The sequence below is a fragment of the Rutidosis leptorrhynchoides genome, chromosome 3, assembly GCF_046630445.1.
Source record: "Rutidosis leptorrhynchoides isolate AG116_Rl617_1_P2 chromosome 3, CSIRO_AGI_Rlap_v1, whole genome shotgun sequence".
Lineage (NCBI taxonomy): Eukaryota > Viridiplantae > Streptophyta > Magnoliopsida > Asterales > Asteraceae > Rutidosis > Rutidosis leptorrhynchoides.
Genome location: NC_092335.1, coordinates 552,018,563 through 552,083,520, shown reverse-complemented (window position 1 = coordinate 552,083,520; position 64,958 = coordinate 552,018,563). Strand labels below are relative to the sequence as shown.

At 34.1% G+C, this 64,958-nt stretch overlaps 1 long non-coding RNA gene and 1 other non-coding gene across 2 annotated transcripts; one reads left to right on the top strand and one right to left on the bottom strand.

The window, feature by feature from the left end:
- The first annotated feature begins 14,482 nt into the window (after positions 1–14,482).
- On the top strand, positions 14,483–16,381 carry LOC139898537 (uncharacterized). Its single transcript, XR_011777048.1, has 5 exons — positions 14,483–14,620; positions 14,739–15,093; positions 15,189–15,514; positions 15,690–15,746; positions 16,008–16,381. It is a non-coding gene; the product is annotated as an uncharacterized lncRNA (long non-coding RNA).
- Positions 16,382–28,105: 11,724 nt separating this feature from the next.
- Positions 28,106–28,212, bottom strand: LOC139903296 (small nucleolar RNA R71). The gene has a single exon (XR_011778125.1). It is a non-coding gene; the product is annotated as a small nucleolar RNA R71 (small nucleolar RNA).
- Between the last annotated feature and the right edge of the window lie 36,746 nt (positions 28,213–64,958).

Here is a 64,958-nt window from a genome sequence, read left to right as displayed (position 1 = left end):
ACGACCTATTTGATCAACTACAAGGCTCGTCTATTTATTCAAAGATTGACTTACGTTCCGGGTATCATCAAATGCGGGTGAAAGAAGATGATATTCCAAAGACTGCTTTCAGAACACGTTATGGTCATTACGAGTTTATGGTCATGCCGTTTGGTTTAACTAATGCACCAGCTGTGTTCATGGACCTTATGAACCGAGTGTGTGGACCATACCTTGACAAGTTTGTCATTGTTTTCATTGATGACATACTTATTTACTCAAAGAATGACCAAGAACACGGTGAACATTTGAGAAAGGTGTTAGAAGTATTGAGGAAGGAAGAATTGTACGCTAAGTTTTCAAAGTGTGCATTTTGGTTGGAAGAAGTTCAATTCCTTGGTCACATAGTGAACAAAGAAGGTATTAAGGTGGATCCGGCAAAGATAGAAACTGTTGAAAAGTGGGAAACCCCGAAAACTCCGAAACACATACGCCAGTTTTTAGGACTAGCTGGTTACTACAGAAGGTTCATCCAAGACTTTTCCAGAATAGCAAAACCCTTGACTGCATTAACGCATAAAGGGAAGAAATTTGAATGGAATGATGAACAAGAGAAAGCATTTCAGTTATTGAAGAAAAAGCTAACTACGGCACCTATATTGTCATTGCCTGAAGGGAATGATGATTTTGTGATTTATTGTGACGCATCAAAGCAAGGTCTCGGTTGTGTATTAATGCAACGAACGAAGGTGATTGCTTATGCGTCTAGACAATTGAAGATTCACGAACAAAATTATACGACGCATGATTTGGAATTAGGCGCGGTTGTCTTTGCATTAAAGACTTGGAGGCACTACTTATATGGGGTCAAAAGTATTATATATACCGACCACAAAAGTCTTCAACACATATTTAATCAGAAACAACTGAATATGAGGCAGCGTAGGTGGATTGAATTGTTGAATGATTACGACTTTGAGATTCGTTACCACCCGGGGAAGGCAAATGTGGTAGCCGATGCCTTGAGCAGGAAGGAGAGAGAACCCATTCGAGTAAAATCTATGAATATAATGATTCATAATAACCTTACTACTCAAATAAAGGAGGCGCAACAAGGAGTTTTAAAAGAGGGAAATTTAAAGGATGAAATACCCAAAGGATCGGAGAAGCATCTTAATATTCGGGAAGACGGAACCCGGTATAGGGCTGAAAGGATTTGGGTACCAAAATTTGGAGATATGAGAGAAATGGTACTTAGAGAAGCTCATAAAACCAGATACTCAATACATCCTGGAACGGGGAAGATGTACAAGGATCTCAAGAAACATTTTTGGTGGCCGGGTATGAAAGCCGATGTTGCTAAATACGTAGGAGAATGTTTGACGTGTTCTAAGGTCAAAGCTGAGCATCAGAAACCATCAGGTCTACTTCAACAACACGAAATCCCGGAATGGAAATGGGAAAATATTACCATGGATTTCATCACTAAATTGCCAAGGACTGCAAGTGGTTTTGATACTATTTGGGTAATAGTTGATTGTCTCACCAAATCAGCACACTTCCTGCCAATAAGAGAAGATGACAAGATGGATAAGTTAGCACGACTGTAATTGAAGGAAGTCGTCTCCAGACATGGAATACCAATCTCTATTATCTCTGATAGGGATGGCAGATTTATTTCAAGATTCTGGCAGACATTACAGCAAGCATTAGGAACTCGTCTAGACATGAGTACTGCCTATCATCCACAAACTGATGGGCAGAGCGAAAGGACGATACAAACGCTTGAAGACATGCTACGAGCATGTGTTATTGATTTCGGAAACAGTTGGGATCGACATCTACCGTTAGCAGAATTTTTCTACAACAACAGCTACCATTCAAGCATTGAGATGGCGCCGTTTGAAGCACTTTATGGTAGAAAGTGCAGCCCTCCGATTTGTTGGAGTGAAGTGGGGGATAGACAGATTACGGGTCCGGAGATTATACAAGAAACTACCGAGAAGATCATCCAAATTCAACAACGGTTGAAAACCGCCCAAAGTCGACAAAAGAGCTACGCTGACATTAAAAGAAAAGATATAGAATTTGAAATTGGAGAGATGGTCATGCTTAAAGTTGCACCTTGGAAAGGCGTTGTTCGATTTGGTAAACGAGGGAAATTAAATCCAAGGTATATTGGACCATTCAAGATTATTGATCGTGTCGGACCAGTAGCTTACCGACTTGAGTTACCTCAACAACTCGCGGCTGTACATAACACTTTCCACGTCTCGAATTTGAAGAAATGTTTTGCTAAAGAAGATCTCACTATTCCATTAGATGAAATCCAAATTTACGAAAAACTCCAATTCATCGAAGAACCCGTCGAAATAATGGATCGTGAGGTTAAAAGACTTAAGCAAAACAAGATACCAATTGTTAAGGTTTGATGGAATGCTCGTAGAGGACCTGAGTTCACCTGGGAGCATGAAGATCAGATGAAGAAGAAATACCCGCATCTATTTCCAGAAGATTCGTCAACACCTTCAACAGCTTAAAATTTCGGGACGAAATTTATTTAACGGGTAGGTACTGTAGTGACCCGAACTTTTCCATGTTTATATATATTAATTGAGATTGATATTTACATGATTAAATGTTTCTAACATGTTAAGCAATCAAACTTGTTAAGACTTGATTAATTGAAATATGTTTCATATAGACAATTGACCACCCAAGTTGACCGGTGATTCACGAACGTTAAAACTTGTAAAAACTATATGATGACATATATATGGATATATATATAGTTAACATGATACTATGATAAGTAAACATATCATTAAGTATATTAACAATGAACTACATATGTAAAAACAAGACTACTAACTTAATGATTTTTAAACGAGACATATATGTAACGATTATCGTTGTAAAGACATTTAATGTATATATATCATATTAAGAGATATTCATACATGATAATATCATGATAATATAATAATTTAAAATCTCATTTGATATTATAAACATTGGGTTAACAACATTTAACAAGATCGTTAACCTAAAGGTTTCAAAACAACACTTACATGTAACGACTAACGATGACTTAACGACTCAGTTAAAATGTATATACATGTAGTGTTTTAATATGTATTTATACACTTTTGAAAGACTTCAATACACTTATCAAAATACTTCTACTTAACAAAAATGCTTACAATTACATCCTCGTTCAGTTTCATCAACAATTCTACTCGTATGCACCCGTATTCGTACTCGTAAAATACACAGCTTTTAGATGTATGTACTATTGGTATATACACTCCAATGATCAGCTCTTAGCAGCCCATGTGAGTCACCTAACACATGTGGGAACCATCATTTGGCAACTAGCATGAAATATCTCATAAAATTACAAAAATATGAGTAATCATTCATGACTTATTTACATGAAAACAAAATTACATATCCTTTATATCTAATCCATACACCAACGACCAAAAACACCTACAAACACTTTCATTCTTCAATTTTCTTCATCTAATTGATCTCTCTCAAGTTCTATCTTCAAGTTCTAAGTGTTCTTCATAAATTCTACAAGTTCTAGTTACATAAAATCAAGAATACTTTCAAGTTTGCTAGCTCACTTCCAATCTTGTAAGGTGGTCATCCAACCTCAAGAAATCTTTGTTTCTTACAGTAGGTTATCATTCTAATACAAGGTAATAATCATATTCAACTTTGGTTCAATTTCTATAACTATAACAATCTTGTTTCAAGTGATAATCTTACTTGAACTTGTTTTCGTGTCATGATTCTGCTTCAAGAACTTCGAGCCATCTAAGGATCCGTTGAAGCTAGATCCATTTTTCTCTTTTCCAGTAGGTTTATCCAAGGAACTTAAGGTAGTAATGATATTCATAACATCATTCGATTCATACATATAAAGCTATCTTATTTGAAGGTTTAAACTTGTAATCACTAGAACATAGTTTAGTTAATTCTAAACTTGTTCGCAAACAAAAGTTAATCCTTCTAACTTGACTTTTAAAATCAACTAAACACATGTTCTATATCTATATGATATGCTAACTTAATGATTTAAAACCGGGAAACACGAAAAACACCGTAAAATCGGATTTACGCCGTCATAGTAACACCGCGGGCTGTTTTAGGTTAGTTAATTAAAAACTATGATAAACTTTGATTTAAAATTTATTATTCTGAGAAAATGATTTTTATTATGAACATGAAACTATATCCAAAAATTATGGTTAAACTCAAAGTGGAAGTATGTTTTCTAAAATGGTCATCTAGACGTCGTTCTTTCGACTGAAATAACTACCTTTACAAAAACGACTTGTAACTTATTTTTCCGACTATAAACCTATACTTTTTCTATTTAGATTCATAAAATAGATTTCAATATGAAACCATAGCAATTTGATTCACTCAAAACGGATTTAAAATGAAGAAGTTATGGGTAAAACAAGATTGGATAATTTTTCTCATTTTAGCTACGTGAAAATTGGTAACAAATCTATTCCAACCATAACTTAATCAACTTGTATTGTATATTATGTAATCTTGAGATACCATAGACACGTATACAATGTTTCGACCTATCATGTCGACACATCTATATATATTTCGGAACAACCATAGACACTCTATATGTGAATGTTGGAGTTAGCTATACAGGGTTGAGGTTGATTCCAAAATATATATAGTTTGAGTTGTGATCAATACTGAGATACGTATACACTGGGTCGTGGATTGATTCAAGATAATATTTATCGATTTATTTCTGTACATCTAACTGTGGACAACTAGTTGTAGGTTACTAACGAGGACAGCTGACTTAATAAACTTAAAACATCAAAATATATTAAAAGTGTTGTAAATATATTTTGAACATACTTTGATATATATGTATATATTGTTATAGGTTAGTGAATCAACTAGTGGCCAAGTCTTACTTCCCGACGAAGTAAAAATCTGTGAAAGTGAGTTATAGTCCCACTTTTAAAATCTAATATTTTTGGGATGAGAATACATGCAGGTTTTATAAATGATTTACAAAATAGACACAAGTACGTGAAACTACATTCTATGGTTGAATTATCGAAATCGAATATGCCCCTTTTTATTAAGTCTGGTAATCTAAGAATTAGGGAACAGACACCCTAATTGACGCGAATCCTAAAGATAGATCTATTGGGCCTAACAAACCCCATCCAAAGTACCGGATGCTTTAGTACTTCGAAATTTATATCATATCCGAAGGGTGTCCCGGAATGATGGGGATATTCTTATATATGCATCTTGTTAATGTCGGTTACCAGGTGTTCACCATATGAATGATTTTTATCTCTATGTATGGGATGTGTATTGAAATATGAAATCTTGTGGTCTATTATTATGATTTGATATATATATATATATAGGTTAAACCTATAACTCACCAACATTTTTGTTGACGTTTTAAGCATGTTTATTCTCAGGTGATTATTAAGAGCTTCCGCTGTCGCATACTTAAATAAGGACGAGATTTGGAGTCCATGCTTGTATGATATTGTGTAAAAACTGCATTCAAGAAACTTATTTTGTTGTAACATATTTGTATTGTAAACCATTATGTAATGGTCGTGTGTAAACAGGATATTTTAGATTATCATTATTTGATAATCTACGTAAAGCTTTTTAAACCTTTATTGATGAAATAAAGGTTTTGGTTTGTTTTAAAATGAATGCAGTCTTTGAAAAACGTCTCATATAGAGGTCAAAACCTCGCAACAAAATCAATTAATATGGAACATTTTTAATCAATAAGAACGGGACATTTCAATAATACCCTTCCATGGCGAAACGTTGAGCATCACCATATCACCTTCTTGGAATTCGTTCAAACGTCTACGCTTATCGACGTAAGATTTTTTCCTATCTTGCGCCTTTTTCAAATGTTCCCGAATCATATTGATTTTATCATTTGTCTCCAATACCAAGTCGGAGCTCCCGACTTCCCTTTGTCCCACTTCGCCCCAACAAATCGGGGTTCGACACCTTCTACCATACAACATCTCATACGGTGGCATTCCAATACTAGAGTGAAAACTATTATTGTACGAGAATTCCACCAAAGGTAAATGTTCATCCCAACTACCACCGAAGTCAATGATACACGCACGTAACATATCCTCCAATGTTTGATTCGTACGTTCAGTTTGACCGTCCATTTGAGGATGGTACGTCGTACTCATATTTACCCTCGTACCCATATCTTCATGAAACTTCTTCCAAAATCGAGAAGTAAAACCCGTGTCCCGATCCGAAACGATAGACGCGGGAACGCCGTGTCTTGATATCACCTCTTTAATGAACATCTTCGCAGGTGCCTCTGATGTAATATCTTCTTTAATAGGAAGAAACAATGCACTTTTCGTCAATCTATCAACAATCACCCAAATAGTATCAAATTGGGTTCTTGCCGTTTTTGGCAACTTGGTAATAAAATCCATGGTAATATGCTCCCACTTCCACATCGGAATTTCTAGCGGTTGCAACTTACCATACGGCTTTTGGTGTTCGACTTTAACTTGCAAACACGTGACACATTGCTCAACATACTTAACAACGTCGCGTTTCATGCCCGGCCACCAATAATCTTTCTTCAAATCATGATACATCTTCGTCGCACCCGGATGTATGGAATACTTAGACTTGTGCACCTCATCAAGAAGCACCTCTCGAAAATCACCCATCTTAGGCACCCACACTCTTTCTTGAAAAGACAATAAACCACGCGAACCCATCGTAATGAATTCCGATTGCCCCACAATTCGTTCCGCATGCTTGTTGTGAACGTAAGCCTCTATTTAAATCACACCAAGTTTTTCAAAAAAATCGTTAGTAATAATCATACGTAACAATCCCAATCGTAACGCCGGGTGGTGACTCTTTCGGCTTAACGCATCCGCGACCACATTCGCTTTGCCCGAATGATAAAGTATCTCACAATCATAATCCTTCACCCCATCCATCCATCTACGTTGACGATAATTCAAATCCCGTTGATAAAAAAGATGTTTCAAACTCTTGTGATCCGGATAAATCGTACACTTGACACCATACAAGTAATGGCGCCAAATTTTCAAAGCATGGACCACCGCTGCTAATTCGAGATCATGAGTCGGGTATCTCTTTTCATGTTCCTTTAATTGGCGAGAGGCGTAAGCGATGACTTTACCTCGTTGCACTAGAACACACCCGAGCCCATTCAAAGAAGCATCACAATAGACTGTCATATCATCTACACCTTCCGGCAATACTAAGACCGGAGCTTTACACAATTTCTCTTTCAACAATTGAACAGCGATTTCTTGCTCGTTCTCCCAATTGAATCTCGTATTCTTCCTTGTCAACTTAGTTAATGGCGAAGCAATCTTGGAAAAGTCTTGGATAAACCGACGATAATAACCGGCCAATCCGAGAAAACATTGGATTTCCGTAGGCGTAGTCGGTTGTCCCCAACTCTTCACCGTTTCTATCTTCCCCGGATCTACTTGAATACCATCCTTGTTCACAATATGGCCAAGGAATTGAACCTCCCTTAGCCAAAATTCACATTTCGAGAATTTAGCATACAACTTCTCTTTTCTCAACGTCTTCAACACTTCGCGCAAATGGTGTTCATGTTCCTTCATACTCCTAGAATATACAAGAATATCGTCAATGAACACAATCACCGACTTGTCCAACATAGGTTGGCACACTCGGTTCATAAGATCCATGAATGCCGCCGGTGCATTCGTAAGACCAAAAGGCATAACTACAAATTCAAAATGCCTATAATGAGTACGAAAGGCCGTTTTCTAGATATCTTCCTCATGGACCCGCATTTGATGATAGCCGGACCGTAGGTCAATTTTAGAGAAGTACGTAGCGCCTTGAAGTTGGTCGAATAAATCGTCAATCCTAGGCAACGGATAACGATTTTTGATCGTCACTTTATTTAACTCCTGATAGTCGATGCACATACGCATACTACCATCTTTCTTCTTCACGAACAAGACTGGAGCACCCCATGGCGAAGCACTCGGTCGAATAAAACCCTTCTCAAGTAACTCCTGGGTTTGATTTAATAATTCCTGCATTTCCGTCGGTGCTAAACGATACGGAGTTTTAGCAATGGGAGTAGCTCCCGGAACCAACTCAATGCGAAATTCAACTTGTCTTTCCGCCGGAACACCCGGTAACTCATCCGGAAAAACGTCTTCAAATTCACTAACCACCAGAATTTCACGAATGGATGGTGGCTCATTACGAGTATCAACAACATGAGCAAGGAAAGCCATGCCACCGGTAACAACGAGACGACGTGCCCGTGCAAAAGTGCATATCGGCATCGGTCTCCTTCGTTTATCACCATGAATAATTAGCTCTCTCCCACTAGGGGTCTTCACACGAATGGATTTCTCATGGCATGCAATATCGGCCCTATTATGATCGAGCCAATCCATACCAACCACGATATCAAAATCACCCAAGGTCATCGGGATGAGATCAATTTTAAAGTTCTCGGAACTAAACACCACATTACAATCTTTTCACACATCAACTACTAGAACCGCCTTGCCATCCGCTATTTCGACTTCTACCGGACGACTTAACTTAGCTAACGATTTATTAAGTTTAGGCACAAATTTTGGTGACACAAACGATAAATTTGCACCGCTATCAAATAGAATCCTTGCCGGATTAGAGTTAACCATGAAAGTACCTGAGACGACTTCGTTGGATTGTTTGGCTTCATCATTCGTCATCAAGTAGTTACGCCCCCTAGCCGACCCCGCCGCCTTCTCTAGCCTCTTTACTTGGTCGTTTGATAATTCGGGACATTCTGCCTTCCGGTGCCCCGTCTTTTGACAATTAAAGCACGTGATCGTCTTGGTCAAACAATCACGAGCGTAATGACCCGGCTTCCACAACTATAACAAGTAAGCGTAAAAGTATTCGAACCACCCTTCTTCATACTTCCAACACTTTCGGACACACCCTTGCTCTTCTTGTTGGAGTAACTAGGCGCTCCAAATTTTCTTTTGCTCGACCCATAACTAACCGGAACCGGACTCGGAGCTTGTGTTTCAAACCCTTTTGCCACCGCCAAAAGCTTAGCGAAAGTTTCAACATGACCGATACTAATTTTACCCTTTAAATCATCTCTAAGGGTTGCATGAAAGTCTTCCATTAGCATTTGATCATTTCCCGCATACTCGGGGCAAAAACGTGCCTTGGCGACAAAGTTGATTTTGAGAGTGTTTAGGTCCAAAGACCCTTGACGCATGTTCCTTAACTCATTTTGCAATTTGGAAAGATCTGCTTGCGTACGATATTCAAGGAAAAACTCTTTCTTGAACTCCGCCCATGATAAACCTACAAAAGCCGCATCACCCACCATATCAATCTTACCATCGAGCCAATCTTTAGCATGGCCCCTTAACAAACTAGTAGCAAGCCTCGTTTTCTTCTCGGGTGGGCACTCGGTAGTGCGAAAACAACCTTCAACATCGGAAATCCAAGCCTCACTTTTCATGGGGTCGAGATCCCCGTGAAAGTGAGGAGGCTTAGTCGCCAAGAAGTTCTTATAGCTAAATTCAATTCGCCCACATTTTGAGGTCTAGGAAACCTCCTTTCAACTTCTTCTTTGACGGCATTGGTCATTCGTTCTTGAATCATATCGACAATTTGTTCCGAAACCGACTCTTCGAATATTTGTTTAACCCTTCGTGAGAAAATCAAAACATAGTTTTCTAAAGCGGTCTCAATCTTGGTAGTCATCTCATCTTCCTCCACATGAGAGGGACCACCATTGCCATTCGTATTCGTTTCATTTCTCGTCTTCATTCTAAAGATTAAAAATAGATTAGACATCACCAACAATTTAATACACATATATACCTATGCATATGACCGCACACACACCACATCTAGCTCGATACTTGTCGCACATCCTTGCTTGACTTGACTTGCAACCGTAATAGTGGTCGCGACTCCCTATTACGCTCACATGCCGTGCCATGCTCAGACGTATCACAACCATCTTGCTCGATGTTCAAAACAATAACACACGATTAGTAACATCATAACATAGCATAGTTGTCCACTTATACATCAAAGAACTAATCAAACTCCGCACTGACCCGTAATCCTACAAGTCCCGTATATAATTCAATAACATAAAAGTCTAAGTCTAGGCGCCTATCTCAAGTCACCTAAATCCCTTAGACCATGCTCTGATACCACTTGTAACAACCCAACCCGTGATCTATACGATAAATTTTTTTTTATACAACACAATTACACGCCAATTAAATATGTAACCCATTTCACGAGTTCTATTTAAAACGCACCACAATTAATTGTTTACAATAGGCACGAGGGCCACGAATAAAGTTTAGTACAAGTTTGACCCATTACAAATGATAGTTTATAAACCAAACGACGTTCCGAGCATGGTTTGGGACTAAACTACCCAAAACTAGGCCAACTTCCAAAAGCTCCAACATAACAACAACAAGGGATACCTAGTGCCCAACGACCCCCTTGCCCTTGTCCGCGCCTGCATCTAAAAAGATAAACGACGAGAGGGGTAAGCAAAGCTTAGTGAGTAGAATAAATATATTCATGCATATAAGACTTACCCACACGCATCCACGATATCATATAACGCACACAATCGCATAACATCTCGATAAATAAGCTAGTATCATCAAACCGTACAACTAGCCACATTAATAACATAAATATCATAATCATAAATCAAATGCTAGCATCACCAACTATAAACCATGGTTAACCAAAATCCTTCACAAGGGGAATGACTTTGCGAAACAAGTCATCGATGTTCATAACAACCGTTAGCTCCCAAACCCGGCTATGGTATACTAACCCCCGAGGTGTTCTAAAAACGGCTATGGCATCACCCCCAAGTGTTCCCAAAAACGGCTACGGCATCACTTGATCAACATATGAGTAAAACATGGCTATTACTCACAATCTTGTACACAAACACGGCTATGTGCACAAATAACACGGATAACAACGTGGGAGTAAAACACGGCTATTACTCGCCACTATATGCACAAACACGGCTATGTGCATAAATAACATACGTAGACAAAAACGGCTACGTCTCGCAACTATGGTCACAAAACGGCTATGTGACACCATCAATACGGCACATAAATCATATACATACATATATAGATATTCCACTCACCTCAAGTCCCTTGTGAAAGCTAACCGAGCTTGCAACCCTTCAATGTAACGTACCTATTACATTATGCATTTATTAACATACAATCTAGTTGAATTAAATGCCAACCACTAACCCTTGAGCATTTAATGACCCGTTTGCATTAAATGACTCAACTACACCAAAATCGCCCATTAATGGCCATGCCTCGTCATAAATCACTAAAAGCTAGTGATTAGGGTTTAATAACATCAACTAACATAAACTTGGTGTATTTCATAACCATTTCACCCGATTAGGTCAACTAGTGCTCTTTTGACTCTTTGACTCACAAATCAAGTCAAACTTACACAATAACAACTCTTTCATCCTTTTAAAAGTGCATTAATGACTAACAACATCATTTAGCACTTACAACCTCAAATTATAAGACCAAACCCTAGATAATAGCTACTTAGGGTTTCCTTTCAACAATCCAACCCAAAATCCACCCATTTAACCCTCAAATGGGTCACACAAGTTCCATATGAACCAAACCCTAGCTTAAACTAAATGAAACTCAAAACTTAGAGTTGAGACTTACCAAAACTATCCTCTTGTAGCTAATAACAAGGAGAGCAACTTTAATTCTTGCTTCTAGGATTGATTCACAAAACTTCACCTTCAAATCTTGAGTTTAATCTAAGTGGGTTTTAGGATTTGAGAGGAAAATGTGAAAGAAAATGGAAAAGAAATAAGAAATGGAGAACAAGTGGTTGATTTTAAAAGCTCCAAACAGATCTACACGCAAAAAGACCAAATTGCCCCTAAACCCTATTTAATTTGAGCAGAAATCGGAGTCAGAACTGCAGAGACGCCGCGGCGTGGATCCTTTGTCGCGGCGCGACATAAAGAAGGAAAAATGACCCTTCTTAACTCAAGTCCTGATCTGGATTTACTTTGTTTGTCGCGTCGCGGCCCCATTCCTCGCGGCGCGGTATTGGCCTATTCCTGGTCACTTCGACAACAAATCATAAAACGAAGGTTCATACAACTAGCACAACTCATTCACTATTCCTATGCACGTCTAAGCTTCGCCCTTAAGTCTCACACGATACAACACCATCGCGACACATACATAAACACGTACACGCACGCATTCAAATATATATATATATATATATATATATATATATATATATATATATATACACACACATATACACTTATACGATAACTAAAACCGTAACTCATTTAATCACATAACGAACAAGTTTTAAGCGTGCTAATAATTAAGGTTGTACCTTTAAACACGCACGGGAAAACGGGGTGTTACAATAAAAGTGATAACAGTTTTGATGAGGTTATAATTGAGGATGAGCCGACAGAGCCGTATCCTCGTTATGAAGGTTTTACTGATGATGATCTTTCAACTTTTGCTGATTATTTTCAAATGAACGATGAGCTGTTGAATAGAAAGTGCAAGGAGAAAGAACAGAAAGAACAAGAAAGTGTGTTGCCGGAAGGGTTTTTGCCGGTAAAAATTAATTAAGAAAAGGTAGAAGTACTGGAGGAGGAATGGAAGATATCAATGCAAATTCGTAAGTATGTGATGAAACCTAAGTTGGAGCCTCAGTTTTTGAAGTTCATTGAGCACTGCGAGAGTTTGCGTGCTAAAAGAAAGATCATTGCTTGGGCCTACATCAAAGAGTTCGATATGTACGCGATCAAGAAAGAACACGGAGTGAATTACATCAAATACGCACACGAGTTCACTTTGTTACCATTTTTTGAATTTATGCAGGTTGCTAGGCTCAGGATGTTATATCAGGATTATGTTGGAATTCCTGATCTTTTGGTTCGTAAGATAAGAAGATCATATAGGTCGCCTAATTTCATAGATTTCCGACCCTAATTTCCAAAGATCTCTTATATGACGAACAAGAAAATGGGCTTAAGGAGAAAGATAGTCAAATATCAACCTGTGAAGTATATGCGAAAGATTCCTTTGAGGAAAATGCCGCAGCACTTCAGCCCTCGTTTTCGTGGGTGGTATTATGATGAACGCTAGGAGGAAGCGGTTATTGTGTTAGATAAGGATGGAGAAGTTGTCAATGATAGTATCAGGGTTCTCGATCCAATATGGTTGAGAAATTGCTGTGAAAAAGATATGTGTACCTTGTACTACAACAAGATGCTCTATCACCCAGAAAATCGTGTGCAGACTGAACAGTATTGCAGGGTTGTGAAACTCTGTTACTTGAAGAACTGGGTGACTGATCCTTTTACTGATTGATAGTTGATTTTTTTTGTAATACGGTTAGGTTTTAGGGGGAGTTTGTTGGTGCATGAATCCCCAGCCGTAGTTTACGTTATCGATTTAATACATTCAGCTATGTAATGACGTTATTGTATGACTATTTGATTACATTCGTGTTTGTGTGTGCTTAATTATATAATGTTCAATATGTTAAACTGCATACACAGTCGACCGAGTGTGTTCACACACTCGACCGACTGTGTAACTCAGTCGACCGACTGAGTGACTCAGTCGACCGACTGTGTCTGGGTTGCAGTATATATACGGGTTGAAACCTACTTTGCTAGGTTACACATTCTATCAACCCTAACCTACTGGTATACGTTCCATTCGATCCCTAACACCAATTACCATCGAAATTATTCGTTTAGGCTTCGTTCTAATCTAGTTTAACCTCTAGGTTTGACCAATACGAACCCAACATGACCCAAATCTCGGTTTAAGTCGTCTCTAGTGTATTCCGCCTCTAGATACGATCACAAGCGACCTAAGATCCGTCCAAACAACGTCTACAATTATTTAGACATGCACATCTACTCAACAATACATAGTGTACTTTCAGTTCCAGTTTTATAGACAAATAGTAATCATTTGAGACATTTACTTCGAATATTAGATACGGAATCTAGCAATCAATTACAGCAACTTAATCTGCATATTGAAAACTACCACCAAAATTAATATATACTTTCAAAAATTCGAAAAAGATATCAATAATCAAGATAAAAAATACTTAATTACACTACTACAAATAAGGGAATAGAAACCCCTCTAAGAAACCTCTTTTTTTAGGACAATGTTAAAACAGGTTTCTATAACCCTTTGGAACCGGTTGTAGAAATTACGGAAATGGAAAACCGGAGTATAAAACAGGTCTCTATTCTTACCTTTCGAAACTTGTTTTTTTTTTTTAAAACCTGTCTTAAGCTTTTGAGACCGGTTTTCTTTTCAAAACAGGTTTCTATGCTCAAAATTGTTGAATTTTATTGTTAGCGGGAAACAAAAATTGGAGCGATGGATGAAAAATCATCAGATGAAAGCACAGCTCAATTTGAAGCCCTTTTCTTGATCTATCACATGTCTTCCAATTTCGGCCTCCTTTTGTAAGTGTTCTATTTCTTTTGAAATTTAGATGACCAACAAACCTAGGTTTATATAGTTCAATTTGAAGCAATTGATATTTCATAAATATGAAGCAATTGATAGCTTACTTTGAAGCAGCAACGGTTGAAGACAAAAACAACGACGACCTTGGTGATTGAAGAGTCACCGGCGTCACCACCACTGTCGTAACCACCACCTAAGGTTGTAAAAATTGGGTTTTACAAATTTTGATGTTTGCAAGGGACGAAACTGATTTTGTACTTCTTTTACTTCGCATTTGGTAGTTACTATCTGGTAAGTATTATTCTTAAAGTTCAATTATGTTTGGTAATTACTTCGCACTTGTTTGCCTTATCTGGATCTACCTATCGTTCTTCTTTTATTGCTAAGTTATCAACTGCAGCTGCTACGAATAGTAAACAGCAACAAGATGTTTGATTATCACTTTCTGAGACTCGACATTCAGTTTCTGGTATTAACTTTTAATTCATTTAAACTTGGAGTGCTAATCACCCTATATTGTATGTTTCCTACATTTTCAACTTGATGTTCTTTTGTTGTTTGCAGCTGTAACAGTTACTCCTGCTGCTGTTATTTGATGATTTGAAGGTTAGTTTGACTATTAAAAGGTGTCAACTGCAGTTGCTACGAATAGTAAACCACACCGTAGAAGTTGTTTGCAACATCATGAATGCATTACTATCTATATGTGTAAAGATCATCTTAGTTACGTTTTTGAGATTTTAATTCTATCTTGTTGGTTAAGTGTAGGCCCAATTGATTGAATGAGTTATTGTATTGCTGAAGATCTATTTTAGTCTAGTGAATATGGAGCTCTTGATTCTAGAGGTGGAGATGCAATTATTTCTCCAGTGGCTTTTTCCTTTGTTAAGGTTCAATTTCAATATATCATTTTAGCCTTGATAATGCATGTTTAAATCACGTTTATATATTGGATTATGCATAATAATTGTGTATCTATATGATCCGTACTGTGAGAAGACATAGTTACTCTTAATTTGTTACTTATTCGAGGTATGTTTTTCTATCTATTTATGACCTGAATAGCAAATCCACCATGAGAGGACTTAATGCGATACAAGGTGCAAGGTCGTGTTCTTTGATGTAAGTTTCAATAACTACCAGTTTGATTGTGGTGATTTCGATCCAATTTTGAATGAGAGGGTTAATTCGATCGGGTGATGTTTTGTTGTTCAAATGGGTAAAGAAAGTTCGGCTAAAAATAATTATATTTGTCTTGGTGCTTTGGACAAAGAACCTTTTAACATATAGTATTTCAGCTCAATGTGACCTACCCCAACCTCTAATTTGTAATTGCATAGTATTGCCAATTTGTGTTGATTTATGTTTATCGCATTATTTCAGCTAGAAAAGTCAAAGAAAAAGGAAGTTGCGTTTATAGTAACCATTGCAAAGCGAGAGCTGACAAAAGAAGATTTGAAGGTGCCTTTGTTTTCAATTTATCCGTGGTTTGATGTCCCTGAGTTTGTCACCCATTGCCCATAAGAGCTAATAACTGAAGGTGCAGGTGAGTTGTGGAAAATGATACACAATCTGTGATTGACGACTATCCGGCTATATTTGATGCTCTAACAATTAATGGTCAACGAGTGATTGTTGCGACTGCTCTCGTGCAGACTAATTAAACTAGTATCTTATGAATACTTCATTGGTTAATGTTTGAACAAAACTAAACAGATTGTGTAGTTTTCAGTTTCGTTTGTATTAATATATTATAAACAAAGTTTGATGTTATGTGATTTGTTGTTGCAAGTGTTATGTGAATTGTTTTTGCAAGTTTATGTTACAGTAATTAATTTTGTTTTATAAGTTTATGTTCATCGAAATTTTACTGGGATGGTAAAATTACAGGTAAAAAATTATTTATAAAAAAAAAAATTAACATAGAAACTGGTTTTCAATCAAAACCTGTCTCTTTTCATAAGCTAAGAAACCTGTTTCTGGGCAGCAACCGGTCTCTTTTCCCTACTAAAGGAACCGGTTTTTAGCATAAAACCGGTCTCTTTACTTAACTTTGGACACCGGTTTTGAAACCGGTCTCGACTTTATAAACCCCACCCATTAGAAACCCCTTTTTTAACCGGTCTCTATTCCCTCCAAAACCGGTTTCCATTCCTGATTTTTGTAGTAGTGTTACTTTTACATCATATTACAGATTCTTGATTATTGACTAGTTAGCATGTTGATGTTCTCAAAATTCCAAACGTCTGCCTGGAATTCTCTACGTAGTATTAAAACTATAATAAATTAATAATATGTTTATGTATCAAGGATAAATCCGCTATATATTTTCCATGTGGGTCAATTGACACTTTCTATTATCTTGTAACTCATGTTGCGGTAAACAAATGTTGGGCCAATCCTAGACTTACGGGGTTCTGTTACGAACTTAATAGTGAGAAAAAGATATAAAATTAATACTAATATAATCAATCATTCGATCCGTAACACTGAATCCTTTTTCGGATGGGGCAAATTGACCAGAAATGTAACATAATGACCATTTTTTCCCAGTAAAGGGTATATCGGTTTTTTCATTGCCAAGGAGTTTGATTTCAATTTAGTGCGTAAAAGGTCATCTAATTTGAAAATAATTGCAATTAAGGTATACATTGACATGTGGAATATTTACTTTATTTAAATGCTGATTTGTTTATTCCATATCATTTCCATGCCATTTTATGGTGTTTTATTTTGCTGACTTGGTAAAAATTAACCACTTCCTGTGTTATTTCCAACGATCTATGAACAATACATATGTTGCTAAATACACGAACAAATAGATACAACCGAAATCAAAGTTTGAACCACCGAACAACCGTCGTCACCTCCTAACAACCGCCGCCGCCACCTGCAAACAGTCGCCGACTGTCGAGTCATCTGAGATTGGTGTAGCAGCGGTGGTGAATCTGAGCGTTTCTGTTTAAGAAAGATATCCTATTTGACGTCTTAATGCGGTCTCCGGTCATCAGATTCGTCAGAAAGTACCAGATCCGTTTAAGAAATAGATCCGATTTCAAGGTGTATAAAGATGATGACAATGGATGTTGGATGATGAAGATGATGGCGATTGTAAATCAATCTCATTCTCCAATCTTGTATAATTATAATTTTGTAATGAATCCAGCGTGAAGATGATAACGATGGATACTGGATGATGACGATAGGGTTCGAAAAAAAGAAAAGAAAAATTTCATATGAATATGGCATATAATTTTGTAAATCAATCTCATAGCTCCCTTGATTTTGTTCAAAACCGCTTTATATTTGCAAGTAAATAAGTATTATTAACAATTTTCATAATTTAATTATACAAACTCAAGAAACAACGACTGAAAAAATGTCTTTGACTTCGAGTGAAGTTTGACACGTTTTCAAACACCCTTAGACACACCACCGTCAAGAACGTGAAGCCAGAAACAAGATCGATCCCGTCTAATTGTTTTGATCATAGAATCCATTGGATATTGGCTTTATTTTGAGAATATATAAATTTGGGAAGAAAATAAAAAAATGATATGGAATAAAAAAATACAAAAAAAATGACATGAAAATACATGTCAGCAATAAAAAAAAAAAAAAAAAACCAAGTGTCAAATTATACCTCAATTGCAACAATTTTGCAATCATACACCCTTTTAAGCACTAAACTGAAATCATACTCCTTTATGGGCAAAGAAAAAACTGATATAACCTTTATTCAAAAAAATGTCTTTTATATTACCTTTCTGGACAATTTGCCCTTTCGGATACTCACCTTCTCTTTTTTTCGGATACTCACCATCTCTCATATGTGAGATGCAAATTTTTATTACTTGTAAATGGTGTTGATATATGTTTGAGTAATTATTTTTACTTAAGAAAATTACTACATCCAAAAAAAATAAAAAAACCATTTTACTACTCTCTCCGTCTCAAATCTACTGTCTCCAGACAAAAAATACGCAGTTTTAGAAAATTCCACTAACTTCATTCTCCACCAGTAATATATCTTCTCTCTCCAGATTAACCTCTTTTGATTGGTTGAAAAAGAATCTGGACAATTAATTTGGGACATCCCAAAATTGAATAATAGACAATAGATTTGGGACGGAGGGAATAATAATAAAGTACTTAACAAAACACTGCCTAATTGAAGGATAAAACTACTTATGTTGATTATTATAATCTATAATCTATGAAGAACTCGATGAATTAAAGAAATGGTGGAACAACATATTCTAACAAAACAAAACTACTTTAAACTTTGTCAAATCATTGTGTTAATAACAATGATTTTTTAAAATCAACAACGCATCACTATCACAATGATAATATTTCTCAAACATGTAGACTGGCAAGCACGCAAACCTTGTGCTGCCTTTGGCAACTCACCAAACCCACCCCGAAAGAGTCAGGTGCCTTTAAATACCTCCACCAAAATTCCATGAGTGGCAGGGATACTAGTCTATGCCGAAGGCTTACTCTGAGTGGCAAGTATATAGTACCCCACGTATCCGCTGATCATATTTACAATGATAATAGTTATATCATTCCTTTATATTCCCTTTGCCATTTAAATTCCCATTCCCCTATACGAATCAGCAGACCCTTTAGTTCATGTATAACTCAAAGTATGCTCGCTTTTAGGAACCAGTGCTTTAATTATCTATCCAAAGATCTTACACCACACTGACACTCAATGTGAGTTTCATAAGTATGTTTAAAATGGATGAATGCATATCAAAATAAGATTAATGGGAAAATATGCATGTTCTCATTATGACCATATACTCTCTCCGTCCCATTACAAGTGTCCACTTACTTTTTGCACACAGTTTTAGAAAATTTCACCAACTTCATTTTCCACCAATCAGAAATTTCCTCTCTCCAGAATAAACTTTTTTTATTGGTTGAAATATAAAGTGGACAATTGTAATGGGACATCTCAAAATAGAAATTCGGACACTTGTGACGGGATGGAGGGAGTACATGTTACAAGTGGCTTAGCATAGAAACGGAATTTCATAATATGTTTTGCTGCATTGCACTGATCGCTTGTTCAAACAGTTAAATCACTTTCTGAAAGCATAAACGGGTAAACGGGGGAGGTTTTCCATTGCACTATATTCAGACAGTTAAATCACTTTCTGAAAGCATAAAGGAAAAGGCACGTGACGTTCAGAAACTAGGAGCAAGAACTCTCTTAACTACCTCAACTTTGTAGAATGGGCATTCAACACTTCTTTACTTCCATCTTAATAAATTAAAGTAGAATGAGATCTTCCTCAATTTGTTCATGATGTCTCTACACTTGCATTTATGTCTCAAGCACACCATTAACTTTGCCGAGTTACAAACACGAGTACGACTGAGAAACATCATCAGTAGATGTAAGTACAAGACTACAAGCATGATAGCTTTCTTTCGCCAGTCTAAATATACATCACAGTTTACATACTAGTTTCTTTGCATTTCGCAAAGTCTGAATCCGAGTATCTAATAACTACAAGGTTTTTAGATCTAGTATAAGTTAATTTAGTACTCCTCCATTCCAATAGATATCATGATACTTTCTTAGCAACTCTTCAGTGCTATAGGTCAAGAGTAACTTTAAATATGACTAAAATGCCACATATATTATGCGATATCCGGTAGAGTAAAAACTAGAGTATACGTTAAGCTTCCTATTATGAAAATAAGGACTTCGCCTCATTTCCTCATGTTCAACTTCAGTTCTTGAATTTTGATGTGACTTAGAATATCAAGCCTTAACCACATGATTGACCGTGGGGGAGCAATGTTGCATATTGAACCTATTGAATACATGTTCAATATATGCCTTCTGAAATAATCCTAATATCTCACTGAATCAATCTTGGCTAATTTCAATTTTATAACATGAGAAACTTCACCAATATCTTATGTGTCAAAGTTTCTAGATAGAAAAAGTTTTGACCCATGCAACAAATCAATATTATTACTTGTTAAAGGACATCAACAACCTAAAGCACAAGCAGTGGCGAAGCCACATGTTGTATTGTGGGGTCAGTTGACACCATTAAAAAAATTTGTGTGCCTGTAATATCATATAGTTTAATACGGTAGAAATATGAATTATATTATATTATATTATATTATATTATACCTATATCTAAAAGAGATAGAGGTAATGAATAGTGCCTACGGGCTTTTTGAACTTTTTACTTTTTTTTTTCTTAACTAAATTTCTTTTCCACAACAACGCTCCCCACACTTTCTCCAAAAAAATCAAATCGACCCCCCCCATACAGGGGGTAAATTGTCACATTACCATTCTCATAAAAAAATCTTAAATAAACTCCACCCAAATATTCAACGGGCTATATCTTCTCGCTCGCAACGAGTCAAATTTTTCCGACACCATCGTTAAACTCGAAATAATTTTAGGAACACAATGTCACTAGCAATACGCAAAACAGACGCTTTTTAAAAAACGCTAAATATTTGGGGTACTTTTCATACACGTTAATTTCGCGTTAAATTTTTAAAAGTCGACAATCCCATAGCGAAACGCGGAGATGCACATATTATGTTAATTTAATATAACATTTAAATATTTCACGGGTTATACCTTTTAGTTCGACTCGTGTTGCGCTTCAACGACATCATCGTTAGCCACGAAATAACTTTACAAACTAAACGCAATAAAATACATTGAAAACCGAACCCCCAGCGCGAAGCGAGGGTTCGAACACTAGTTATTAACATTTGACCCCAATAAAAAACTTCTGGGTAGTGGTTGGAACTTGGAGTAAAAACATATCCCAAATATTTAATAGTACATATAGCCCAATTGATATTTAAGCAAGTAGTTGTTTTGGAGAAGCCTCTATTGCATTAGACACATTTGAGTTATATAATAAAACAACGGATAATATCAACTAAATACATTACACAGTCTACAATAATTAGCGTAGGTTTATGTAATATCTTTCATTCAACTTTTCCAGCGAAGTAGAATCACAGAGAGCCACAATAGTCGTGAATCTCCATTAAAATTGTTAATTGTTAATTTTGGTTAAGGTAATTATCAATATATTTTACACTGTGACCTTTATCAAAGAGACAAAATCACAAGACTTTTTTTTGTAAAGACTAAAGTTGTGTTATACGATAATTTGTTTTCATATATTTACTAAATCATACTTCGTCAGTTAATTTTTTTTGCGACTTTACATTTTTATATTACTTTTTGACACCAGTGATTCGAAATTCTGGCTTCGCCACTGAGCACAAGTAAAATAAAATTTCTCCCACTCATCTTTAGGTACACTCACTGATCTAACTTATTTCTAATGAAGTTGTGTTTCTTCATTACTTCATCCCTTTTGTATACCCTTAAAGAGATACATTCGTAAGCCCATAAATACATTTCTTGAGCTTATAAACTAAACGTTCATGGCCAGTGGCGAGTTTACATTAGACCCCGTGAGTCACAGGACACCACTAGTTTAAAATTTTATGTAGAAAACACTTTTTAAATTGTACATGACAACTTTAAATTTAACTACACGACTCCATATATTTTTTGAATTTATAGTTTTTCCTTTTAATTGTATAGGACACCACTAAATATAACTACCCGGATCACATATATTTTTCAAATTTTTAGCTTTTTTAAGGTAAACAACCACTAGAATAACATCTACATATAATCAGTACTGAAAAAATACGGGACCCCATTGAGTTCTGATCCTGAAATAGCCACTGTTCATGGCTTTAAAATTTCAAACCTTGTAGTTGGGCCATGAACACGCCTTCATGTAAATCTCTGTTAATGTTATTTTGACGTCAATTTGGTGCAACTCCAAGTCAGAATGAGCTACTAAAGCCTTAAAGATCCATCGAGAGTCTTTTCTCGATACTAGAGAAAATGTTTCTTTATAATAAATACCATCATTTTAAGTATACCCTTTTGCAACCAAACGAAATTCAATCAACAATTACATTTGATAATTTAACAAGTTCCCAAACGTCACTTTTGCTCATTGAGTTCAACTCATGTTTCATTTCTTCCCCCAACTCATCCTCAAATAATGTGGGGTCATTGAATTTCCCAAAGTCAAAAATCAGCCTCATTCAAATGGATATAATAATTTCCATAATTTGTGAGCTGCCTTTGTCATTACATGCACAATGGTTGTTGAATTTCTTGTAGTTCAACATTAGTCTCAAGGTTCGGTTCATTTTCCTCGACATTAATTAGATGATCATGAGAAGTAATTCGAGGTGTCAAGTGGCGTATAAATCGGGATGGGCACATGAATTATTGGTCTCTCATCGCGAGCCTCTTGAATCTCAATTATTCTATATGAACCGCTCCCACTGTTGTTAGAATTTTCAAGAAACTCTGTATGATGTGTCTTGACAATTCTGGTACTGTTAGACGGGCAATAGAATCCATAACCCTTATGTCGTTATGGGTACTCAATGAAGAAGAAACTAATGGGTTTTTAAGTCCATTTTTCGTGTTTAGGATTGTATAGCTTTGTTTCGACTAGACATCACCTAAACCCGTAAATATAATATTATAAACTGGGTTTTCTTCACGTCCAAATTTCATATGGTGTAGTAAAATAGTCAGTTGTAAATAATGAATGATTAATGACCACCAATGCCCAAAAAAACATCCACATAATGCTAATAATCCGGTATTTCACGTGACACCTTTCTTATTTCCTTTGGTCATTTGGGCTTATATGCATTCTACACATTATTCAAAATATGAAAAAAATAAGATAGGGTAAAACTTCATCTTTCACAAGTCTAGTCATTATGTCTCGTGAAATGTAGCCTAAACGTTGGTGCCACAACATTGATGAGGTTTGTAGATCTCATTTTCTCTTATTTTGAGTTACGTTCTCATTACCACTAAATGATAATAGAGATTTCGAAAAATGATCATCTAAACATAACTTGAAGAGGTTTCACTTATGACAACCATTTCCAACAACACAGAGAAGTTTAAACTAATATATACTTTATTGTATCCAAACATGACTATAAATTCATCAATATTTAGTTTAGATACATACTGTGACGCCCCGTACAAAATCAACGTGTACGGATCATCAATAACAGGATCATTACCCGGTTACAACACTATATGCTGTTTAAAAACAAGTTTTGCATTCATGAAAAGATAACGTCTTTACCGACATCAAATGTTTTACAAAAGATAACGTGCTTCTACGAATAGAAAGCATTAACATAAGTACGTGACACAAAGGTCATTACAAAGCCATTGTTCAAATGTAACAAAAGTTGCGAATGCAAAGTAAAAGTTCCATGATTGAGACATCTCTAAACAATGCAGCGGAAGTCTAACACAGCTGATAATGCTAAAAACAAACATATATTTCATAGCATTATCCCTCAAGAAAGACAAGCTTTTAGTTGCAATTGTTCTATTTACAAGTGATATTCGTTTAAATAATAAAAAGTGAAGACAAAAGATAGATTCGACGAATTGAAGACGCAAACGACCAAAAAGCTCAAAAGTACAAAATACAATCAAAGTGGTTCCAATTATTGATGAGAAACATCTCAAAATTACAAGAGTACAAGACGCGAAACGCAAAATACAAGATATTAAATTGTACGCAAGGACGTTCGAAAATCCGGAACCGGGACCAAAGTCAACTCTCAATGCTCAACGCAACGGACTAAAAATTACAAGTTAACTATGCACATAAATAAAATATAATATTTAAATAATTCTTATAATTATTTATATATTATATTATTATTTATAAACGTCGGCAAGAAAGAAAACAAAGATATGTGACTTCTCCCAGCTGGCCATGCGATCGCATGGCCTGGAGGCACAAAAGCCATGCGATCGCATGGCTTCCTTTTTCAGCTCTGGTCCTATTAAGTTCGCGAGTTTTAGACGAAATTAACACATCTTTTTCTTTCCTTTCTATCATACGTAAACATATATATATATATATATATATATATATATATATATATATATATATATATATATATATATATATTATAATTTTAATTTTAATTTTAAATTCTAATAATAAGGGTATGTTAGCGAATGTTGTAAGGGTGTAAGTCGAAATTCTGTCCGTGTAACGCTACGCTATTTTTAATCACTGTAAGTTATAGTTAATGTTATATTTAATTTAATGTCTCATAGCTAAGTTATTATTATGCTTATTTAAGACGAAGTAATCATGATGTTGGGCTAAAAATATTAAGATTGGGTAATTGGGCTTTGTACCATAATTGGGGTTTGGACAAAAGAACGACACTTGTGGAAATTAGACTATGGGCTATTAATGGGCTTTATATTAACTAAATGATACCTCGTTAATTTAATATATAGACTTATAATTTGACGTATTTATATATAACCACATACGCTTGACTGGGCACGGTGGGCGGGATATCTATAAATACCAATAATTGTTCATTTTACCGAACACGGAACTGGATTAATAGTTAGTAGACTTGTTGAAACAGGGGTGGATTACATTCAAGGGTAATTGGTGTAATTGTTAATAAAGTAGTAAAACCTTGGTTTACACGCAGTCGATAACCTGGTGTATTCATTAAAGAAAGTATTAAAACCTTGTTACAATTCGAATCCCTAATTAGTTGGAATATTTGACTTTGGGAATAAGAATAATTTGGCGAAGGCTTTCGCACTTTATATTTATGACTGATGGACTATTATGGACAAATCCGTATGGACATATCGAATAATCCAGGACAAAGAACAATTAACCCATGAGAATAAACTAAAAACAACACGTCAAACATCATGATTACGGAAGTTTAAATAAGCATAATTCCTTTATTTCATATTTAATTTCCTTTATTTCATATTTAATTGAACTTTTAATTATCGCACTTTTATTTATTGTTATTGTATTTAATTGCACTTTTAATTATCGTACTCTTTAATTATCGCAATTTTATTTTATCGCACTTTTATTTATCGCAATTTCATTATTGTTATTTACTTTACTCTTTAAATTTAGTTGTATTTATTTTTAATATTTTACATTAGGTTTTAACTGCGACTAAAGTTTTAAAATCGACAAACCGGTCATTAAACGGTAAAAACCCCCTTTTATAATAATAATATCACTTATATATATATATTTGTATTTTTATAAATTTAAAACTAATATAGCGTTAAGCTTGTTTAAGAGTTCCCTGTGGACGAACCGGACTTACTAAAAACTACACTACTGTATGATTAGGTACACTGCCTATAAGTGTTGTAGCAAGGTTTAGGTACATCCATTCTATATATTAAATAAATATCTTGTGTAAAATTATATCATATTTAATAGTATTTCGTTACAAAAATAATACTATTTCTTAGTACTCCTCGCACACATCAAGTATTTTTGGCACCGCTGCCGGGGACAATTCTGCTTAAATGCCGGAAGCGCAACGCTATATAAAAAAAAAGATTTTTTTTAGTTTACTTTTATAAAAATACGCTTTTGTAAAAATAAGTTTTAAATAATCAAAAATATAAAAAGAAAAACAAAATTTATATATTTTTAAGAGTTTGTTAAAAATATAAGTTTTATAAAGTTTCTTTATTTTTATTTTGTAAAAAAAAAAATAAGTTTTATTTACTTAATATAAATATTTTATAAATTATAAAACAGCAAAACAGAAAAAAATAATAATAAAACATTCGAGGCCCGTACTGTAGCAGCCCACAACCCTGGCCCGATACTCTTATCCATGCGATCGCATGGATTTTTAAGGTGAGGACCATGCGATCGCATGGCCCTGACAGACACGCCACATTTGACCTAAAACAGCAATCATTACGGTAATTATTATTATTATTAACTCTAAACCCTAATTAGGGTTAATTAAAATATAATTAGTTTTAGTTTTTATTTAATTTGTATTTTAAGTTATAATTAGTTTAATTAAATTATAAAATTAATAGTTTTATAAAATAAATAATATAAAAATAATATTTTTATAAAAAATTGTACTTTTTACAACTTTAAGATTATTTTTATATTTTGTAACTTTTAATTCGTTTTAGCGTAATATTTGTATTTTTCGATCGTATTTAGTTTTAAGTTCTAGTTTTTGCCATAGTATTTTTATTTCTAGATTTTTAGGCTTTGCCGTAAAATCCCTTAAGTAGTTTTTCTTTAGACTAAGATTTAGGTACTTTAGAATTTTGCGACGCTTTTTTAAGTTTTAGTACCTTTTTAAGTTATTGCCATTTGGGATATAGTTTTTCTTTTAAGCTTTAATATTTTTAGACGCAATTTTTAATTGTTAGTTTTTAGTTCCTTTTTAAGTTTCGACGCGCTACTTTCTTATTTTTATTTTTCGACGCCTATTATTTTTCGCCTTTTATTTTTCGACGTTTTTCGACGCGTTCTTTTTCTTTCTTATTTCTCGACACTCTAGTTTTTAGGACTTAGATTTTTTCTATTTCTTATCTAAAATTTCTTTAAATTTAAACGAAAAATTATTTTAAGTGGTTAAATTGATAGACATCAAAATTTTCTGGTTCGTAGTAATAGTTGGATTTGTACGTGGACCGGGTTATTGGAGCCAAATAGTACTCAATTATATTGAGACCAAACGAATCCTGCCCCTCTGCTGCATCTTTTAGCTATTCAAAACGTGGGCAAAATCAGAAAAGTCTATTAATTTGATAACTTATATAATTTTTCTTTCTTTTTAAAAACTAATAGGATATTCAGTGAATGCACCGAGCAAAACGTTCACCACCTTTTGTACGTTCACCACCTGTAACCAGATCAAGACATCTAGCAAATATTGTCGCCGTTGATTTTTCTTTAGAATCGTCATCCAGTCGACCAAGTACTCCAATTCAAATTTCCGATAATCCATTTTTTGAACCCGACCTCACAATTGAGAATCCGGAGAATATTCAGGGACAATTCATAGATTCTGAACCACTAATCTTTCCTCCGGAACCACCAATCATTCAAACAGAGATTGTTGAGGAACTAACCATTAAATCAGAATTCTCTAGTGATTCAGATTCAACAAATTCAATTATGGAGAATATGGAACCTCTAAGTATGGAAGACCGAATGAGAGCTAAACGCACTGGCCAAGGTCACGCAATTACTCAACCTGACATTAATGCGCCAGATTATGAAATCAAAGGATAAATTCTACATATGGTAACTAATCAATGCCAATATAGTGGTGCACCGAAGGAAGATCCAAATGAACATCTTCGTACCTTTAATAGGATCTGCACACTATTTAAAATCAGAGAAGTGGAGGATGAACAGATATATCTCATGTTATTTCCCTGGACTTTAAAGGGAGAAGCCAAAGATTGGTTGGAATCGTTACCTGAAGGAGCGATTGATACATGAGACGTTTTAGTTAAAAAATTTCTTAAACAATTCTTTCCGGCATCTAAAGCCGTGAGACTTCAAGGAGAAATTGTTACGTTCGCACAGAAGCCAAATGAAACTCTATATGAAACATGGACAAGATTCGAAAAGTTATTAAGAGGATGTCCGCAACATGGTTTAGACACTTGTCAAATAGTACAAATATTCTACCAAGGATGCGACATCACTACAAGGAAAGACAACGATATAGCAGCTGGTGGTTCCATTATGAAGAAAACAGCAACTGACGCTTATAAAATTATTGATAACACTGCTTCCCACTCACATGAGTGGCACCAAGAAAAAGATATCGTTAGATCATCTAAAGCAGCTAGAGCCGATTCTAGCCATGACTTAGATTCCATTTCTGCAAAGATAGATGCTGTCGAGAGACGAATGGAAAAGATGACTAAGGATATTCACTCAATACGAATTAGTTGTGAGCAGTGTGGAGGACCACTTTTGACAAAAGATTGTCTTAGTATTGAACTAACAATGGAACAAAGAGAGAATGTTTCATACATAAACCAAAGGCCTGGAAATAATTATCAGAATAATTATCAACCGCCAAGACCGATCTACAATCAAAATCAGAATTATAACCGAAATGTTCCATACAACAACCAACAAGGTCCTAGCAATCAACAAATATCCAATAATACTTACAATCAGCAAAGACCTGTTTTTCAAAACAAACCACCACAAACCGATGATAAAAAGCCATATTTAGAAGATATAATGTCGAAGCTAGTTGATTCTCAAACTCAATTTTTCACATCTCAGAAACAAACCAATGAACAAAATGCTCAAGCATTTAGAAATCAACAAACTTCTATTCAAAATTTGGAACAAGAAGTAAGCAACCTAGCAAGGTTGATAGGTGAAAGAAAACCGGGAAGTCTACCTAGTGATACAAATGCTAACCCCTGGAATGAAACAGCTAAAGCCATTACCACAAGAAGTGGTATTACACTTAAACCACCTGAAATACGTATAATTTCTGATGAAGCTATTCCTACTCCACAAGAACCACAATCTGATCAAGATAAGGAAAAAGAACCGGTAGTTGAAAAGGTTAATGAAGATAACACAGTTAAGGCTAAACCTTATGTTAAACCATACCAACCACCACTTCCTTACCCGAGTAAAATGAGAAAAGAGAGACTTGAAGCCGAGAATCCAAATTCTTGAATATGTTTAAACAAATAAATGTAAATCTTCCTTTCATTGATGTGATTTCAGGAATGCCTAGATACGCTAAATTCTTGAAAGATCTAATCACAAATAGAAAGAAAATGGAAGAACTCTCGGCTGTTACTATGAATGCTAATTGTTCAGCAGTGCTGTTGAATAAGATACCAGAAAAATTATCAGAACCAGAAAGTTTCACAATTCCATGTTTTCTGGGTAGTCTTAGTTCAATAGAAGCATTGGCAGACTTAGGTGCTAGTATAAATTTAATGCCGTACTCACTATACACTGAACTAGACCTTGGAGAATTGAAACCAACACGAATAAGTATACAACTAGCCGATAGATCAGTAAAATATCCTAGAGGGATAATGATAAACATGCTAGTTAAAGTTGGTACTTTAGTATTTCCAGTAGATTTTGTTATTCTGGACATGGAAGAAGATTCTCGAGTTCCTCTCATATTAGGAAGACCATTCTTAAACACGGCCAACGCAATAATAGACGTGTTTGGTAAGAAATTGACCCTAAGTATAGAGGACGAGAGTGTTACCTTTTCAGTTGATAGAGCCATGCAACAACCGCAATCTGCAGATGATACATGTTGTTATATTCAAACTATAGAATCACATGCAGAATTGTTAGAAGAATTTCCAGAATTACAAGGAACAGGAGAATGTTCTTTAGGAGAAGGAACTGAACCAATTGATGAAACTGAAATGTTAACTACACTTATGGCTAATGGATATGAACCAACAACAGAAGAAATTCAAATACTAAAAGAAGAAGACAGATATCGATATAAATCATCGATAGAAGAACCACCGACATTAGAGTTAAAGCCACTTCCAAACCATTTGAAATATGCTTATTTACATGGCGAATCTGAATTACATGTAATAATATCGTCTTCTCTTACTGAAAATGAAAAATCTCAACTCATTTCTGTGCTAAAAGCTCATAAACCAGCCATTGCATGGAAGATTCATGATATTAAAGGAATAAGTCCTTCGTATTGCACACATAAAATCCTTATGGAAGAAGGACATTAAACGTATGTGCAACGTCAACGAAGACTAAATCCTAATATGCAAGATGTTGTTAAGAAAGAAATTATTAAACTGCTAGATGCAGGTTTAATTTATCCAATCTCTAATAGTCCATGGGTAAGCCCAGTTCAATGCGTGCCTAAGAAGGGTGGCATGACTGTCATCACAAATGAGAAAAATGAGCTTATTCCTACTAGGACTGTAACAGGATGGCGTGTTTGTATTGATTATAGAAAATTAAATGACGCCACCAGAAAAGATCACTTTCCCTTACCTTTTATTGATCAAATGTTGAAAAGATTAGCCGGAAATAGTTACTATTGTTTTCTTGATGGTTTTTCCGGATATTTTCAAATTTCAATAGCACCCGAGGATCAAGAGAAAACCACATTCACGTGCCCTTATGGTACTTTTTCTTACAAACGCTTGCCATTTGGACTTTGCAACGCCCCTGCAACCTTTCAAAGGTTCATGATGGCAATTTTTCACGACATGATAGAAGAATGCATGGAAGTTTTCATGGATGACTTTTCAGTCTTCGGTGATACTTTTGAAACATGTCTAGTTAATCTTGAACGAATGCTTATTAGATGCGAACAATCAAATCTAGTTCTTAATTGGGAGAAATGCCATTTCATGGTTAAAGAAGGCATCGTTCTTGGTCATAAAATTTCAAAGGAAGGAATTGAAGTGGATAGAACTAAAGTAGATGTAATTGCTAAACTTCCACATCCCACCAATGTTAGAGGAGTTAGGAGTTTTCTAGGGCATGCCGGTTTTTACCGACGTTTCATAAAAGATTTTTCTAAAATTGCCACTCCTATGAATAAACTCCTAGAAAAGGATGCTCCATTCATCTTTTCAGATGAATGCATCAAATCTTTTAATATACTTAAAGAAAAACTCACTAATGCGCCGATTATGATAACACCAAATTGGAATCTACCATTTGAACTTATGTGCGATGCAAGTGATTTTGCAATGGGAGCCGTTTTAGGACAAAGGATTGAAAAACGATTTCAACCTATATATTATGCTAGTAAGACGTTACAAGGAGCACAAACGAATTACACAACTACTGAAAAAGAACTCCTTGCTATTGTCTTTGCTTTTGACAAATTTCGTTCATATCTTGTTCTAGCTAAAACGGTGGTCTATACCGACCATTCTGCTCTTAGATTCCTATTTTCAAAACAAGATGCCAAACCACGATTAATCCGTTGGATCTTACTCTTACAAGAGTTCGATATTGAAATCCGAGATAAAAAGGGAGCAGAAAATCTCGCCGCTGATCATCTTTCTCGTCTTGAAAATCCCGAATTAGAAGTTCTAAATGAATCAGCCATACAAGACAACTTTCCTGATGAATATCTATTGAAGATAGATTATAATAAAATTCCATGGTTTGCAGATTATGCAAACTACTTAGTATGTGGATTCCTTGAAAAAGGATTATCGTACCAAAAACGAAAGAAATTCTTTAGTGATATAAAACACTATTTCTGGGAAGATCCACATTTGTTTAAAAGTTGTCCCGATAGAATAATACGCCGATGTGTATTCGGAAATGAAGCTAGTCAAATCTTAAACCATTGTCACACAGGACCAAAGGAGGGCATTATGGGCCTCAACTAACATCAAGAAAAGTTTACGATGCTGGATTCTATTGGCCTACAATTTACAAAGACGCAAACCTTCTTTGCAAATCCTGTGATGCATGTCAAAGGGCCGGAAAAATAAGTCAGCGTGATGAAATGCCACAAAATGTCATTCAAGTATGTGAAGTATTTGACATTTGGGGTATTGACTTTATGGGTCCATTTCCAAAATCTCATAATAATCTCTACATTCTCGTTGCCATTGATTATGTATCTAAATGGGCGGAAGCACAAGCTCTCCTAACTAACGATGCACGAGTTGTAGTCAACTTCTTAAAACGTCTTTCTGCAAGGTTCGGAACACCGAAAGCTTTAATAAGTGATCGGGGTACTCATTTTTGTAATAATCAATTTGAGAAAGTTCTCAAAAGATATAGAGTAACTCATAAAATCTCCACTGCTTATCATCCACAAACAAGTGGACAAGTTGAAAATACCAATCGAGCTTTAAAACGTATTCTAGAAAAAACCGTAGGATCAAATCCGAAGGAATGGTCCATTAAATTGGAGGATGCACTCTGGGCTTTTAGAACAGCCTATAAAACTCCAATTGGAACCACACCTTTTAAACTCGTTTACGGAAAAGCATGTCATCTTCCAGTAGAAATTGAACACAAAGCATTTTGGGCTTTGAAGACATGTAATCTTGAATTACAAGAAGCCGGACGTCTACGATTAAGTCAATTAAACGAATTAGAAGAATTAAGACATGAAGCATACGAAAATTCGTTAATCTATAAGGAAAGAACGAAGAAATGGCATGATAAAAGAATCAGAAGTTCAAAAGAATTTAAAGAAGGAGACAGAGTTCTTCTTTTCAATTCACGATTCAAGCTATTTCCTGGAAAATTGAAATCAAGATGGTCTGGACCATTCATAGTCAAAAGAGTTTTCCCATACGGAACAGTAGAGTTAATAAATTCAAATGGGATTGAATTTAAAGTTAATGGTCACAGAGTTAAACATTACATACATGGTCCGATGGAAGTTAACAATGAAGTTAATCATAATTTCACCACCCAAAAAACCTTCAAAATGAAAACATAAATATGTTATCAACAACATATGAAAAATCAAAATTGGAAAATAGGGAGGCTTCAAATTTGAGTGATGAAGAAGAATTCTTATACAAACCTCCCATTCCAAGAAACGAAGAAAAATGTGAACAAGAAGTTCAAATAGAAGTGAAAGAACCAAGAAAAGAACACCCGAAAAAGGTTTACAAACCAACTCGACTTACTAAAGCAGGAGACCCGGGTGAATTTATCATTTCTTGCTTGCTTAATGATGGTGCTGTATATAATGAACTCGCAGATTTAGGAGCAAGTGCAAATATTATGCCTCTTTCCTTATACAAAAGATTAGGTATGGGTAAATTAAAACCAACCAAAATAGGTGTTCAATCATTTGACCTAACCATTAAACACCCGGTTGGAATAGCAAATAATTTACTTGTTAACGTGGGAAGTTTGACCTTTGTTGCAAACTTCATAGTGATTAATATGGAGGAAAACCTTGATATTCCTCTAATTTTAGGTCGCCCATTTTTAGCAACCACCGAGGCATTCATTGAAGTAAGAGAAGGTAGAATGACACTTAGGGATGGTGATAAATCGATCACCTTTGTGAATCGAAAGTTTAGATCTCCACTAACCAAAACTGTTAGACCAATAAAAATGCATAAGTGTGGGGAAGATGAAGAAACACGATGATCCAATCACAAAGAATGCTGTTGATGATAAGAAATTAGATGAACCCGTTTTTAACAGTTCAACAAAGAAACTTTATAAACGGATTCACGATGCTAAGATTAAGGGAAACTTTAAGTTATGTAACCGATTAGTATCCAATTTATCGCCAAAAGAAAAGGCGATGTTAGTTGAATTTGTGAAAGTTATGGAGGAAATCAACAAATGGATTGAAGTAAAAGTCAAAGATATACAAGTTGTTGATGATCCAATTGAAAATAACGTTAATCACAATTTCAACTAAGTGTGGGGAGGTTGGAGGCTTTAAAGGATAATATGTATTTCTGTTAGAGTTAGATTTTCTGTTTTCGTGTAGTTTTCGAAAATGAAACCCGAATGGTCTTTCCCTAGCAGACCCTAAAGAACTAGTCTTCTCCCCCCATTTTGAATTTTTATTTTTTTTAGGTTTTACGAGATGAAGACTTCCTGTGAACTAAACCATGGTCTAATGCTACACGCTTTGATCACTAAACGTAATAATGACACCCTTCCAAGTGAAATAGTATCATTAATCAGAGGTAAATTGGACGGAGTAAGAAAAGAATCCCGGAACGAAAATAATAAGTTACAGTTTGGTAAAGGAAAATCAAAATTCGCAGCAAAAAGAAGAGCTCGACACCTTGAAAGATGTCACAAATGCGGAAAATGGTCACACGAAGGAAAATGTTCGACGAATCAGACATATTCCAATACCGAATTTGTTACTTTATGCAGAGATGGACCGTTCATATGTTTAGAAGAAAAAACGTTGAATGCTCGAGGTTACGCCTATGTAGCTATGGAAAATCAATTAGTCCGACTATCTTATGAGTGGGCTAAAGCATATCACTAAGAATACTATCTCACAGGTAAGTATGTACAGTTTTTATTTTTATTTTTATTTTTAACCTTTTGATAATAAACGCTAATTTGTTCGCTATAAAGTATTAAATTGGTATTCGATAAAATTAGGTATGCGTAATCGAAATTATTGATATCATACAAAAATTTATTACATCACTGCGAAATTTACCGTTTATTCTTAAGGTATAAATATCTTTAATCAATCAACCCAAAATATTTCAAAAATTCGTCATGAGTTAAACTAGGTTATGAAACTGAAATTACTTTACCGAAAAGAGGGGCGTATGTTTTTGATAATATTTGATTGATTAAAGTGGGATAAAAGACCAAAAAGATTTTTAATTTTATTTTTACTTTGTTTTTAAAATTAATATTAAAATAATATTGTAAACTTTTTAAATCAATATATTTAAAATTGTAAATATTTAAAAAAATTAATATTTTTAATATAAGTTTGTATGTTTAAAAACAAAAATATAAATTTAAGTTTGGTGTGAATTTTTAATTTTATGCATTTTAAATTTAAGTTTGGTGTGAATTTAAAAACAAAAATTTACTTTATTTCGCTAAGTTAAAATATGATTTTTAAAATTCGTCGTGAGTTGAAGACTAGGTCGTTGAACCGAAATTGCTCTACCCAGGGGGGGGGGACGAGAACTTTTATTATCATTATTTTTAATCTTATTGAACTAAAGTATGCCAAAAACATTTAAAAACTCAAAAATCTTTACTTTTAAAACCGCGCTTTGAATTGACAAATTTTAAAATTTTGTCGAGGGACGGACTAGGACAAAGATCCGAAACGCCCTCATCCTAAAAAGAAACAAATTTTTAAAATTTTATTAATTATATGTTTTATAAGTTATAAGGTTTTATAAAAAAAAAAAAAAAAAAAAAACAACAAAATCACTGTACCCGGACCTCCATGCGATCGCATGGAGTTTGGCCTTTGCAGCCATGCGATCGCATGGCCCTAGAAATCAGGTCAGGAACTTAAGCAGTCGACTGGTCTGTCTTTTTCCACAATACACACACACATACACGAAAAACACTCAAAATCTCACCAAATTTCATCATTTTTCCACCGTAATTCGTCAAATTTTTCACTCTAATCATGAAATTGTTCAGAAGCTTTTCAAAGAAGGTAAAAATTACACCCCTAAACTCATAATTTTTTTAGTTTTTGTGATAATTACCAATATTTTACCTAATGCAATTTTGTTAATTTCTAGTGTAATTAGTGTTAAATTGTTAGTATTTTATGCATGTATAATCTAGATTGATGCTAATTAACATGATTTGAAGCCAAAAACTTCAAGATTTTTAGAAATCTAGGGTTTGTGTTCTTGAGCAATTTGGGGCTTTTTGATATAAACAGGTTATGGCCGATTTTTGTCATGAATTATTGCTAAATTGAGTAATGTAACATGTTTAGGTAGCTAAATGATCCAAACATTGATCCTAAACATGATTTTTGAAGATTAAAGTGGACTTTTTATTTGCAAAATTCATGAACTTGATTAATTTGATATAATTGTCATTTGAGACTTGTTTAATTGTTAGTAATGACTATTTTAACATGTTATTTGAGTTAAATGCTTATGAACTTTGTCTACATTTTCATATGTGCTTATTTGAAAAAGTGTAGAATTGTAAAGAAATGTGAAAATGTGTATAAGTTTAATTTTGATTTAACATGTTATTGTGGTTAATTTAAGTTGTTATTTTGCTAACACTAATGCATATTTGGATGCACAAATTTTGTGTTTAATGTGTTTTGCAGAGAGCCGATACTGGAGGTTCATCATCGTCATCATCTAGACGACCAGCTCCAGAACCTGAACCAGAGATGCAATATGAACCCGAACCAGAACAATAACAAGAACAACAACATCAGCCTGATCAACATGTACCTTATTATGATCCGCTACAGTTTGTTAATGAATTCATAGTATTTCCGATGCATCCACCTGTAGAATACCCAACGATTCCTGAACACACGTTGCATCATAATCTGAGATTCGATAGACGATGGAGAGATTACCCGGCATATCAAAGTAATAAATTCAAATTAGTAACAAAAGATGTAGAGGTGCCTAGGGTAATTGATTGGGATCCTTTGGAAAGAGTCCAACTTGCTGACCGTGTTAGGGAGCATTTGATACAAAGTTATGGCAGTTCTTCTTTTACTGATTGGGAACGTCTTTTCACCATTCGTAGACCTGTATATAAGAAATGGTGTGTTGAGCTGATGAGTACTATAGCATTAAATGTAGATGTAGATAGATTAGATGATAGAAGTTTTGTTAGGTTTATACTAGGCGGTAGAATGTACAGGATGTCCATGCTGGACATGGCTAGGGCATTACAGATATATACGCCCGCTGAATTACTACTACCCGATTGTATGAGTTTGATTTATCTTAGTGAAAGGGTAGATAGGAATATTGACGCGAACGCCGTCTGGAGGCGTATGTCAGATTATAATGTTTTTGGGCGGGGAGGAACACATACCTACTTACATATTAACAAAGCCGAGCTTCGTATAATTCATAGATTTTTGGCTAACTCGATTACACAGAGAGGTCACAACAAGGAAAAATTAACCTTACATGATTTATTTTACCTAAAGTGTATTCGAGACCCAAGAGGCTTTGTTAATATCCCTTACTGTGTTGGTTTTTATTTATCTAAGATGGTTGAAGGAATACAGGAAGGGGGTATAATTGGAGGAGGTATTTTTGTTACTCTCATTGGAGAGTATTTAGGTGTAGATAAGGACCAAGGGGGTCCACTTATGCAATGTAGGGAACAGGTTGAGCCTTTAGGATTGAAGGTTTATGCGGGTGCTAAGGTATTGAAGAGTAGACGCAACCAGACAATACCCTATGTAGCTAGTCAACCTCAGGTAGAGAGAGGCTCAGATGAGGAGATGGAGGAAGCGGATGACATTAGGGATGTCATTCGGGAGGCTATGACTGATGTCTACCAGCGTGTAGATGAGGTAGACATGACGAACGCGGAGAGATTTCGTCGGATGGAGCAGTGGCAAGCCCGGAATAATTACGAGCATTCTAGGCAATGACAGCATGATAGATGGGACTATCATCAGCGTCAGATTATGAGCCGGCTGTCACCTCAGGATCACTACGTCCCGAACCGACCAGCTTACTATCCTCCACACCAGCCCGAGATGAGACCGCCTTATACTCTCTACGACTCTAACCAGGCATACCAGTACACCTATCACCAACCATGGAACCCGGACGATGACATGAACTGGAACCCCTATCCATGATTGATTTAGTTCCGGTTGGTAATTTATATGATTTTTAATTTTTATTATTTCTGTTTATTTATGTTTAAACACATTATATTATGATACTTTAATTGTAATGTTTAATATTTTTATTATGTTGTACTAATGTTTCATTTTTGATTTAAAAGTAGGATTTTAAGTCCCATTTCAAATTACCATGCATGTTTATATTTGTATGTATGTATATTGTCAATTGTACAAAACAGGGTAAAACAACGCATTTTCAAAGACTGGCATTAAGTTCAGCAAAAGCTAGTACTTTTGACGACAAAACGAAAAACAAATGTGATGTAACAACAAGACGGAATGAACAAATGATATGCACCATTTATCATTCAGCAAACAAACGCCAATATGTTTGGAAACTTTGGTAAAATTTAATCATTTTTCTACGCTAATCACCCTCAATAATTTAAATTGTTACCGATTTCTTGCAAATGAGGGCATTGCAAGATCTTAAGTGTGGGAAGGGTTAAATTCTTTCAGATTTTAAAAATTTTTAATTTAAACACTTGGTTACCATTAAGAATACTAGTAACGCAGTAGTTGTATTAGAATCTAGTGCTCTCTGATAAAAAAGAACAGCCCTAGTCTTATATACTGACTACCCAATTCTAGTAAAATTTTTCAAAATTTTCAATTAAATGAACTCAAAATCATGTTTATACATATTTATGAACGATAAAACTAGGTGTTAACACCGAAATTATTGTTACCTCGGAAATGACATAAATTGAGAAACAAACCAAAATGTTAGAATTCATTTAAAATGGAATAGAGGACAATAAAAAGGCAAATAAAAGGAAATAAAAGCCAAGTGTGGAAAAAAATTTACCAAGTTATTTTGAACATATATTACATATTTTTGTACAAATAACTGAAGATACTTTTGCTTTAAACTAATCTAAACAGTTTTACCCAATTTACTGTAATATATATTTGTTAAAAAAGATGGATCTACGCGATGAATCAATTCCATCATTAAAAGGAAGTAAAGTCTTCCGAAAATGAAACGCGCTTCTTGATTTAGGTCATGAAGTTGTCGTCCAGACCAGCTGTAGGTTGACGAAAAATCTAGAAAAGTCATCACTAAAATCAGCAGGAAATCCACGGACCTCAGCATCAAACAGGGTCGCCAAGTGGTCAGACTTATCCTAACCATGAGAGGATCTGTCTCGTAAAATGAGGAGGGCGCCGTGCAAATTAGCTGGATAAGACTAATGAATCAGATTCCCAGAAAGGATAATCTCCTTAAAGATAAAAAAATCAGCTTTTAAGCCTGATATTACTCAATCCTAGAGATTGACCTTAAAGATTGAGAATTACAAACTCATGGAATTCAATGATATCTAAACTCGAGCTTGAACGAGAAAATATTTTGATCAAAATTACAAACCGATTTGTTTTCTGAAAACCCATTTTTAATGCGTTCATTACCATTGAACGTAAAATCCTAGAAATTCACCTGGAATTCATTAGGTCACCTGAACCAAATCGGGTGTCAACCATAAGAATGGTGGTTGCATAGCATGGTCAAAGACAGGACCTTGTGCCAGACCGGAAAATTATAAGGGTGAGCTTTACTATTGCTCCTACCAAGGATAGTAATTGCATCCGACACGTTATAGACCATAATTAAAAGCATGTCAGGGGACATTGCCTTAAAAGTTGCTTGTTCAACGCTTTCCTTTACAACCGGACGGTAGTTTATCGAAAGGTAATATATGGAACAAGTATACTGGACGTGTTGCTTTCCTAATACAAGGTTAGCAAGTGGGTGACACAAAACCGCAAGTTTTGAGCTTAAATTTTCAAATCTAAAACCCACTAAACCCACAAAAACATTTTGCAAACAGCGGTGAAGGGTTATTCCGGAAAACTTATCTAGGGTAAAAGCTAGATTTAATTTTCAAAAAGATCAAATATTTTCATAAAGATCCAATTTCCTTAAGGATCTAAATTTTCATAGTCATGTGGGACTGTAAACCACAAAGTTACTACCATTGTTTATACCGCCGTATAGAAATCACTGATGTACAAAGTGTGAAGAATAAAGAAGTGATTCTAGTATTTTTATTTCAAGACTATATTGCTTGAGGACAAGCAACGCTCAAGTGTGGGAATATTTGAAAATGCTAAAAACAAACATATATTTCATAGCATTATCCCTCAAGAAAGACAAGCTTTTAGTTGCAATTGTTCTATTTACAAGTGATATTCGTTTAAATAATAAAAAAGTAAAGACAAAAGACAGATTCGACGAATTGAAGATGCAAACGACCAAAAAGCTCAAAAGTACAAAGTACAATCAAAGTGGTTCCAATTATTGATGAGAAACGTCTCAAAATTACAAGAGTACAAGACGCGAAACGCAAAATACAAGATATTAAATTGTACGCAAGGACGTTCGAAAATCCGGAACCGGGACCAAAGTCAACTCTCAATGCTCGACGCAACGGACTAAAAATTACAAGTTAACTATGCACATAAATAAAATATAATATTTAAATAATTCTTATAATTATTTATATATTATATTATTATTTATAAACGTCAGTAAGAAAGAAAACAAAGATATGTGACTTCTCCCAGCTGGCCATGCGATCGCATGGCATGGAGGCACAAAAGGCATGCGATCGCATGGCTTCTTTTTTCAGCTCCGGTCCTATAAAGTTCGCGAGTTTTGGACGAAATTAACACATCTTTTTCTTTCCTTTCTATCATACGTAAACATACATATATATATATATATATATATATATATATATATTATATTTTAATTTTAATTTTAATTTTAAATTCTAATAATAAGGGTATGTTAGCGAATGTTGTAAGGGTGTAAGTCAAAATTCTGTCCGTGTAATGCTACGCTATTTTTAATCACTGTAAGTTATGGTTAATGTTATTTTTAATTTAATGTCTCGTAGCTAAGTTATTATTATGCTTATTTAAGACGAAGTAATCATGATGTTGGGCTAAAAATATTAAGATTGGGTAATTGGGCTTTGTACCATAATTGGGGTTTGGACAAAAGAACGACACTTGTGGAAATTAGACTATGGGCTATTAATGGGATTTATATTAACTAAATGATACCTCGTTAATTTAATATATAGACTTATAATTTGACGTATTTATATATAACCACATACGCTTGACTGGGCACGGTGGACGGGATATCTATAAATACCAATAATTGTTCATTTTACCGGACACGGAACTGGATTAATAGTTAGTAGACTTGTTGAAACAGGGGTGGATTACATTCAAGGGTAATTGGTGTAATTGTTAACAAAGTAGTAAAACCTTGGTTTACACGCAGTCGATAACCTGGTGTATTCATTAAACAAAGTATTAAAACCTTGTTACAATTCGAATCCCCAATTAGTTGGAATATTTGACTTCGGGAATAAGAATAATTTGGCGAAGGCTTTCGCACTTTATATTTATGACTGATGGACTATTATGGACAAATCCGTATAGACATATCGAATAATCCAGGACAAAGAACAATTAACCCATGAGAATAAACTAAAAACAACACGTCAAACATCATGATTACGGAAGTTTAAATAAGCATAATTCCTTTATTTCATATTTAATTTCCTTTATTTCATATTTAATTGAACTTTTAATTATCGCACTTTTATTTATTGTTATTGTATTTAATTGCACTTTTAATTATCGTACTCTTTAATTATCGCAATTTTATTTTATCGCACTTTTATTTATCGCAATTTCATTATTGTTATTTACTTTACTCTTTAAATTTAGTTGTATTTATTTTTAATATTTTACATTAGGTTTTAACTGCGACTAAAGTTTTAAAATCGACAAACCGGTCATTAAACGGTAAAAACCCCCTTTTATAATAATAATATCACTTATATATATATTTGTATTTTTATAAATTTAAAACTAATATAGCGTTAAGCTTGTTTAAGAGTTCCCTGTGGACGAACCGGACTTACTAAAAACTACACTACTGTACGATTAGGTACACTGCCTATAAGTGTTGTAGCAAGGTTTAGGTACATCCATTCTATAAATTAAATAAATATCTTGTGTAAAATTGTATCATATTTAATAGTATTTCGTTACAAAAATAATACTATTTCCTAGTACTCCTCGCACACATCAAGTATTTTTGGCGCCGATGCCGGGGACAATTCTGCTTAAACGCCGGAAGCGCAACGCTATATAAAAAAAAATTTTTAATTTACTTTTATAAAAATACGCTTTTGTAAAAATACGTTTTAAATAATCAAAAATATAAAAAGAAAAACAAAATTTATATATTTTTAAGAGTTTGTTAAAAATATAAGTTTTATAAAGTTTCTTTATTTTTATTTTGTAAAAAAAAATAAGTTTTATTTACTTAATATAAATATTTTATAAATTATAAAACAGCAAAATAGAAAAAAAAATTAATAAAACATTCGAGGCCCGTACTGTAGCAGCCCACAACCCTGGCCCGATACTCTTATCCATGCGATCGCATGGATTTTTAAGGTGAGGACCATGCGATCGCATGGCCCTGACAAACACGCCACATTTGACCTAAAACAGCAATCATTACGGTAATTATTATTATTATTAACTCTAAACCCCAATTAGGGTTAATTAAAATATAATTAGTTTTAGTTTTTATTTAATTTGTATTTTAAGTTATAATTAGTTTAATTAAATTATAAAATTAATAGTTTTATAAAATAAATAATATAAAAATAATATTTTTATAAAAAATTGTACTTTTTACAACTTTAAGATTATTTTTATATTTTGTAACTTTTAATTTATTTTAGCGTAATATTTGTATTTTTCGCTCGTATTTAGTGTTAAGTTCTAGTTTTTGCCATAGTATTTTTATTTCTAGATTTATAGGCTTTGCCGTAAAATCCCTTAAGTGCTTTTTCTTTAGACTAAGATTTAGGTACTTTAGAATTTTGCGACGCCTTTTTAAGTTTTAGTACCTTTTTAAGTTATTGCCATTTGGGATATAGTTTTTCTTTTAAGCTTTAATATTTTTAGACGCAATTTTTAATTGTTAGTTTTTAGTTCCTTTTTAAGTTTCGACACGCTACTTTCTTATTTTTATTTTTCGACGCCTATTATTTTTCGCCTTTTATTTTTCGACGTTTTTCGACGCGTTCTTTTTCTTTCTTATTTCTCGACACTCTAGTTTTTAGGACTTAGATTTTTTCTATTTCTTATCTAAAATTTCTTTAAATTTAAACGAAAAATTATTTTAAGTGGTTAAATTGATAGACATCAAAATTTTCTGGTTCGTAGTAATAGTTGGATTTGTACGTGGACCGGGTTATTGGAGCCAAACAGTACTCAATTATATTGAGACCAAACGAATCCTGCCCCTCTGCTGCATCTTTTGGCTATTCGAAACGTGGGCAAAATCAGAAAAGTCTATTAATTTGATAACTTATATAATTTTTCTTTCTTTTTAAAAACTAATAGGATATTCAGTGAATGCACCGAGCAAAACGTTCACCACCTTTTGTACGTTCACCACCTGTAACCAGATCAAGACATCTAGCAAATATTGTCGCCGTTGATTTTTCTTTAGAATCGTCATCCAGTCGACCAAGTACTCCAATTCAAATTTCCGATAATCCATTTTTTGAACCCGACCTCACAATTGAGAATCCGGAGAATATTCAGGGACAATTCATAGATCCTGAACCACTAATCTTTCCTCCGGAACCACCAATCATTCAAACAGAGATTATTGAGGAACTAACCATTAAATCAGAATTCTCTAGTGATTCAGATTCAACAAATTTAATTATGGAGAATCTGGAACCTCTAAGTATGAAAGACCGAAAGAGAGCTAAACGCACTGGCCAAGGTCACGCAATTACTCACCCTGACATTAATGCGCCAGATTATGAAATCAAAGGACAAATTCTACATATGGTAACTAATCAATGCCAATTTAGTGGTGCATCGAAGGAAGATCCAAATGAACATCTTCGTACCTTTAATAGGATCTGCACACTATTTAAAATCAGAGAAGTGGAGGATGAACAGATATATCTCATGTTATTTCCCTGGATTTTAAAGGGAGAAGCCAAAGATTGGTTGGAATCGTTACCTGAAGGGGCGATTGATATATGGGACGTTTTAGTTGAAAAATTTCTTAAACAATTCTTTCCGGCATCTTATGCCGTGAGACTTCAAGGAGAAATTGTTACGTTCGCACAGAAGCCAAATGAAACTCTATATGAAACATGGACAAGATTCGGAAAGTTATTAAGAGGATGTCCGCAACATGGTTTAGACACTTGTCAAATAGTACAAATATTCTACCAAGGATGCGACATCACTATAAGGAAAGACATTGATATAGCAGCTGGTGGTTCCATTATGAAGAAAACAGCAACTGACGCTTATAAAATTATTGATAACACTGCTTCCCACTCACATGAGTGGCACCAAGAAAAAGATATCGTTAGATCATCTAAAGCAGCTAGAGCCGATTCTAGCCATGACTTAGATTCCATTTCTGCAAAGATAGATGCTGTCGAGAGACGAATGGAAAAGATGACTAAGGATATTCACTCAATACGAATTAGTTGTGAGCAGTGTGGAGGACCACATTTGATAAAAGATTGTCTCAGTATTGAACTAACAATGGAACAAAGAGAGAATGTTTCATACATAAACCAAAGGCCTGGAAATAATTATCAGATTAATTATCAACCGCCAAGACCGATCTACAATCAAAATCAGAATTATAACCGAAATGTTCCATACAACAACCAACAAGGTCCTAGCAATCAACAAGTATCCAATAATACTTACAATCAGCAAAGACCTGTTTTTCAAAACAAACCACCACAAACAGATGATAAAAAGCCAAATTTAGAAGATATGATGTCGAAGCTAGTTGATTCTCAAACTCAATTTTTCACATCTCAGAAACAAACCAATGAACAAAATGCTCAAGCATTTAGAAATCAACAAACTTCTATTCAAAATTTGGAACAAGAAGTAAGCAACCTAGCAAGGTTGATAGGTAAAAGAAAACCAGGAAGTTTACCTAGTGATACAAATGCTAACCCCCAGAATGAAACAGCTAAAGCCATTACCACAAGAAGTGGTATTACACTTAAACCACCTGAAATACCTATAATTTTTGATGAAGCTATTCCTACTCCACAAGAACCACAATCTGATCAAGATAAGGAAAAAGAACAGGTAGTTGAAAAGGTTAATGAAGATAACATAGTTAAGGTTAAACCTTATGTTAAATCATACCAACCACCACTTCCTTACCCGAGTAAAATGAGAAAAGAGAGACTTGAAGCCGAGCAATCCAAATTCTTGGATATGTTTAAACAAATAAATGTAAATCTTCCTTTCATTGATGTGATTTCAGGAATGCCTAGATACGCTAAATTCTTGAAAGATCTAATCACAAATAGAAAGAAAATGGAAGAACTCTCGGCTGTTACTATAAATGCTAATTGTTTAGCAGTGCTGTTGAATAAGATACCAGAAAAATTATCAGATCCAGGAAGTTTCACAATTCCATGTTTTCTGGGTAGTCTTAGTTCAATAGAAGCATTGGCAGACTTAGGTGCTAGTATAAATTTAATGCCGTACTCACTATACACTAAACTAGACCTTGGAGAATTGAAACCAACACGAATAAGTATACAACTAGCCGATAGATCAGTAAAATATCCTAGAGGGATAATGGAAAACATGCTAGTTAAAGTTGGTACTTTAGTATTTCCAGTAGATTTTGTTATTCTGGACATGGAAGAAGATTCTCGAGTTCCTCTCCTATTAGGAAGACCATTCTTAAACACGGCCAAAACAATAATAGACGTGTTTGGTAAGAAATTGACCCTAAGTATAGAGGACGAGAGTGTTACCTTTTCAGTTGATAGAGTCATGCAACAACCGCAATCTGCAGATGATACATGTTATTATATTCAAACTATAGAATCACATGCAGAATTGTTAGAAGAATTTCCAGAATTACAAGGAACAGGAGAATGTTCTTTAGGAGAAGGAACTGAACCAATTGATGAAACTGAAATGTTATCTACACTTATGGCTAATGGATATGAACCAACAACAGAAGAAATTCAAATGCTAAAAGAAGAAGACAGATATCGATATAAATCATCGATAGAAGAACCACCGACATTAGAGTTAAAGCCACTTCCAAACCATTTGGAATATGCTTATTTACATGGTGAATCTGAATTACATGTAATAATATCGTCTTCTCTTACTGAAAATGAAAAATCTCAACTCATTTCTGTGCTAAAAGATCATAAACCAACCATTGCATGGAAGATTCATGATATTAAAGGAATAAGTCCTTCGTATTACACACATAAAATCCTTATGGAAGAAGGACATAAAACGTATGTGCAACGTCAACGAAGACTAAATCCTAATATGTAAGATGTTGTTAAGAAAGAAATTATTAAACTGCTAGATGCAGGTTTAATTTATCCAATCTCTGATAGTCCATGGGTAAGCCGAGTTCAATGCGTGCCTAAGAAGGGTGGCATGACTGTCATCACAAATGAGAAAAATGAGCTTATTCCTACTAGGACTGTAACAGGATGGCGTGTTTGTATTGATTATAGAAAATTAAATGACGCCACCAGAAAAGATCACTTTCCCTTACCTTTTATTGATCAAATGTTGGAAAGATTAGCCGGAAATAGTTACTATTGTTTTCTTGATGGTTTTTCCGGATATTTTCAAATTCCAATAGCACCCGAGGATCAAGAGAAAACCACATTCACGTGCCCTTATGGTACTTTTGCTTACAAATGCATGCCATTTGGACTTTGCAACACCCCTGCAACCTTTCAAAGGTGCATGATGGCAATTTTTCACGACATGATAGAAGAATGCATGGAAGTTTTCATGGATGACTTTTCAGTCTTCGGTGATACTTTTGAAACATGTCTAGTTAATCTTGAACGAATGCTTATTAGATGCGAACAATCAAATCTAGTTCTTAATTGGGAAAAATGCCATTTCATGGTTAAAGAAGGCATCGTTCTTGGTCATAAAATTTCAAAGGAAGAAATTGAAGTGGATAGAGCTAAAGTAGATGTAATTACTAAACTTCCACATCCCACCAATGTTAGAGGAGTTAGGAGTTTTCTAGGGCATGCCGGTTTTTACCGATGTTTCATAAAAGATTTTTCTAAAATTGCCACTCCTATGAATAAACTCCTAGAAAAGGATGCTCCATTCATCATTTCAGATGAATGCACCAAATCTTTTAATATATTTAAAGAAAAACTCACTAATGCGCCGATCATGATAACACCAAATTGGAATCTACCATTTGAACTTATGTGCGATGCAAGTGATTTTGCAATGGGAGCCGTTTTAGGATAAAGGATTGAAAAACGATTTCAACCTATATATTATGCTAGTAAGACGTTACAAGGAGCACAAACGAATTACACAACTACTGAAAAATAACTCCTTGCTATTGTCTTTGCTTTTGACAAATTTCGTTCATATATTGTTCTAGCTAAAACGGTGGTCTATACCGACCATTCTGCTCTTAGATACCTATTTTCAAAACAAGATGCCAAACCAAGATTAATCCGTTGGATCTTACTCTTACAAGAGTTCGATATTGAAATCCAAGATAAAAAGGGAGCAGAAAATCTCGCCGCTGATCATCTTTCTCGTCTTGAAAATCCTGAATTAGAAGTTCTAAATGAATCAGCCATACAAGACAACTTTCCTGATGAATATCTATTGAAGATAGATTATAATGAAATTCCATGGTTTGCAGACTATGCAAACTACTTAGTATGTGGATTCCTTGAAAAAGGATTATCGTACCAAAAACGAAAGAAATTCTTTAGTGATATAAAACACTATTTCTGGGAAGATCCACATTTGTTTAAAAGTTGTCCTGATGGAATAATACGCCGATGTGTATTCGGAAATGAAGCTAGTCAAATCTTAAACTATTGTCACACAGGACCAACAGGAGGGCATTATGGGCCTCAACTAACAGCAAGAAAAGTTTACGATGCTGGATTCTATTGGCCTACAATTTACAAAGACGCAAACCTTCTTTGCAAATCCTGTGATGCATGTCAAAGGGCCGGAAAAATAAATCAACGTGAAGAAATGCCACAAAATGTCATTCAAGTATGTGAAGTATTTGACATTTGATGTATTGACTTTATGGGTCCATTTCCAAAATCTCATAATAATCTTTACATTCTCGTTGCCATTGATTATGTATCTAAATGGGCGGAAGCACAAGCTCTCCCAACTAACGATGCACGAGTTGTAGTCAACTTCTTAAAACGTCTTTTTGCAAGGTTCGGAACACCGAAAGCTTTAATAAGTGATCGGGGTACTCATTTTTGTAATAATCAACTTGAGAAAGTTCTCAAAAGATATAGAGTAACTCATAAAATCTCCACTGCTTATCATCCACAAGCAAGTGGACAAGTTAAAAATACCAACTGAGCTTTAAAACGTATTCTAGAAAAAACCGTAGGATCAAATCCGAAGGAATGGTCCATTAAATTGGAGGATGCACTCTAGGCTTTTAGAACAGCCTATAAAACTCCAATTGGAACCACACCTTTTAAACTCGTTTACGAAAAAGCATGTCATCTTCCAGTAGAAATTGAACACAAAGCATTTTGGGCTTTGAAGACATGTAATCTTGAATTAAATGAAGCCGGACATCTACGATTAAGTCAATTAAACGAATTAGAAGAATTAAGACATGAAGCATACGAAAACTCGTTAATCTATAAGGAAAGAACGAAGAAATGGCATGATAAAAGAATCAGAAGTTCAAAAGAATTTAAAGAAGGAGACAGAGTTCTTCTTTTCAATTCACGATTCATGCTATTTCCTGGAAAAGTGAAATCAAGATGGTCTGGACCATTCATAGTCAAAAGAGTTTTCCCATACGGAACAGTAGAGTTAATAAATTCAAATGGGATTGAATTTAAAGTTAATGGTCACAGAGTTAAACATTACATACATGGTCCGATGGAAGTTGACAATGAAGTTAATCATAATTTCACCACCCAAGAAAACCTTCAAAATGAAAACATAAATATGTTATCAACAACATATGAAAAATCAAAATTGGAAAATAGGGAGGATTCAAATTTGAGTGATGAAGAAGAATTCTTATACAAACCTCCCATTCCAAGAAACGAAGAAAAATGTGAACAAGAAGTTCAAATAGAAGTGAAAGAACCAAGAAAAGAACACCCGAAAAAGGTTTACAAACCAACTCGACTTACTAAAGCAGGAGACCCGGGTGAATTTATCATTTCTTGCTTGCTTAATGATGGTGCTGTATATAATGAACTCGCAGATTTAAGAGTAAGTGCAAATATTAAGCATCTTTCCTTATACAAAAGATTAGGTATGGGTAAATTAAAACCAACCAAAATAGGTGTTCAATCATTTGACCTAACCATTAAACACCCGGTTGGAATAGCAAATAATTTACTTGTTAACGTGGGAAGTTTGACCTTTGTTGCAAACTTCATAGTGATTAATATGGAGAAAAACCTTGATATTCCTCTAATTTTAGGTCGCCCATTTTTAGCAACCACCGAGGCATTCATTGAAGTAAGAGAAGGTAGAATGATACTTAGGGATGGTGATAAATCGATCACCTTTGTGAATCGAAAGTTTAGATCTCCACCAACCAAAACTGTTAGACCAATAAAAATGCATAAGTGTGGGGAAGATGAAGAAACACTTAATGATGATCCAATCACAAAGAATGCTGTTGATGATAAGAAATTAGATGAACCCGTTTTTAACAGTTCAACAAAGAAACTTTATAAACGGATTCACGATGCTAAGATTAAGGGAAACTTTAAGTTATGTAACCGATTAGTATCCAATTTATCGCCAAAAGAAAAGGCGATGTTAGTTGAATTTGTGAAAGTTATGGAGGAAATCAACAAATGGATTGAAGTAAAAGTCAAAGATATACAAGTTGTTGATGATCCAATTGAAAATAACGTTAATCACAATTTCAACTAAGTGTGGGGAGGTTTGAGGCTTTAAAGGATAATATGTATTTATGTTAGAGTTAGATTTTCTGTTTTCGTGTAGTTCTCGAAAATGGAACCCGAATGGTCTTTCCCTAGCAGACCCTAAAGAACTAGTCTTCTCCCCCCATTTTGAATTTTTATTTTTTTTAGGTTTTACGAGATGAAGACTTCCTGTGAACTAAACCATGGTCTAATGCTACACGCTTTGATCACTAAACGTAATAATGACACCCTTCCAAGTGAAATAGTATCATTAATCAGAGGTAAATTGGACGGAGTAAGAAAAGAATCCAGGAACGAAAATAATAAGTTACAGTTTGGTAAAGGAAAATCAAAATCTGCAGCAAAAAGAAGAGCTCGACACCTTGAAAGATGTCACAAATGCGGAAAATGGTCACACGAAGGAAAATGTTCGACGAATCAGACATATTCCAATACCGAATTTGTTACTTTATGCAGAGATGGACCGTTCATATGTTTAGAAGAAAAAACATTGAATGCTCGAGGTTACGCCTATGTAGCTATGGAAAATCAATTAGTCCGACTATCTTATGAGTGGGCTAAAACATATCACTAAGAATACTATCTCACAGGTAAGTATGTATAGTTTTTATTTTTATTTTTATTTTTAACCTTTTGATAATAAACGCTAATTTTTTCGCTATAAAGTATTAAATTGGTATTCGATAAAATTAGGTATGCGTAATCGAAATTATTGATATCATACAAAAATTTATTACATCACTGCGAAATTTACCGTTTATTCTTAAGGTATAAATATCTTTAATCAATCAACCCAAAATATTTCAAAAATTCGTCATGAGTTAAACTAGGTTATGAAACCGAAATTACTTTACCGAAAAGAGGGGCGTATGTTTTTGATAATATTTGATTGATTAAAGTGGGATAAAAGACCAAAAAGATTTTTAATTTTATTTTTACTTTGTTTTTAAAATTAATATTAAAATAATATTGTAAACTTTTTAAATCAATATATTTAAAATTGTAAATATTTAAAAAAATTAATATTTTTAATATAAGTTTGTATGTTTAAAAACAAAAATATAAATTTAAGTTTGGTATGAATTTTTAATTTTATGCATTTTAAATTTAAGTTTGGTGTGAATTTAAAAAAAAAAATTTACTTTATTTCGCTAAGTTAACTCGATGTCGTTTGACCGTGGCGACGGTTCAAGCGCGAGTAGGTCAGAAATTTCAGCACTTCGTTACAAAGGCGTAGTGATTTTCGGAAGGCTATAAATCTTAAACCTTATATCGGATTTAGGCGAGTCTTAAACGAAAAGTCCTATACTCGAACCGAATTATCTGGAAATCAACTTTCCAGAAGCCCCAGGAGTCTGATCAGACCATGAAAAACAGTAAAGAAGTGCTCCGGTGGGTTTCTTGGTGTTTGATGCTCATCATGGTTCGCATCCTTGATGCGTATAAGCCTCAAGTGTACAACTCTTGATGTTTTAGCATCACTTTGACCAAGTTTCAACCATCAACACACAATGTCAAGACTAAGAATAAATACAACTCACTTAAGAGTTTTAGAAGGATGATGAACCAAGGTTACATTATGTTCTTAGTCTTAACACAAATACAAGTTTTATTCAAGATTAAAGCTACAAATTTTGATTCAAATCAAGCATGACCTTAATTCACATAACTTAGATCAAACAAAGTAATAAAACCCTAAGCTAGAAAGCTTGGATCCCTTAACAATAATTATGAGATTTCAAAGCTATAAAGCTTGAATCTTTTATGTTCTTGAAGATCTTTAAAGCAAGAAGCTAGATCTTCAAGTTTCATGAAGATCATAAATACACGTTTTGATCTTTTAACAAAAACAAAGTGATCTTAAGCTATAAAACTTAGATCCATCAAAGTAATGAAGATCCAAAGCTAGAAAGCTTGAATCTTTTATGTTCTTGAAGATCTTTAAAGCAAAAGGTTAGATCTTCAAGTTTCATGAAGATCATAAACACAAGTTTTGATCTTTTAACAAAAATAAGGAGATCATAAGCTAGAAAACTTAGATCCAACAAAGTAATAAAGATTCAAAGCTTGAATCTTTCATGTTCTTGAAGGATTCAAATCAAAGTTTGAATCTACAAAATATAACAAGATCAAAAAGCTAAAAAGTTTGATCTTAAGATGATGATGATGTCGTGATTATGAAGAGAAGAAGAAGAAGAAGAAAATTTAAAACTTACAATTTTAGTGTGAGAAAGACTAGAGAGAGAAAATTAGAGAACAAGTGTGTGTAAAAATGAGAATGACATGAAGTGTGAAATGAAGAATGAGGCTTAATATTTATAGTGGTGGTGGTGGTAGTGGGTGTCTCCAAACCGTAGGCATCATGGGGGATAAGGGGGGACAACTTTTTGCTTTTTGCATGGTGGTGGTACAAAGGTGGTGCTTGTTGTTGAGTTCTCATGCAACAAGTGTAGTAATTGCTAACAAAAATGCTAGTATGTTGGCTCATCTTAATGGGTTTTTGTCCTACATCTTAGTGGATCATAAATCCATTAAAGTTGGGCTAATTTAATGGTCCATTAACTAGAGTAGGGTGGGTCTAAGTCCATTAAGGTAAAAAGTCTATTAAGACTAACTAGTGTGCATTAGTAAATTACTAAGCGTAATTAAGCAACCATTAAGCCAAGTAATCGTCATTAGAAAATAAAAATTAGTTTTAAGTAGTCATAATATTCCAATCACGACAAAAGTTAAACGTGTACAAAGTACGTAGCTCGTTCTAAACGTCAAGTGACACTAACGGTCGTAAAAGCATTCGAGGATCAAGTTAAGTGATTAAACACTTAATAGCACGTTTTAAGACATCAACGAAAGTAATTAATCATGAATAAATATCTCAGAGCATAAACTAGCTCAGTACGCACATATACGCAGATTCGTGAAAGTATAAAATATAATTATAAGTCAAAAAAGTTGGGTCGTTACATTACCCACCTGTTAAAGAAAATTTCGTCCTGAAATTTTGAGGAGTGACCAACACGGTACTGAATTTGAAGAAGAATGAGCGTATCAAAGTTCCGAGAGACTCGTGGGCTCAGAAATAAGCCATTTACCTTGAAAGGTAGTTGGACGTATAAAAGTAAGAATAGGTATATACCATTAATTAAGTCTCTTGACCTTAAGATCAACAAATTGATTTCGTTTCTTGTTAACATGAATATGTCATCTGAATATATATCTACAAAATGAAAGATGATGTTTTTAGCCTTACAGGCATCTTCAGTAAGCTGGATGCATGAAATGCATCATGAATGTTACCAAACTCATCTAAAACATTGATCGCTTATGTCGCAATACAAAGCTGACAGATAGAATGGAAAACATGGTGATCACAACCATGAGAGTTGATGTCTGGATAGTGTTAGCCACGGATTTTACTAACTCCTTAATTTTGGAAGGAGACCATAGGCATAAAGAACCCGGTATTTAAGGAACGTTTGATTTGAATAAATGAATTGAAAATTTAGGTGAAAGTGACTAATCAGACTTACATGCAATGTAAGCTATAATTATTTATAGTGTCTTCAGGACGGTCTGAGCGAACAACGAAAGATATCACCCAGTTTAACATACTGCAAGTGAACTTATCCTGGGATGGAATGAAAGCACAGTTCCATAATGTAGCTATATGCTGTCAGTAACATGCTGAAGTTAGGATTAACATCGACTAGAACAACATATAGTTGCAACCAACGAAGAAAGAAATATATAGAGTAACCACATCAGTGTTATAGATGTTTTAAGCATTCCTTTCCAAAAGGATAATAAGATTCATAGATTTTTGAAGTATTTTACATTACATTTACGAAAGAAAATCGCACGAAAGGTGTGATCTTTGAACGAGAGTGAATTCTTCGTACAACGAGCGAGTTAATCTGAATTTATCCTTATACTTAAGGGGATGTGCGGATGAGAAGATACGTGAACCCTTGGTCATAAAGAATGGTTTACTTCAAGTGAAAAGAATCTCAAAAATGATTTCTTGTAACTCAACATACTGGATCATACTGGATAATTAGCCGTGAAATATTGAGAGTAGAAACTCACCTAGTGCCTTTCCTACAATAGGGTGATCACCGAGTGTACCTTAGAAAACTGATTTATCGGCCTGCGTTTTTGCCATGTCTAACCTTAAAAGGAACATTTCATGAGGGCAAAGACTTCCTAACAAATTTTATAAAACTGCCATCCAGAGTGGCTCAAGAGTTTTTAACAAAGATCTTAATTGTAAGCTTCATCCCTAAACGGAGGACGAGAAGCAGTGTGATCCATACATGGTGTAGACTAATACGAAAACCTTTAATAAAATCAACCAAGGAAGTTTTGAAAAACCTTTAAACGTTTGATGTGACAACATAAACGGATCGAAGTTCTTAGTAAATTTAGAGGTATGTACAAGGTGTACCATTTTGCACAAAATTATTCGACTTAAGTTAAATAACTCAATAAAGGAGCGATTTTTAAATAATTTGAAGGTATAACTTAGTATGTACTAACCAAAATAAGTAAAGGTAAATTTATTAAATTAATTATATACATACATATATGATTTTATAAATCGCATAAGTGGCAGAAAAATTTTATTACTTTCATTTGTCCATAAATCTCGTGAGGACCGCACAAATAAACAATGTGTAAAATTTTTGATAAACATAGTTTTTTTTTTTTGTATTTCAGAGGTTACGAGTTGAAAAAGATCGAGTGAAAAATCTTTGAATCATCGGGTGACATGTTACTAGGTAATGAAAACTAATGAATTATATGTAGTTTTGATAATTATCAGGACATAAGTCTTTGGGCCAAAATGTTCAAGTGCGAAGCCGTTGCTAAAAAAAGGTGAGGTATGAGTGATAGAGCATGAGGACGAGAAGTTAATCGCTTCTTGACTTTGCAAAATTCCAAACAGGTTATGACTAATATTAAAGTCGAAATACTGATGGTGTTAATATCACTAAATGAGAATTCCCCTGGAATAAGTCAGGACTTAGAGTTATGTAAGAAAGAGCATCGCTCCAACAGGTGTGGCAAATAAGATCCCTGGGGTAACGCAATAATTTTGAATGGTTTAAGTGTTAGTGGATGCCCAAAGGCTCTGCATGACGTAGCAGTAAGTGCCTTTATCACACACACACACATGAATCTCTCAATTTCGACGGTTGTAAAGTCTTCATGATGACTTGGATACGAATAACACGAGAAATTTTATATAACAAGCAGCGAAATTTTTTATAGAAATCGTTTAAGGTGACAATGTAAGAAAAGAAACGAAGTTCTTAGTAAACTAGAGTTATGTACAACATGTACTATTCTAAGTAAAAATATCTTTTGAATAAAAGAATTGATTTGTAAAAGTGAAAGTAAAATTTCATATGTACTAGTCAAAAATAAGGATTATTTACTTTATTATATATAACATATACGGTTTCTAAAATTTGTACGAATGACAATAAAATAAATTTATTTTTTTTTATAAAATTTTGAGAGGATCGCACAGTAAAATAGTGTGTGCAAAATTTTGGCAACAAAATTTTCATATTTCGGAGGTTACAAGTTGGAAAAAGATTGATAAGGATCGAGTAAAAGATTTTTGAAAATTCCGGGTGATATTTGAGCAACAATGTCACGAGGTAATGAAAATTATTGAAATTTAAATGTGGTCGATGACTATTAGTAGGGCATAAGTCCTTCAACTAAAAATGCTTAAGTGTGAAGCTGTTGCTTATAAGTGAGATACGAATGGGAGAGTGTGAGGATGGGAATTAACCACCCATTGATTTTGGAAAATTTTGAACTGGTATGACTAATATCGAAGTAAAAAGGATGATGGTGTGATTATCATCAAATAAGAAATCTCTCGGAATAAGTAGGATTTAGAGTCACGTAAGAATGATTATCAAATAAGATTCTTGGGTAGTCTTTTATATATAATCTGAATCGCTGAAGTGATGGGATACAATTTCCTTTATGTATCGTTGTGCAAGTTTGTCCATTGTATCGATTTCTTTCATGGCTAGAAAGTGAGCAGATTTGGTGAGGCGGTCAACAATAACCCATATAGTGTCATAACTTCCTACCGTTTTTGGTAGCCTCGTGATGAAATCCATTGTTATTCCTTCCCATTTCTATTGTGGAATTTCGGGTTGTTGAAGTAACCCAGATGGCTTTTGGTGTTCGGCTTTGACCTAGGAACAAGTCAGACACTTCCCAACATAAGTAGCAATGTCCTTTTTATGGTTCGACCACCAATATTGTTCCTTGAGATCGTGGTACATCTTACCAGCTCCGGGATGAATCGAATACCGAACTTTCACTTTCATCCTTGAAAGCCAGTCGATTCCAACTATTTCATCAAAGCTTTCTAACTTGATGAGTATTAGGTTAATCCTAAAGTCCATTCCAACTATTACATCAAGCTTCCCAAATTGATGGGTGTTAGGTTAATCTTAAGGTTCATTCCAACCAAATCTTACTATACTACCGTGAAAAATTCTATCAATCTTCTCAAATAACGTCTGCTTGTGCGTAGGTAACTAATCGTTTCCAACTACTACTTTAAAACTTCCAAGTTTTGTTAACATGAGGTCATCTCCAAATGGCCCTCCTGTTAATTTTAAGGTACTACCTTAAATTATTCCTTTATCTCTGCCAGCTTACCATTAGCTTGTCCTATAGAATACTTAACTCTCATGGTTGTTAATGGCTTATTAGTCATAACACTAAGGCTCTTAGATATAAGATTTCTATCGCTCTAGTATTAAATAACTTTGAGACAATAAAATGTTGTGACGAAACGTACCCTAACTAAAATCAGGATCCATGCGAGTCTCCATAGCTGAGATAACGATTGCTCTGCCGCAAGTAAGTCCAAAGTTTTTCCTATTTGAGAACTTTTTCCTTAAGTGTCCAGGGTGTCTATATCTATAACAAATTTTCGTGTTATCAATTCTGCAATCAAGGCCCTCCTTGTATAGTATCCGGGCTAAGTGGTTATTCTTTCCCTACCTCTAACAGACCATAATGCGTATACTCATGTGGTTCCTACCAAAATTTTCTTTGAATCACTTCATATTCCTTATGTAGTAACACTGGAACTTCTGCATGATTTACTTCAATATAATCACGCTGGCCGGGTGTCATTATATTGTACTAAATCATACATTCATTCCAATATCACTTCATATGGTCAATGTAACGTGATCACATCAAATTCTACTCAATTCCATCTTAAAAAAAAATCTACATAATTAATCTCACAGTTTCTCGGTGTGGGTGCGTAGGTTCCGTAGATCATGCATCAATGCCTAAATGTCCCGAAAATTTCTTCAAAATGTTCGGGTTCAGGTAATGTCATTAGGTTCCCTTCTAGAAATTCAATCTGGGTCTCGTGTTGAGTTGTACGTGTAGCAAGTAGTAATACGATATGTCTTGAGGTGACTCCCAAGTCTTTGGGTATGGCTGAGCATCAGTGGAAGACACTATGACCTTGTGAAAGGAGATGCCTTCCCGACTTCTCCAATGCCTAAGAGTGTTTGGGACCTAAGTCCAGAAGTGTCGTTAGATCGTCGAGTAGTGTTAAAGAATGAAAGGGATAAGTGACGGTCATGAAAGCGTACGGGATACGGATCAACTTGCGGAAACTGAACAACCTTCTAATGTTCATACGTTGTACATGGCTAATTAGGGTGAGCTCGGGGAGTGGGGCAAGGTGCGGTTACTCCGACAAGTCCTCACATATCTCCTTCTCCGAGGATCAACTTTAGTGGGCGTGTAACCCGAGGGGTACTCTTCCTAGATTGCGTGAAGTAATATTTCGATCTCTGGAACGGTAGTAACAGGTGGATTACATTACTAGTTCTTAGGGTTAGAGGAGTGGGAAAAGGGTTCAGAAAAACATCTGAACTAGGAAAGATAAAATTTTCAAGTCGGTACAACGGATAGCAGACATGTAGTAAGAAACAGCATCAACAATAACCTAGGTAGTCTAATGCAGTACACAAAACTGTAGTAGATAGTAGTGTCATGCAGTAGTATCGGGTAACCAGTAGCATGCAGTAGTAATTAGCAGAAACATGCAGTAATATATAATAGTAGCATGCATCAGTTTCACAAAAACAAGTAAACGAGAAAGTTGTAGATTAGTCCTAATAGTGAATCCTACTGGACTCGGTCAAGACACACTAATGCAACCTAATTCCCTACAACCAATGCTCTGATACCAAATGTGACGCCCCGTATAAAATCAACGTGTACGGATCATCAACAACGGGATCATTACACGGTTACAACACTATATGCTGTTTAAAAACAAGTTTTGCATTCATGAAAAGATAACGTCTTTACTGACGTCAAATATTTTACAAAAGATAACGTGTTTCTACGAATAGAAAACATTAACATAAGTACGTGACACAAAGGTCATTACAAAGCCATTGTTCAAATGTAACAAAAGTTGTGAATGCAAAGTAAAATTTCCATGATTGAGACATCTCTAAACAATGCAGCGGAAGTCTAACACAGCAAGTCTGTAACAGCAAGTCTATAACCCCAAGACTATAACAGCAAGTCTAATAGCAGAAGCAACAACGTCTAAGCACCTGAGAAATACATGCTTTAAAATGTCAACACGAATGTTGGTGAGCTATAGTTTGATTGTAAACAACAATGTAATGTAGACCACGAGCTTTCGTATTCAAAATAGTATCTCAAATCCGTATGATAAAGTATAGGCTTATCCGTGGGCACCCGGTAACTAACTTAACGTAAAATAATATATCACCCCTAAAAGTACACTTGGCGAGTGCGTATGTTCTCGAAGTATTAAACACCCGTTAAATGCTAGAGCGACTAGCCCGAGTGGGGATGTCAAACCTATGGATCCATATCTAAGATTCGCGTTCACCGGTTCATAAATCAATGACTAAACGTTACCGTGCTAAGGGGAACCTTTGTGCCGTTATATCACCCACACATATATAAAGTTAAAGTACTTGTGTCTAGTATGTAAAACATAAAATTATTCTCAGTCCCAAAAATAGTTAAAGTAAAAAAGGGAGCTATAACTCACAGTGAATGTGCGGTAAAATTGATGCAAAAATGTAAGCAAGTAGTAAGTCGGTCCAAACGAGTAAGTTGGTCGATCCAAAAGGTCCTCAACCTAACTCAATGGTTACTAGGTCAGTAAATTGTCCCAAAAGGTTTAAAAGTGAATAAATTAAGTCTTAAGTATCATCATCATCATCATCATCATCATCATCTTCATTCGTAAAAGATAAAGTAAGTTTTCAACAAGAATAGAGGTCTAACCAAAAGGCTGAATTCAATCAGCTGCTACGACCCCTATACAAACTGAAAAGACGCGCGGCCAGTGGCCAAGGCTCCGTATATGAGTCCTTTTACCGCTTTCCAATTTTCAGATCTTAAATCAATGTCATTTGACCGTGGTGACGGTTCAAGCGCGAGTAGGTCAGAAATTTCAGCACGTAGTTACAAAGGCGTAGTGATTTTCGAAAGGCTATAAATCCTAAAATGTATATCGGATTTAGGCGAGTCTTAAACGAAAAGTCCTCTAATCAAACCGAAATATCTTTAAATCAACTTTATAGAAGCCCTAGGAGTCTGATCAGACCCTAAAAAACAGTAAACAAGTGCTCCGGTGGGTTTCTTGGTGTTTGATGCTCATCACGGTTCTCATCCTTGATGTGTATAAGCCTCAAGTGTACAACTCTTGATGTTTTAGCATCCCTTTGACCAAGTTTCAACCATCAACACATAATGTCAAGACTAAGAAGAAATACAACTCACTTACAAGTTTTAGAAGGATGATGAACCAAGGTTACATCATGTTCTTAGTCTTAACACAAATACAAGTTCTATTCAAGATTAAAGCTACAAACTTTGATTCAAATCAAGCAGACCTTAAGTCACATAACTTAGATCAAACAAAGTAATGAAAACCTAAGATAGAAAGTTTGGATCTCTTAACAATAATTATGAGATTTCAAAGCTAGAAAGCTTGAATCTTTTTTGTTCTTGAAGATCTTTAAAGCAAGAAGCTAGATCTTCAAGTTTCATGAAGATCATAAACACAAGTTTTGATCTTTTAACAAAAATAAAGTGATCTTAAGCTATAAAGCTTAGATCCATCAAAGTAATGAAGATCCAAAGCTAGAAAGCTTGAATCTTTTATGTTCTTGAAGATCTTTAAAGCAAAAGGTTAGATCTTCAAGTTTCATGAAGATCATAAACACAAGTTTTGATCTTTTAACAAAAATAAGGAGATCATAAGCTAGAAAACTTAGATCCAACAAAGTAATGAAGATTTAAAGCTAGAAAGCTTGAATCTTTCATGTTCTTGAAGGATTCAAATCAAAGTTTGAATCTACAAGGTATAACAAGATCAAAAAGCTAAAAAGCTTGATCTTAAGATGATGATGATGTCGTGATTATGAAAAGAAGAAGAAGAAGAAAATTTAAAACTTACAATTTTAGTGTGAGAAAGACTAGAGAGAAAAAATTAGAGAGCAAGTGTGTGTAAAAATGAGAATATGAAGTGTGCAATGAAGAATGAGGCTTGATATTTATAGTGGTGTGGTGGTGGTGGGTGTCTCCAAACCGTAGGCATCATGGGGGACAAGGGGGGACAACCTTTTGCGTTTTGGATGGTGGTGGTAAAAAGGTAGTGCTTGTTGTTGGGATCCCATGCAACAAGTGTAGTAATGGCTAACAAAAATGCTAGTATGTTGGCTCATCTTAATGGGTTTTTGTCCTACATCTTAATGGATCATAAATCCATTAAAGTTGGGCTAATTTAATGGTCCATTAACTAGAGTAGGGTGGGTCTAATATATATATAAATGTAAGTATATATAATAAATTGAAATTATAAAATAATATTTAAATATTAGAATTAAATAGATAAAATAAGATACAACATAGTTTAGTGAAATTTAAAATGAATCTATAGAAAAATATATATGATTTCTATGTAAAATCCTTATCATATGTATAGGATAATATATAAAATTTATAAATATTAGATATTCAATAAATGTTGTCATATAAAATATATAGTTAATATGTATTATAAAATTTTAATATGTAAAATTAACATATTAAATTTAAATTATCAGTTGTTATAATAATATTAATATTTTTAATATTAAATATCAAAATTAGTATCATTATAATATATAAATATGAAATATAAAATATATATATATATATATTGTTACTACTAATATTATGATCACCATTAATAAATATCTTATTTATCATCATTATTATATTTATTGTCATATGATGATTATCTTTATTACTATTATTATTAATATCATTATTAATATTATTATTACTAAAATTATTTCATTCTTATTATTAAAAATTATTGTTATTAATATATTATTAAAAGAAGTATTAATGTTATTATTAATATTATGAATTATTATTATTATTAGAAAATTATACAATTTATTATTATTATCACTAATAATATTAGTATTATTATTTTATTCTTTTTAATATCATTATTATTTATTATTATTATGTAATTATCATTATTATTATAATTAATATATTTTTATCATTAATATTAATTTAATTACATAAATTATAAAAGGAAATCAATAACTGGTACGATCTTGTTATACATATCTATCAAGAACTGTATATGATTTTTGTTTATATCTTTAAAAAGCATTAATTAACTATATTGATTGTACAAATTGTAGGAATTATCTATCTGTTTATTTACTTTATATATTCTGCTTGAATTTTCTGTCCAAAGATCGTTACCAGTCCAAATCGCGTTACAGTACAGACAACTCGATCCCAATATCTTTATTAAGTTTCCATTAGATGATATCTATCAATATATATGCTACACACTACTGAAAATTCGAGATTGGAAATTAAAAACACAGAAAATAGAGGCGATACCCCTGTTCTTCTATGTTTTTATAAAATCATTGAATTCGAGTGTTACTTTAAAATATAATAATTCAGTTCCATTAGAAATCTTCTTTTCAAACTTCCTGTAAAGTTACAAGCTTCAATTTCAAGTATTCAATTCGGATTTTTCGAGTCAAACTTTTGTTTCAAGAAGTCAAACAAATGTTCTTCAACCAAATTGAAGTCGTAGGGGTTATTTCAGTTGAAACTAATGATTCAAAGGGATTCAATGAAGGATTCCTAACACTTTTCATTTTATAATCATCGTCTAAAAATGTCTAGAATTAAAAACCCAGATTCGAGTTCATATTATTTTGTTGCTACAGTTACAGCTTCTGCTGTACGTTTATTTTTTTTCCTTTTAAATTACGTCTGTTAATTTCAAATACTGTTGTTTCTATTAAAGTTTAAATGATAAATCAAACTTTAACTGGAGTTAGAATATATCTCTGGTCGAATGTTTTGATGAAGAAGAAGAACTTTTCGTTACATGGGTTATATACTAGGGGAATGGGATTAAAACAGAAAAACAATCATAGCAGGATGGTTTAGGGAGTGGTTGGGTGAGCGGGTGGTCGCGGGTTCGAGCCCGGGCGTGTTTTTTTTTTAGAAAACTATTAAAGGTAGCTTTTTATTATTTTTATTATTATTATCATTTTATTATTATTATTATTATTATTATTATTATTATTATTATTATTATTATTATTATTATTATTATTATTATTATTATTATTATTATTATTATTATTATTATTATTGTTAGTGTTGTTATTATTGTTATTATTAGTGTTATAAAGATTATTATTATTATCACATGCATAAGTATTATAATTATTACAATTATTAATATTATTATTATTATTATTATTATTATTATTATTATTATTATTATTATTATTATTATTATTATTACTAATACAAGTAGTAAATATAATTTATTATTAATACGATTATAATTACAATGATGATATATATTGTTATTACTAAAATTAATATCATTACTAATATGTGTGTTATTATTATTAACATGTTTAGAATTATTATTATCATTATTAACGATATCATTATTATTATTGGTATTATCATTATTAATCAAGTTATTATTATTAGTAACTCATTAATATAAAAACTATCATTTTTAACAAATAAATATTTTTATACAAAATATATTTAGTACATATACTATAACGATATTAACATCTCATATAACTATATATTAACATTATATAGATAAATATATATTTTTATCATGTATAAACCCTAAAATAAATTGTTATATTAGCTATATAAAATATATAAACTAAATATATTAAATTTATCTACATCTATATAACATATGAGATAACTAGTATATTATTAATAATAATATATATAAACTTGTTCTATTACGATTATATGTTTTAATGGATATAAAAATGATATAGGTTCGTGAATCCGAGGCCAACCCTACAATTGTTCAATGTCGTAATATGTATTTTTACTACAAAATACAATATGTGAGTTCATTTGATTCCCTTTTACTCTTTACTTTTTTGGGACTGAGAATACATGCGCTGTTTTATAACTGTTTCCTAAATGCTTTTGAGATATATTTTTGAACTGAGAATACATGAACTGCTTTTATAAATGATTGATGAAATAGACACAAATATTCAAAAACTACATTCTATGATAGAATTATTTGGATTCAAAGGTTCGATTTAGGAGTTTGTAACGGTGAGATGATTTCGTCATTGCACTACGCGTTAGCTACCATTTTAACTACCATCGGTGAGATGATTTCGTCATTGCACTACGCGTTAGCTACCAATGTATTGTATTGTATTGTATTATAGTCGACTTTGTAGTTGGTAACGGAGGGATGATTTTGCATTGCGTACGCATTAGCCCCCATTTTAGCTACCCTCGGAGGGATGATTTTGCATTGCGTACGCATTAGCCCCCGTTGTAAGAATTATATTGTATTAACTGCCACGGTGAGATAATTTTGTCATTGCACTATGCATTAGCTACCGTTGGTGAGTTGTTTAAAAGGTTCCGGTGTTCTTCATATGAATGATTTTACAGCAGGAATAGACCTGCACAGATTGTTTTCTAATTATGAGTATCTTGTGGTCTATTAAAATGATGGAAATTATTATTTATGTTAAACTAATGAACTCACCAACCTTTTGATTGACACTTTAAAGCATGTTTATTCTCAGGTATGAAAGAAATCTTCCGCTGTGCATTTGCTCATTTTAGAGATATTACTTGGAGTCATTCATGACATATTTAAAAAGACGTTGCATTCGAGTCATTGAGTTTATCGAGATTATTATTAAGTCAATTATAGTTGGATATATTATGAAATGGTATGCATGCCGTCAACTTTTGATGTAATGAAAGTTTGTCTTTTAAAAACGAATGCAATGTTTGTAAAATGTATCATATAGAGGTCAAGTACCTCGCGATGTAACCAAATGTAATGTATTCGTCCAGATGGATTAAGACGAGTCATTAGAGTTGGTATCAGAGCGGTGGTCTTAGCGAACCAGGTCTTGCATTAGTGTGTCTAACTGATAGTTGTTTAGATGCATTAGTGAGTCTGGACTTCGACCGTGTCTGCATGTCAAAAGTTTTGCTTATCATTTCTAGTTGGAAATCATCTGCTTTTCATCCTTAGGGAATTACCTGCTCATCATTCTTAGTCTAGACATGTCTTACTGCCTCTATTGCATAGACAGTGTATAGATAAATTCATATATTAGCGTATCTGTTATTGTTACCTTGGCTTGACAGCTTCCGTAGATTCCTCCGTAACTTATGGGATTTTAGTATTATATATGCATATGTAAATTATGTATTGCAGGGTACTAATCTACATCCTATAATCTATTTCTTATCGAAAATCCTTCATCTGATCGTATGAGATGAATCCCTCAACCAGTTCGAGTCCCTCAGATTCCGATAGCTATTCCGATAGTTATTCTGACAGCTATTTCGACATGGATGTTCACCTAAGCTCCAAAAGCAGTGTCACCAG